Source organism: Arachis stenosperma, chromosome 10 (genome assembly GCF_014773155.1).
Source record: "Arachis stenosperma cultivar V10309 chromosome 10, arast.V10309.gnm1.PFL2, whole genome shotgun sequence".
Lineage (NCBI taxonomy): Eukaryota > Viridiplantae > Streptophyta > Magnoliopsida > Fabales > Fabaceae > Arachis > Arachis stenosperma.
Genome location: NC_080386.1, coordinates 29396314 through 29468402, shown reverse-complemented (window position 1 = coordinate 29468402; position 72089 = coordinate 29396314). Strand labels below are relative to the sequence as shown.

Below are 72089 nucleotides of genomic sequence, written 5' to 3'. Positions count from 1 at the left end.
AACACACCCCGTAGGAAGTTGTAAATCATGCAGCTTCTAATTAGAATTAATTGACCAAGAAATTGACAGTTAATGAATTTTAGAGGAGACTAAAAAGGTCTAAGGAATTAGGGTCTAGTCACATATAGTTTGCCATGAATTAAATCTTACATGATTAAAATAAATTAATAAGAAAAATCAATCCAGAAAATAGATATCTCTGAAACCTTAACTATTTCTCCATATATATTTCACAACTTCTTCACTGCTTGCATTCTGAAATTCTTAATTATTGTTTAATGTTCTTTGAATACCAAAACACTCTTTTCTGCTTGCCTAACTAAGTGGTTTAACCAACCATTGTTGCTTGATCCATCAATCCTCGTGGGATCGATCCTCACTCACCTGAGGTATTACTTGGTACGACCCAGTGCACTTGCCGGTTAGTTTGTGGTTGCAAAAACCGCACCACCACCTCCGTAGGATTTTGGTCCCTAAGGTAAGGACGATTTCAAAACCAAGTTAAATTTTAGAGACGATTTTGTTTGGAAAAAAATGTTGGTGACGAAAAAAAATTTCGGCCTATATCTTAGGGACCAAAATTATAATTAACCCTAAAAATTAAATCAACTTGTACCATACTAGAACTTTTATGAAATTAGAAGCTACAAAAATTACAAGTGATTAAACTAGAAACTACAAGAATCACAAGTCAAATGTTTTCTCTTAGACAGAATTGGAAGCTACAAGATTAAGTTGATTTTAATGAAACAAGTAAAAGAAGAACCATGAAGCATCTATATGACAATTGCATTCATCACCTCTATACTAGAAGAATTATGAATTGAAAGCTTTAAGTTAATAACTAAACTTCAAAAATTTGAAGTAAAGTTGAATAAGAAATTTGGCTAGTCAAGTTTCTACTAGTTTCATGAAATATTACAACTAGTGCTTAGTTGTTATAAGAATTATTATTTTATTATAAAAGTTTGCCTATATAAAGGCTTTATATGTATGTTGTTAATAATCCATTCATGAATCAAAATGCTTAGTGTTTGTTTCAAAAATTCTCCCTTATATTCTTATGATTGTTAGTAAGTTTGAGTGATAAAAAATAGGGTTAAGTAGGAATTTAGTTCCTAACATAGAGGCCAAAAATTTTTTTGTCTACAGTCGTTTTTTGCCTACAAAATAGTTTTGAAGGTTTAACTTAGTTTTAAAATCGTCCTTTTTACCAAAATTTTAATATTTATTACCAAATTATCCCTAATTAAAAGAATATAAAAGAAAAAAAAAGAAAAACGAGATAAAGGGCTGGGGAACAAGGGAAGAGAATCACACGAGGGGGTCAGGGAAGAAGAGGGGGAAGGAACGATGGGGAAGGAAAGGGGAAGGGAATCTGTTGCTGCTGCTCCTCGTTGCCGTCGCTGCTCGTCGTTGTTTGGTCGTTGGATCTCGCTGTTGCTCCTCTAGGCACAGCGGAGGTGCTCGATGGCAGTAGGATCTGGTTCGAGACAAAAATAGGGGAAGGCTTCAATAGTTTTATGATGGTGGTTGGAGGAGAGGCCGACAGTGATGGTGGAGCTCAAAGAAGATGGCGCGAATTGGAGGTGAGCCGAGGGAGGAGAAGAGAGCTTCGCGCTGTGACGGTGGCACTAGAGTAGCGCAAAGAGAGAATAAGAAAAGGGTGGCGGCACTGTGATGGCTCGCGCGGCTTCTGCTTCTGCTTCTATTATGTTGTTGATTTCTGATTATTGTTGCTTCTGGTTGCTTCTGCTTCCGGTTGATTACATTGTTTTATTGTTGTTGTTGTTGTTTTGCTCTGCTCCTACTTCTATTATGTTGTTAATTTCTGATTATTGTTACATAGCGTTATTTATGTGAGTGAGTGATCTTGGAACCAATATAATATAGGTATTATAGTTACATTTTACTTTAGTTACAACATTGATCAACCAAAAATTTAGTTTTTTTTTTATACTTTATGATTTTACTGTCTTAAAAATGTAATGATTCAAGACAATATATTATAATTCTTTTCTTGATTGATATATTTTTATCATAATTATTTTATCCTCAAATTTATTTATTTCTCTCATTATTTTTTATTTACAAATGTCCCTCTAAAATTAATTATAATTCACTTTCAAGTTATACAAGATTTTGAATGTTATATACAATGAAAAAATAAAATACTTTAGCTAACAACAAAAAAATGTGGTAAATTAACATATAGTCAAATTTTTTAAAATTAATTTTAAGTGTTTTATATGCTTATTATTGTATCTTATTTTCTAATTTTAAGTTGCTAACTAATTCTATTATAGGCCATACAATACAAAAAATTTGTGTTTAATTAATGAAATTCTTTTATTATTTTTTTCATATTTTATTATTTTATTTATGTAATTATGAAGCTTTTTTCTATTATATCATATTGTTGATAATTAATTTTTATCGTGACGTAAGCTGTATTTTAATATATTTTTTTGGTAAAAAGTAAAAACTATATTTTAATATTATTCTTAAAAAAATGGTGGTTTTCATTTCTAAGTGGCGGGCTTAGTTTATTTCATTTGGTGTATCAATGTGAGATGTGCAATTATAGTTGTAAAAATCGGACCGGATCGGTCGGTTCGATCGAAAAATCGATAAATCGGATTCTATATCGGTCCGGTCTAAGATTAGGACTATTCAAGGCAGAGAACCGGAATAAATCGGTTAAACTCGTATCGAACCAGTTAAAACCGGTTAAATCTGGTGAAAATTGAACTGGATCGAATCGTTCAGTCCCAACTGAAGGCGAAGCTACGATGCATCTGGGTTCTGCAAGTCCACCATACTCTCCATAGGTTCCAGCGTGCCAAGTGTCAAAACTGTGTGGTTTTGATGGCTGTTCTAAGGTTCCAACTGCTGACTCCAGGGTTGCAAGAAAGGTAATCTAACCACCAAGCTACATTGCTTCTTACTAATATATATCCAAATTATAATACATATAGCAATTTTCTATTTACTTATATTCAATTAATTTTAATTTTAAAGTCACTAATTTTTAAATCAATTATATTTTATTTAACTATAAATTTTATTAAAAATATATATATTAAAAAGATAAAAAAAATTATTAATCATAATTTATTTTTTTTCATGATTATATGATATCTATTAATATTATTTTTTCAATAAATACTTATAGTATACAATAATAGGTAAAGACTCACATGCAGTTGTCTTCATATGAAGTTGATAGTTGAAAATCGTTAGATGATATTTAGTTAAACTTGTCAAATTATCTAACTGTTTTTAAATATCAATTTCACATGAAAATTAACTGTATATAAGTTTTTACTTATAATAATATAATAATACAATAAATATAAATTAATTAATAAAGTATTAAGATTTGAAAATGATAATTATTTTTATAGAAATAAAATAAAAGTACTTATAATAAAGAAAAATAATTAAATTTTACATAATTATTTAATTATACCGGGTTAACCGGTTCGATTACAAGTTCGGTTCTGACAACTATACTGCAATTATGTTTTGCATGTGCCTAATAAAAAAAATTAAGAATAATGGTGTATATATTAAGGTAATTTTAGTGTGACCTAATTATATTAACTTGTAGAAGTGACTTGGTTTAGCATTTTTTGTGCATCACACGGATCATGCCGTGAACTTCTATAATTAAGAATAGAACTAACAAAATTCAACCTACTTTTATTAGAGAGTACAGACCATACAACTAGCCCAACAATAAATTCTTCAGTAGATCGAAACCGAGAAGTTAAGAATAGAGAAAAATGCTCTACAGTATCCTTCCTAAATAATATAAATCCAAATAATTATAAAATTGGATAAAGTATATTTTTTATATTTAAAATTTGCTAAAAGTTTTAAAACACCCATAAATTTTATTGTTTCAATTTTGTATAGAGACTGTGAAGTCCAGTTTAAAAAAGAGAAGAGAGTAGTTATGCAACAGGGCAACAGAGTTGTGGTCCAAAGTTAGCTAGAGTTGATTATGAGGGTTTGTTACTTTGTTGATTTGGTTAGGAGTTAGCTAGAGTCGATTATCAGGGTTTATTGAGTTGGTTAGGAGCTGGTTAGGAGCTGTAATATAAATAAGTAACCTGGGGTTAGTTGTACAGTGAGCCTTAGTAGTCTATAGTTCAATTCTACAAGTGTGGATTTAATATACTCTCATTCTCGTCGTCTTCTCTTAAATTCTCTCTCTTAAAGTTTTTGATTCATCTTTTCATAATTTTATTATTTTGTCTCAAAAATTTTCGATTTGTATCAAATATACTTTTGACAACTAATTTTTTAAAAAATTTTAAGATCAATTTAACAATTTCACAAGAACAACCTTCAACACAATCAATTTAAACATAATTGTCAATTGTTGGATTAATTCTAAACTTTTTGAAAACTTAGAAACAAAAAATTAAGAATATTTTTAAAATTTTAAACTATAAAGACAAAATATTTTACCCTATAAAATTTAATTAAATTGCCCGCCTGTCATTTTTTAAGAATGCTTCAGCAGAGGCAAGTTGAAGAGATAAACTCCAATACCAGTTTCCCATGTCCATTGTCCAGGACTTGAAATTCGAAACCACTGGTTAAGTGAAAAACACAGCACTTCAACCAACCGTTGGTTCATAATGATGATTTGATCAGCGATACCCATTTGCAGCACATATTTTAAACAAATGCTTTTGCCATTGGTGACCAGCCAAAATGAATTTGACAAGCTTTTAATGGATGCTCCATTTCAAAAAGGAATAAATACTAAAAAGTACCCTAACATTACTTCTCTAATGCTTTCCATATTGAAGGGGAATCAGGTAAATCATACAAATATTTTGCAACTACTTTCCTTTTGACATTGGCAAATGAAGTTACTTCATAAGTTACACGTAGCCACAGTACAGGAGCTTAACTAAGAACCACACTGTCCAATGATAGAAGGTAAAATACAGGACGCTTTTAAAGCAAAGGCAGGCTTGGTTCTCTGCTGCTTTTTTCTTTGTTTTTCAGAGTAGACTCAACAAGCTTAACTTTCTTTGAATTTTCAGTATTTACGAGAGTGAGTTTTTCAAGGGATGATTTGAGCATAGACATCTGGTCCTCCCCAGCACCAACTTTCTTCCCTGCTATTCTTTGTTGTTGGCGACTAGCATTAGTGGATGCTTGCATGTGTCTTCTTAGCCTTTCATTTAGCGCATCAACGGAAGAATGCAAGGCATCCAACTCAACTTCTCTGAAGTGGTCTGGCAAGAATAAAGGTATGAGTATGATTCAGTATCTCAAAATACTCAGCAGATATATAGACATATAAACAGTAGATAATGCAGGGAGGGAGATGTATAGGTTAGGGAAAAAAAGAGATTCATCACATAAGATCAAGCACAAGGTCGTGGGCAAAACATATGATCATTATATTAGAACATTTACCAAGCTCAGCCTTAAATTGTCGCTCCGCTCTAGACAGTGGTTTTTTGTGGGCACAAGGTAAGTTCCTTAATCGCTGCAAACGCTCTTCCAAGGAATTGTGCATCTGTGTTACACGTTCTATCCTTTTCTGTAACATAGACTCTTTCTCCTCAACTTTTATTAGTTTCTGCTGTGCATCGCCCAAACGAGACTGTTGATCATTAATGATTTTCTTCAACTGAGGTGCATGATGTTTGAGCTCCAGATACACCTACTAGGACAGAAAACGAAAGCATAGCTGTATTTAAGATTGAACTCCATATAGTTAATTATGTAAACTACAATCAACATTCTGTAAATATACTACAAACTCAAGGCCTATGACAGCAACTTAATGGGCCCAGTCTAATCAAATAAGGTAAATACAAGGTATTCATGAAACAAAGGTAAACATGCAAAGATCATATTGGGAAAAATTGGTAGTTCTACCTTATGTGCATACTCCACATAAGTTTCATGAAACAGCTTGAAATACTGATGTAATGTAGATCTGCCTTCAATTGAATCAGCTGCAACAGAACGCAAAGATGGAGCTGCCTGAGGAACAAGTACCTCCTTGGGCCCACCAAGTAGTTCTTTGCTAATTATAGTTGGTTTGTCTCTCTCTTTTGATTCTCCTTCCGCTTGAATTGACGGCTTCTCTGCATCAATGCTTATTGGAAGCAAGAGGTTCCAAGTTTTCATCTCTAGGACAACACATTCTTGAGAAAGAGTGACAGCCACTATCCACGAATATCCAAATGAATCGGACAATGATAGGAAACCAGAGAGTGAAGGCTCTGACGTACAACCACTCTGGCATGTATTAAGAACAGGATGCACAGAAGGCGTTCTCATTGTATCATCCTTCCCATTTGATTGACTCGTGAATGGAAGAAAATGCAATACTATTGAATCAATCCCTCCATCATGAAGGGAATATATTCTTTCTGGCATAAGAGTATCACTGAACAAAGAAATACTGTAACCACTTTCTGCTCTACGTGGCAGTGCCAAATCTACAATAGCCAGTCTCAGCAAAGGGGGTGGATTGCCCAACCAGGCATTGTGATCAAGTCTATCAAGACAGTCAACGGCAGTTGCTTCACAAATCATAGCAAGGCCAAGAATTTGGTCACGGGAATCAACACGGAGACGAGGTGGACTACCAACAGTCCAGAGAGGTTGGACCTCATCAGCTAGAGCATCTATCTGTAATTGTCCACCACTCCAGGAGGTAACTAAAATAGAGTCTTTGCTGACTAAATTGTATAGAAAACTGACTGCACGACCTTCACATTCAACACTACGACCAAATGAATCTTCATTTCGACCCTGACCTACTCTTCTCAGAGGTCCCTAGAAAATCAAAATACAGAAAAGGCTAGTCATATCGTTTAAAGACCAAAACTGATGGACCATAGTGTCAAAGGCAATTTACTATTTATTGATAATACAACCTTTAATGTTGTATCGTAGAATATATGTTTACCTGCAAGACAAGTGATGCATCAAATATAGCATAAGCATTAGCTCTCAGCAAAGAATGGTTGTCTCCTTCTGTCTCTTGGTTCAGCAATTCAGGAAAGGTTGCTTCTAACCAGGAGATTGCCAATTTTGAATTACTAGCCGCTAAAGAGTTGGCTGATTTCAGGCCAAATGTATGTGCATCATTGTATATTTCTAATAAGGACTCACATTTGAAGTGGCTGTTGATAAACAGAGAAAACAATCATTTATGTAGCAGTAACATCAATGAGTAGCATATAAACAATTTCAAGAAAATAAATACACCTAATGTAGACTCGATGAGAATTACAAATGGATAATACATTGAGGCAGAATACTTTGTTAAATGATCCAGGACATATAGTTAATATTTGCAGAGCAAATAAAGAAATCACAGACAAATAATCATGAGCAGTAAAATACCTTCCAAATGGAACAACAGGGCAAAGGACAAAGATAGCTCCATCACTGAATAAAATAAAAACCTGTTCAACAGCACAAAACAAAACAAAACAAAACAAAACAAAAAATTACTATAAATTGAAGAAAGAAAAAATCATTAACAGAATATAGTATAATATAATAAAAGATATTGAGTAAATACAACTAGTGAGAAACGAAGTCATTAAATAATAAAATGTATTACAAGCATACCTATAAGTAAGTATCCACGTATGTGTTAAGTAATCATCAAAGTTAAAAATCTACATATAATTGTGTACTTGCAAGCACGTATAACAAAACTTAAGGCCGAGCAACCATAATGTAACTATGTAAGTGCAGTATAAAACAATTACCAACACTAAACAATTTTATATCAGAAAATTAACTTTCTTAATATGGCACCCAAATGATCACTAACACAAGGCAATAATCTCTAGGAAAATTAAATAACCATGAATAACAAATCATAAAACTAAAATAAATCACACACCTTGCTGCATGGATATTGAAGTTTAAAATATGATACAAGATTATTTTGAAAAATTAAATATCAGCAGAACTTACACTGAACCTGTCCCATAAATGGTCACCCCCAAAAGAAAAATCTACTGGGCACACTGATGAGGCATTCCTTGATCTACCAGGCTCCACAGGTTGCAGATAATATTCTTGCTCTGGCAGCAAAGGATCCACAGCCAGATTGAAAAGCCTAAAGACAAAAGTTTACAAGTAGAGAGAACTGTGAGAACAAAAGGTCTCAGTTAAAATTATTCTTCAATAAAGAATTTGAAAGCCCTAAAAAGAATAATTTACAATTAAAGGGAAACGTGACAAGAAAATGACTGCATTAAGAATATTTTTTTAATAAATAATAAGATATATTCATATATACCAATTGAAAAGCATCTATATGAAGATTTGTTGTTATGTCATACTTCATGGATGGATGTGGGGGGAAAAGCAAAAAGAAAAAAAAATAGAAGAGAGGAAAGTTAGAAATGATATGATACATTTGAATACCGAGTAACGTAAAGGCAACAGAATCATTAGCAGCCAAAAAATACAAAATAAAAAAAAATTATTGCTTGGATGCAAATCTCTTCATGGAGGGGAGAAATTAAGAGATTATATCAGCTGGGCTTGTTTTTCCTTTATAGGATTTGAATTAACCTATACTAAAGGTTTGGAAGACCTCCACTTTATCCATCAGACAATAAATATTATCATATATTTAGAAACTTAAAATAATAATGTAGGGAAAAAGATTGAGTCATATATTACAATATCAAATATCAGCATATTATTTCTGAAGTTTGGTCATTATAAATACAACAATATGATACCATAACAGTTAATTATATGCAACAAAAAAAAAAGTACCCTTAAATCATAAGGGTAAATTTTATTACACAGCCACTAGACCAACTAGCACATAGCAAACAATGTCCTACACCAATATATGTATCAATAACCTAGAACCATGTGTGTGTGTAAAGAGAAGAAGACGAACAAAACTTACCGGAAAACTGAGTCAGAAGAAAGGATTCCCAAATGAGTATCACTGTAAGGGTGCCATATCGCTTGTAATACACGAATATTGTTGCTGCCGCTGGAATAAGTTTCTGGACCAACTGCAATGGTCCTGCAGTAACATATCCCATAACAGTAAAAAACAAAAAAAAAAAACAAACAAACAAAAAAGTAAAATGTAAACTCCGAATTTCAACATCAGAATACTTGGAAAAGTTCGTACTAATATCTACCCTCGCATAATCTTAAGCTCATTGGTCTAACAGTACATACACCTCATTTTATCAATGTATAGAAAAACTCACATATAATACTCTGCCTATGTGGAGCATGATGCAAAATTTTTGTCAAAGCCAGTTCCAAGCCCAGCCCACCACGAACTTAAAATTTTGTCAAATTCTATGTCATGAATCAAAGATGGAATCAATGTATAGAAAAACTCTTAAGACTGGCCAAATCCAAAATAATTCATTTCCGTGATAATCGATAACTACCCTTCCTTCTACTTGTGCAATATACATCAAAACTAGACTAGAAGATTAGTTGGAGATCATGTTTTCCTCTTATTTCTAGTGTGTGATTAAATCAGTAAACCGCAAATACTAAAGAAACAAACACCAAAAACACAATTCACCAGAAAACCTTAAAACGCTGCTAAGGGAGCAAGCACATATGTGATTCACATTGTTACCTGCATATCAAATTGACGTCTTTGTTGGAAGCACGTCCATAGAGATACATAACAGAGAGTCTATAAGAACCGAAAAGTAGCATCGCAGTTCCATTTCTGTTGATAGAGATCCTCTCAACATCAAAGCCGAGCTCCACGTCAGTTTGCAATACCTATTCAAAAACTCACCGCCATTTTCGAATTAACTCAAATAATTTATAATTAACAACTTGCAACGAAAAACCCTAGAGTAAAGCAAAAGCGAGGGAGCACCTTCGAGGGGGAAGAGGCGAGAACGGAGGTAGGGTCGGGGTCGCCGAGGCGGAGAGAGAGGCGGTGGAGAGTGTTGGCATGGTAGTCCCAGAAATAGAGGCGGGAGGCTCCGTCCCATGCGAGAAGGTTCCTGGAGGAAGCGGGGGATGTTGTGGCGGCGCATGAGGTGGAGAAGAGAGGGTGTTTGGGGAGTGGGACCCATTCGAGTTCATCTGTGGGAGTAAGAGTAAGAGGAGAGTGTTTTGGTTGAGGACTTGGATCCGATGATGGATCGAGAGTGATCCTCATGGCGCCTTTACGTTTGAACTCTCCACACTCACTCGTACACGATCACTGCCACTTTCTTCTCTTTCTGGCAAGGTTCTGAAAACGGACCAGTCATCAAACCGTTCAAGTCACTAGTTCACTAGTTTACTGGTCCAACCGGTTCAACCGTGGTCTAACCAAAAAAACTGTTTTATAATAAAATAATAAATAAATTATAAATAAATACTCTAAAACATAGTTATAGTGTAACATAAATTTTAATGTCTTCCAAATATAAAGTACTACATCAACCAAAATCTAATTTAACATTTGATTTCATAATTATTAACAATATCATTCAATATATCACTATTGAACTCGTTAAGATAGTCACAAAAAACCAAAAACAAAATTCATTGAATTAAACAAATCAATAACAAATATTCAATCATCTACTCATAGCCAAGCTCAGCATCATAGCATGATAAATCAGCAACAGCCAATAATGTAACCAGAAATTTCCAATCTCAAGGGCAAGATACCAAATTATCATTGAATCAGAGGGCAAAGCACTCTTGTTGTTAATGTTGTTGTTATTGATTTCATCCAATCTTGATCTCATCCATGAAAAGGGCCAATGAAGGGTGACAAGCCTCAGCAAGCTCCGAAGGCTTGCCATTCTTGGGGCTGCCAACATTCCTCTTTGAGGTAACATGTCATTTTCACTCCCTATAAACAACTGGACATAAGAAACATTCTCCACCTTCAAGTTTCAGTTTGGCATATCCCATCTATCTATCTATCTAATAACAAAATTTTCAGCCAAATTTTAACAAAGTTTCAGCACATTCTTAATAAAGAGTAACAAACTCTTCCAAATCTTTTTGATGTTAAGCATATTAGAAAAATAAATCCAACTTTCAGGAGCCAGTAACAAAATCATGAAATTTGAACAACATCAAATACAGACCAAAACCATAATCAGAAAAATCAATGTCTAATCTTATTATTTATAAACATATTCAAAAAGAGCGGACACTCACAAATTTAGCATGATTTTGAAGTAGAACAAGAATGAAGGCAGATGAAATCAGTGGTAACAAGATGGCAAGGCACGACAGAAACAGCAACAGAGGTAGCAGCACTGGCAGTTCAACAAGAGACTAAACAGAGACTAAACAGCACCAGACCACACTAACAGTAGCTCTCAAAGGATAAACCCAATCAAAAACATCATTACCAACAGCACAAGAGACTAAACAGAGCCAAGAATCAAGAACAATCACCATCCAGCAACAAACATTACAAAACAGAGCATAAACTAACCACACTAAACCAGCATAAAATCAGCAGTAGTTCAATAAAAATTTCAGAAATTAAAAAAAACAGCAGCAGCACAAAATTTCAATAATGATTTGGATTCCAACTTTTCATTAATCCATTCACAGTTTCACATTCAGAAAACACTCAACAGAGCATAAAAGGAAGAACCGAAGAAGTGAAAGCAGTGCCACTAACCTTCGACGGAGAGACGGACGGCGAGCGGCGAGTTGCGAGCCGCGACACGACGGCGAGCTGCTCCAAGCCTCGAACAGAGAAGCCGGAGGATGGGGCCGACGTGCCGAGCTATAGCCTACAAGAGAGGGCTTGGGTTCGGGACAGGGGGAAAGAGGAAGTACGGACGGCGGCGGCACTGCGGTAGAACCGTTGAGGAGGAAGCTAGGGTTTTGGTTTGGTAACGTTGATTTTTGGGCTTCAGATGAGGGGTGAGACTCACGAATGGGAAAGGGGGAGGGGGGGGGGGGGGGGGGGGGTGACCGGGAGTGACATTTTTTATTTTTTTAAATTCCAAAACGGCGCCGTTTATACATAACCGGACGGTTTCTGGCCCAGTCCAACCGACCGGTTTCCATCCGGTTTAGCGGTTTTCAAACGGTTTTTAAATGGGCGGTTATAGACACCAGACCAGACCTTTTCCTGGCCAGTTCCCGGTGGTTCGGTTTTTAGAACCATACTTACTGGCTCGTGATCGGTTACCAAATATCGTCATATACTCAGTTTAGCTGGAATCTCAATTTAACTCTTACATTTTTTTGATATTACAGATTATAATCGATCTTACAAAATTTATATTAAGTCTGATAATTTTACAATTTAAATCTTATTATAATATTATATTTTATATACTTAATTTATTTTTTCAATTTCACATAAAATTTTAATTTTTTCTCAAGTAGAAAGAATTGCTTTATTACTTTTTTACTAATTACTTTTTTAATTTAATTTTTATACACAGTTAATACCACTGCTAAACAAGTTTTATATAAATAATAAATTTATATTGTAAATAATAATTAATTTTTAAATTTATTATTTAATTATCTAAATACATAAATTTAATTAGATATGTCAATATATAAAAATTAAATTTTTTAATAAGATGGATTAGACAATTTTCCATCTTAGACACCACAAACTTACATACACAGTTCACACATTTAGAATGTATGGTTCAAGTATTACTTTGTTACTCAGATTCCATTTCCATGTGAATCAAATATACCTAAGGAGAATGTGAAAATTAAAATAATGGTATTTTAATTCCCTAGAATCAAACATGTTTAGAAATAGCTTTTCAAACTTTGAACCAAACATGGGAATATGATATTCCCATCTCAAAATTTCTAGAAATTATTTATAATTTTCCTAACCACACACACCCTTAAGGATTTTATCTACTATTTAGTCATTACTAAAACTCGAACCCAAGTACATTATATTAAAAAACACTATGTATTACCACCAAGATTCTGAAAATCGGTTCGAACTGACCGGTCAAACCGTGAACAACTGACAAATACGGTTCGGACAGAAGCTATAACCGAAAGATTGGGAAACCAGGGTTGGACTGTCAAATCGGCCGGGGACCGGTCAGTCGAACCGAACTGTGACACGTCTGATTTTTGAATTTTTCCAAAGAAATGACGTTTTCTTCGTGCAACCCTAACTCCCTAGGTAGCATTTGGTAGAGAGACAGAAACAAAAAGACTGAGATTGAGAGACAGAGACTAAGAGACATAGATTGAAATAAATCTCAGTATTCTGTTTGGTGCCAAGTGGGAGACAAATTGAAACAAGAATGAAATTCTAATTTAATTTGTACAAAGAGTGAAATTGGAATTAATTAATTAAAATAAAAGTATTTTAGGTATAAAATGTTATTAAAGTTTCAGTCTCCATCTCTAAAAATTTTAGTCCCCTGTGTCTCCACTTTTTGGAGGTACTGAAATACTGAAATTTTAGGGACAGAGACAGAAATTTTAGTACCAGTCTCTGAACCAACAAACATGATACTGAATCTCAGTCTCTCAGTCTCTGTCTCAGTAACTCAAAACAAATACTACCTAAGTTCCTTAACCATTACCCCTCTTCAGTCTTCCCTCTACTCTCACAACACGAAGCAGCACTCCCTTGAGCTTCTTCAATCCTCCGTCGTCTCAACGTCATCGAAGCCTCCGGCGCAACTTCCGTCCCAGCCACCGTCGCCGTTGCAACTTCGAGCTTCGAAACCACCGTCGTGACTTCCTTCCCCTTTCATCTTCGATCTTTAAACATAGAAAAGAGGTAGCCCTAAGCCTCTATATCCTCGTCCTTCTTCAAACTGTCCAGCCACCAACGCTGTCACGCCTGCTCTGACGCCGCTCACATTGCTCCAGCGTCACATCAACACGTCTATTCCGCCTCTTTTCGTCATGCTTTCACTGCTCTTCTGCCTTTGTTCCATCGCACTTCCATCGATGTTCATCCTCTGTTCCGTCGTGCTCCAACCCTAGTGTTCCACTTCGAGTTCCTCATATGTGCTCCCTCTCCCTCGCATGTTTGAGTTCTAGCCCTCATTTATGTTCCATCTCCCTCAATGGTGAAAAGTGATTTCTATTCATTGTTCTTGCTGGTATTGGTTTTCTCTTTATTACTTTGCTTTTCTTATTGCCATTTAAAGTTTAATTTAACATTTGTTGTTTTTGTTTTGTGTCTTACATTTAAAATTCTGTTAGTTTTTCTACTGCTATTTTTGAAATTGTCATTGTTGTTACTGATGCTGTGGAAACTATTCTCATGCTTGTTTAGTGTATATGTTCATGATGTTATATATGATAGTGATTTAATTATTTGCACACACTGTAAAATCTAAGCAGTGTTCATGGCTGGTTGAGAATATACAATTGAATGTGACAACCATTAATACTAGTCAAACTTTGCTGCTATAATGTTTATGAGAAAGAGTGATGACTATTACAATGAAGAAAATTAAGTAAGAACTTGTTTATAGCATATATGTTGGCTTGTATATGTCAACAAGACCATGTTTTTTGCTGAATGAATGTTTTCTCATCAAGCTTCTAACTACGATGGGCCAAAATAAGTATATAGTTACTGATGTTGTCTTATTAGGGATGAATGTTTATCAATTTATTTGTATTTGTGTCAAGGTTCTGAAAATTGGACTGGTCAATGAACCATTTTAGTTATTGGTTTATTAGTTTATTGGTCTAACCGATTCAACCGTAGTCTATCCGAAAAACCTATTTTATAATAAAATAATAAATAAATTATAAATAAATATTCTAAAATATAGTTATAGTCTAATATAAATTTTAATGTCTTCCAAATATAAAGTACTATATCAACCAAAATCTAATATAACCTTTGATTTCATAATTATTAACGGAAAAGTCTAGGGGACCAACAACTTTATTAAATTTTGGCCAACATGTAACCAGCAAAGAAAAGTGAACCATTGGATGAAATTTTATATCAATCTCACACCATTAAAATCATCATTGATGACTATTTGATGGCTATAAATCACAAAAGTTGCTGGCCCTCTAGCATTCCTCATTATTAACAATTTATCATTCATTAGTATTATATCATTATTGAACTCATTAAGATAGTCACAAAAAACAAAAAAGATCATTGAATGAACCAAATCGATAACAAATATTTGATCATCTACTCATAGCTATGCTCAGAATTGTAGCATGACAAATCAGCAACAGCTAACAATGTAACCAGAAATTTCCAATCTCAAGTGCAAAATACCAAGTCATCATTGAATCAAAGGCTAAAGAACTCTTGTTGTTGATGTTGTTGTTATTGATTTCACCTAATCTTTATCTCATCCATGAAAAGGGCCAATGAAGGGTGACAAGCCTTATCAAGCTCCTTTACTTGCCATTCTTGGGGCTTCCAACATTCCTTTTTGAGGTAACATGCTATTTCCACTCCCTATAAGCAACTGGACATAAGAGACATTCTCTACCTTTGAGAATGTTAGAATCTTTTTCATAAGAGAAATTCTCTTAACAACTTGACACAAACAAAGAATCCAAAACCTATCGAACAACTTGGGAATTGATTTCAAAGATAAGTCTTCACAAAACAAGAGGGAGATCAACCTCACCTCAGATGTCCATGATTGAGGAAGTGGATTTAAGAGTCTAAGGGACTTCAAAAACACCAAGAATGAGAAACAATATATGAAGTAGCATTAGAACACAGGTATCATTCTCAGTTCAAGTTTCAGTTTGGCATATCCCATGTATCTATTTATCTATTTATCTATCTATCTATCTATCTATCTAACTTATAACAAAATTTTCAGGCAAATTTTAACAAAGTTGCAACACATTCTTAATAAAGAGTAACAAACTTTTCCAAATCTTTCTGATGTTAAGCATATTAGAAAAAGAAACCCAACTTTTAGGAGCCATAAGATCAAATTCAAACCAAAACTATAATCAGAAAAATCAATGTCTAATCTTATATTTATAAAGCTATTCAAAAAGGACAAACACTCACAAATTTAGCATGATTTTGAAGTAGAATAAGAATGAGGGCATTTGAAATTAGTGGTAACATGATGGCAAGGCACGACAGCATCTTCCCCTTACCACTCAACCATTATGCTTTTCATTATTATGTATGACAAATAGTAATTATATAGTATATATTCAATTACATAATTTTATAGAGATCTCATTTAATTTAATTTTGTATTCTCTATTTTTTGAATTAATTATATTTTAATTATGTATCATTATTAATATAAATATAAATTTCACAAAAAATTTATTAATTTGCTTGATCTATTTCAATGCTAGTATTGTGATTAAGGTTATTTGTTTTAATACTAATATTAAAATCTACTAATATTATAGTTAGATGATAGGCTTTGTAAATTAATTGTTATTCTTATTGTGTTAAATTAAGATATTATTGTAGTAGTACTAATAAATTTTATATTTTTTATATTAGTTATTTTTAGAATTTAAGACTTGATTCTTCATAAAATATTAGTGAAGATATGTATTTCAAATTTTAGTTTTAAGTTTTTGGCTATTTTATATTTTTTATTTATGTGAGACTGGTTTTATCGGTTCAACCAATGATTTATTGATTGAACCAATAAACTAGTGAACCAGTAGCTTGACCAGTTCGATCACCGATTCGGTTCTAACAACTATGTGCGTGAGACAGAAAGGGTGAGGCTAGTTCCCTTTTCTCCGAATACCAAAACGGTGACATTTATGGCACTATGGTAGAAAAGTAAAAACCGGTCGAGTCCCAGTTTGGTCTGACCGGTCGATTCTCGGCCAGTTCAACGGATCTAGAACGGTTTTTAAATTGCCGGTTTTATCTATCAAACTGATGAGCGAATATTTTATATGCTTTTTGGCATCATTTTCATATCATTTTAGTTATGTTTTGTTTAAGTTTTATTATATTTTCATAGGTTTTAGTGTAAAATTCACATTTTTGTATTCTACTTTGAGTTGTTGTGCTTTATGATGTTTTTAGGTAAAATTTGTCTGAAATTGAGGAGTTTTGTAAAATTAACATTTTTGTATTCTACTTTGAGTTGTACGTGTAGTTAATTTGGACAACATATAGTGAAAAAAAGTATAGAATGGGCTAAGAAATTAAAATTTTGAAAAAGTATGTAATGAGGTCTAAAATAAAAAGAGAAATATTAAAACAAAAAAAATTAGAAAAGGTTCTTTGTCGGAAAAAAAAAAGAAACAAAAGGATAACTAGAAATACCAAAGAAAGTAAAGAATATTTTTTTATTTGATATTATAATATTATCATTATAAATCTTGTGCAAGGTTTATTATTCTAATGTTTTATAATATGTATTATTGTTAGTATTAGAAATGATAAATTAAATAAAAAATTAAGCATAAATAATAATAAAAACATAACTAATAAGAAGTTAGAATTTACTAATAAAATGATTAAGAGTACTTAAAAAGAATACTAAAATATGTCATTTTAAATGTTAATTTTAATGCAGTAAATGAAGATTATTTTATTATAATCTAAGTATTTAAAAAATGATCAATTTTTATATATTATTGTAAATTAATCAACAAATATGAACTTTTATTGTAATAATAAAAAATTATTACATACTAAAATAGATAGTAATAAAAAAATACTATATAAAAAATATATTAAAAAAATAGAAAAAAAGATTAAATATAATTAAAAAGATAACATAATAATTTAATATAAAATTTTTTTAATAATTATCTATCTAGCGTAATTTTAAGTAATATTATCCAAACAATATTCATTTTAACAATTATAAATTTTAGCATAAAATAGCCAAACATAAATTTATGTGTATGTGTTTATTGTATATTTTTATGTATAATATTTAGTAATTATTGTGTTGGAAATAATAATTAAGTGTTGTAAATTAGTCGTAGAGAAAATAACATTTTACTCCTATGTACATGATATGTTAATGACAATCCATATTTTTTATTTTTTTAATGTACACTCTTCTACAGAACAATAATTATATAAAATTATGATATGTGTACATTGAAATTAGATACGTAAATAAGATATATGTTGTAATATAAATATATATTAAGACTAATTTAAACGACATATGTACTTATATATAAATATATTGGTGGCTAATTTGGTACGCGAATAGTATTTTTGAATTAAATAAGATGAATTTAAGTTTATTTGAATAAAATAGTCTTAAAAAGTTACATTATTATTATTATTATTATTATTGTTATTATTATTATTATTATTATTATTTATAAGTAGTTACGAAATATGTAATGTAAATTTTTTAATAAATTTCAAAGTCAATGATTAGATATTGGGAATAATTAAAATTTAGTACGCTAAAGTAAGTATATTGTTACTATTACTATCACATAATGTAAAATATTTTATGTTTTTTGAAAATATTTAATATAAAGTTTTTATATATTTTGTGATTAATGAAAAAAGAATAAAAACAAATAATTTATATTATTATAATAATAAATATATTTTATACAACTATCTAGACTACTATAATAATATTAATAATAATATAAAGTTTGTATTACTATTGATGTAATAAATGTTAGGAAAAACTACCATTTGTACCCATGAATTTTGCGAACGCTGACAAAAGTACCCATCAAACATGAAAACTAACGTTATATCCATGAAAGATGGGTTCCGTGTGACAATAGTACCCAAACCGTGATTTTTCGTTGACTTTTTAATAAAATTCCCAAATTACCCCTTCTATCTTCTTCCCCAAATTCCAAATTTCACAACCCTCACCCCTCGTCTTTCTCCTCTGCTACTGCCAGCCACCAGGCATGAAGAATATAAAATAAATTTCCTTTCATTTAATTCTTCAGCTATCACACAATTAACAGTCATCCTCCTTCCAAAGATCCCATTTTCTGAAGCATTAAAATTCATGAGATTTCAAAGACAACACAAACTTGAAAACCCAGAGGACAAAACACAAAACAGATTGAACTTCATCAAAACTTGAATAAACAAGAATAGATATTAAAGCTGTCAAACACACCAGAAGATAAGAGAACAACACAATAAAGAACCACCTTTAACAAACCACCACCCCCAGAAAATCTTCTCAATCCAAAGCAACAACATCACCTTTCCGCTGACTCCAAATCTAAAAAGATAAAATTGATAGCTAAGACACAAAGAGAAAAAGGGAGAAACAACACATACGATCGACTCTGGACAAGGCTGCATGTGTATTGATTGAGAACGATGATAGAACCTCTCTGCAACTTGCCAGAATGAATCAAATCGTTCTTCTGCGTAGCGAGCATGCTTTGCTGGTAATGGGAGCCATAAGAGAAAACCAAACGGAATTTCTCGGTATTGTTCTGTTGCGACTGCACAAGTTTGAAGTCCATTACTTGCAAATTGGCTTCAGGTCCTCAGCCGAACTGGAATTCTCGCACATCTTCGTAATTGCCGATTCGGTGAGTTTCACCTCCATTTTTGGGAACCCTAGCAAGAAATTGAAACCGCGTTTAGTGATGTAAAACAAAACGCCAAAGTTTGGTTAGAGTGCGTTGAAGAGTTTTAGAGAGAGAGAGAGAGAGAGAGGGAGGGAGGGAGGGAGGGAGAGAGAGAGAGAGAGAGAGAGAGGTGGTGAGTTGAGAAAATAAGAGTGAGAAATCTGGAATTCGAGGAAGAAGATAGAAAGGGTAATTTGAGAATTTTATTAAAAAGTCAACGAAAAATCACGATTTGGGTACTATTGTCACACGGAACCCATCTTTCATGGGTATAACGTTAGTTTTCATGTTTGATGGGTACTTTTGTCAGCGTTCGCAAATTCATGGGTACAAATGGTAGTTTTTCCTAAATGTTAATTACCGTAAATGTTTGTCATTAATCATGAAATGTAATAAAAAAATTTTAATTAAATATTTTTATAACAAGTGAAAAAATAAAAAATATTTAAAATATGACCATAACAATAAGTATCTCTTGTGTATGATTTTTCTTTTTTTAACCAATAAAATAATGATCACTAATTTATATATATAAAGGTGATGATTAAAGAGTATTTTAATAATATAAGAGATATAACGTTAAATAAAATTGTTTGGTGGAGTATGTAAAAATTCATTTTTTGCTAATTTGAAATGAGGTTAATATTATTTCTCTTGGTTAGTCATTGACACGTGATCAGTGGGATTAGCTGCTATAGGACAGATTCTAAAGTTGTTTGATATATACGTCTGGTCATTTCAGAAAATTTTAAGAGGTCTAGTGAGTTCTACCTGATATTTTGAGGAGTTGTGCGTGAGAAATTTAAATTAAATATAATATCGTAGTATAAGAAGGAAAATATTAAATGGCAATGCAGGTTATTGGTGAGGAATTTAATATTAAGTATTATTTTATTACCATTACAATTTTATCTCATGTTATATGATTTGGATGATGTCCCTTGCTACAAATGAAAAGCATGCATTATTCCGTCCTTATATAAAACGCGTGCATGGAACTCATTTTAGAAGAGCTAGAGTGAAAAAGAGTTGCACTCATAGAGAATGGGAGGAAACGCTTCTATGTTGTGGGAGGGTGATGAGCGGATAATTTATACGCTTTTTGGCATTGTTTTTAGGTAGTTTTTAGTAAGTTCAAGCTACTTTTAGGGATGTTTTCACTAGTTTTTATGTTAAATTCACATTTCTGGACTTTACTATGAGTTTGTGTGTTTTTCTGTGATTTCAGGTAAATTCTGACTGAAATTGAGGAATTTGAGCAAAACTCTGAAAGAGGCTGACAAAAGGTCTGCTGATGCTGTTGGAATCTGACCTCCCTGCACTCAAAATGGATTTTCTGGAGCTACAGAACTCCAATTGGTGCGCTCTCAACGGCGTTGGAAAGTAGACATCCAGGGCTTTCCAGCAATATATAATAATCCATACTTTATTCGGAAATTGACGACGTAACTTGGCGTTGAACGCCAAGTTCATGCTGCTGTCTGGAGTTAAACGCCAGAAAAACGTCATGATCCGGAGTTGAACGCCCAAAACACGTCATAACTCGGAGTTCAACTCCAAGAGAAGCCTCAGCTCGTGGATTGAACAAGCTCAGCCCAAACATACACCAAGTGGGCCCCGGAAGTGGATTTATGCATCAATTACTTACTCATGTAAACCCTAGGAGCTAGTTTATTATAAATAGAACTTTTTACTATCATAGTCGAATCCTGGATTGTATTTTTGAATCCTGTGATCACGTTTAGGGGGCTGGCCATTCGGCCATGCCTGAACCTCTTACTTATGTATTTTCAACGGTGGAGTTTCTGCACACCATAGATTAAGGGTGTGGAGCTCTGCTGTACCTCAAGTATTAATGCAATTCTATTTTCTTTTATTCAATTTCATCTTCATTCTTATTCCAAGATATTCATTCGCACCCAAGAACATGATGAATGTGATGATTAGATAACCCTCATTATCATTCTCACTTATGAACGCGCGTGATTGACAACCACTTCCGTTCTACATGCAACCGAGCTTGAATGTGTATCTCTTAGATTCCCCAACAGAATCTTTGTGGTATAAGCTAGATAGATGGCGGCATTTATGAGGATCCGGAAAGTCTCACCTTGTCTGTGGTATTCCGAGTAGGATCCTGGGAATCCGGAAAGTCTAACCTTGTCTGTGGTATTCCGAGTAGGATTCCGGTAATGAATGACTGTGACGTGCTTCAGACTTGCAAGTGCTGGGCGTTAGTGACAGACGCAAAAGAATCAAGGGATTCTATTCCAGTAGGCGCAGGAACCAACCAGTGATTAGCCGTGCTGTGACAGAGTGCGTGAGCGTAGTTTTCACTGCGAGGATGGGATGTAGCCATCAACCATGGGTGATGCCTCCAGACGATTAGCCATGCGAGTGACAGCCGCAGAGGACCATTTTCCCGAGAAGATTGAAAGTAGCCACCACTGATGGTGAACCCCTATACACAGCTTGCCATGGAAAGGATTAAGAAGGATTGAGTTGAAGCAGTAGGAGAGCAGGCGTCCTTGGGCCATACAGCATCTTCATATACTTAACTGAAATTCCTACCAATGAATCTACATAAGTATTCTATCCCTTTTTATTATATCATCTATTTCTATTTTATTATTTCTATTTTCGAACCCATAAACAATTTTAATCTGCCTAACTGAGATTTGTAAGGTGACCATAGCTTGCTTCATACCAACAATCTCTGTGAGATCGACCCTTACTCACGTAAGGTTTATTACTTGGACGACCCAGTACACTTGCTGGTTAGTTGAACGGAGTTGTGAATTTAACCAGAGCCACAATAGTTTTTGTGTACATACCAAAGAGCCAATATTATTGATCACAATTTCGTCCACCAAGTTTTTGGCGCCGTTGCCGGGGATTGTTCGAGTATGGACAACTGACGGTTTATCTTGTTGCTCAGATTAGGTAATTTTCTTTTCAAAAAGTTTTCTAAAATCTTTCAAAAATATTTTTTTTATTATTTTCGTTTTTTTAATATAATTTTCGAAAAAAATGATAAAAATACAAAAAAATTCATAAAATCATAAAAAACCAAAAGTATTTTGTGTTTCTTGTTTGAGTCTTGAGTCAATTTTTAAGTTTGGTGTCAATTGCATGCTTTAAAAATTTTTTCTTGCATTTTTTCGAAAATTCCATGCATTCAAAGTGTTCTTCATAATCTTCAAGTTGTTCTTGATAAGTCTTCTTGTTTGATCTTGATGTTTTCTTGTTTTGTGTCTTTTCTTGTTTTTCATGTGCATCTTTGCATTCATATTTTCCAAGCATTAAAAATTTCTAAATTTGGTGTCTTGCATATTTTCTTTGCATAAAAATTTTTTCAAAAATATGTTCTTGATGTTCATCATGATCTTCAAAGTGTTCTTGGTGTTCATCTTGACATTCATAGCATTCTTGCATGCATTCATGGTTTTGATCTAAAAATTTCATGCATTGAGTATTTTTGTTGTTTTTCTCTCTCATAATTAAAAATTCAAAAATAAAAAAAATATCTTTTTCTTATTTCCCTCCAAATTTTCGAAATTTTGGGTTGACTTGGTCAAAATTTTTAAAATTAGTTGTTTCTTACAAGTCAAGTCAACATTTCAATTTTAAAAATCTTATTTTTTTTAAAATCTTTTTCAAAAATCATATCTCTTTCAATTTTCTTTATAATTTTCGAAAATTCCAAAAATCTTTTTCAAATTATTTTCAAAATCTTTTCCTTATCTTTACATCATATTTTCGAAAATTCACTAATAATTAATGTGATTGGTTCAAAAATTTGAAGTTTGTTACTTTCTTGTTAAGAAAGGTTCAATCTTTAAGTTCTAGAATCTTATCTTGTAGTTTCTTGTTAGTGAAGTAAATAATTTTAAAATTTTTTAAATTAAATCTTTTTATCTTCTATTTTATCTTTTCCAAAAAATTTTATCTTTTTCAAAATTTGATTTCAAAATATCTTATCTAACTTACTATCTTCTTATCTTTTTCAAATTTGATTTCAAATCTTTTTCAATCAACTAACTAACTTTTTGTTTGTTTCTTATCTTTTTCAAAACCACCTAACTACTTTTCTCTCTCTAATTTTCGAAAATATCTCATCCCTTTTTCAAAAATTCTTTTTAATTAACTAATTGTTTCATGTTTTAATTTTAATTAAATTTTATCTACAATTTTCGAAAATCACTAACCCCTTTTCAAAAATTATTTTCGAAATTTCCCTCTTCTTTTCTTCTTCTATTTAATTATTTAATTACTAACACTTCTCTTCACCTCTCTTCATCCAAAATCCGAATCCCCCTCTTCATTCTTCTACCCCTTCTTTTTCTACTAACATAAAGGAATCTCTATACTGTGACATAGAGGATTCCTCTTCTTTTCTTGTTTTCTTCTCTTTCATATGAGCAGGAACAAGGATAAAGGCACTCTTGTTGAAATTGATCCAGAACCTGAAAGGACTCTTAAGAGAAAATTAAGAGAAGCTAAGTTAAATTATTCTAAAGGTAACCTTTCAGAAACATTAGAACAAGAGAAGGAGATGGCAGCCGAAAATAATAATAATGCAAGGAGAATGCTTGGTGACTTCACAAAGCCAACGTCCAAGTTTGATGGAAGAAGCATCTCCATTCCTGCCATTGGAGCCAATAACTTTGAGCTGAAACCTCAGCTAGTTGCATTAATGCAACAAAACTGCAAGTTTTATGGACTTCCATCTGAAGATCCTTATCAATTTTTAACTGAGTTCTTGCAGATCTGTGAGACTGTAAAGACGAATGGAGTTGATCCTGAAGTTTACAGACTCATGCTTTTCCCTTTTGCTGTAAGAGACAGAGCTAGAGTATGGTTGGATTCACAACCCAAGGATAGCCTGGACTCATGGGATAAGCTGGTCACTGCCTTCTTGGATAAATTCTTTCCTCCTCAAAAGCTGAGCAAGCTGAGAGTGGATGTTCAAACCTTCAAACAAAAAGATGGTGAATCCCTCTATGAAGCTTGGGAAAGATATAAGCAGCTGACCAAAAGATGTCCATCTGACATGTTTTCAGAATGGACCATTTTAGATATATTCTATTGTGGTCTCTCTGAATTTTCGAAAATGTCATTGGACCATTCTGCAGGTGGATCTATTCACCTAAAGAAAACGCCTGAAGAGGCTCAGGAACTCATTGACATGGTTGCAAATAACCAGTTCATGTACACCTCTGAGAGGAATTCTGTGAATAATGGGATACCTCAGAAGAAAGGAGTTCTTGAAATTGATACTCTGAATGCCATACTGGCACAGAACAAAGTGTTGACTCAACAGGTCAACATGATCTCTCAAAATCTGAATGGATTGCAACATGCATCCAACAGTACTAGAGAGGCAGCTTCTGAAGAAGCTTATGATCCTGAGAACCCTGCCATGGCAGAGGTTAATTACATGGGTGAACCTTATGGAAACACCTATAACTCATCATGGAGAAATCATCCAAATTTCTCATGGAAGGATCAACAAAAACCTCAACAAGGTTTTAATAATGGTGGACGCAACAGGCTGGGCAATAGCAAGCCATATCCATCATCTTCTCAGCAACAGACAGAGAATTCTGAACAAAACACCTCTAATTTAGCCAATGTAGTCTCTGATCTGTCAAAGGCCACTTTTAGTTTCATGAGTGAAACAAGATCCTCCATTAGAAATCTGGAGGCACAAGTGGGCCAGCTGAGTAAGAAAGTCATTGAGACTCCTCCCAGTATTCTCCCAAGAAATACAGAAGAGAATCCAAAAGGAGAGTGCAATGCCATTGACATAGTCAATATGGCCGAATGCACAAGGGAGGAGGAGGACGAAAATCCTAGTGAGGAAGACCTCCTGGGACGTCCCTCAAGCAAGAAGGAGTTTCCTATTAAGGATCCAAAGGAATCTGAGGCTCATACAGAGACCATAGAGATTCCATTGAATCTCCTTCTGCCATTCATGAGCTCTGAAGACTATTCATCCTCTGAAGAGGATGAAGATGTAACTGGAGAGCAAGTTGCTCAATACTTAGGAGCTATCATGAAGCTGAATGCCAAGTTATTTGGTAATGAGACTTTGGAAAATGAACCTCCCTTGCTCATTAATGAACTGGATACTTGGATTCAGAAAATTCTACCTCAAAAGAAACAAGATCCTGGCAAGTTCTTAATACCTTGTACCATAGGCACCATGATCTTTGAAAGAGCTCTGTGTGATCTAGGATCAGGGATAAATCTTATGCCACTCTCTGTAATGGAGAAGCTGGGGATCATTGAGGTACAACCTGCCTTGTTCTCATTACAACTGGCAGACAAGTCATTGAGACAAGCTTATGGATTAGTAGAGGACGTGCTAGTAAAGGTTGAAGGCCTTTACATCCCTGCTGATTTCATAATCTTAGACACTAGGAAGGAAGAGGATGATTGCATCATCCTTGGAAGACCTTTCCTAGCCACAGCAGGAGTTGTGATAGATGTCAACAGAGGAGAATTAGTCCTTCAATTGAATGGGGAATACCTTGTGTTTAAGGCACATGGTCATCCCTCTGTGACAAAAGAGAGTAAGCATGAAGAGCTTCTCTCAGTTCAGGGTCAAGAAGAGCCTTCACAGTCAAACTCTAAGTTTGGTGTTGTGAGGCCACAACCAAACTCTAAGTTTGGTGTTACGATCCCATATCCAAACTCTAAGTTTGGTGTGGACAACTATACAACATTGACCTGATCACCTTGTGGCTCCATGAGAGCCACTGTCAAGCTATTGACATAAAAGAAGCGCTTGTTGGGAGGCAACCCAATTTTATTTATCTAATTTTATTTTATTTTGTTTCTTTGTTATTTTTGTGTTTAATTAGGTACATGATCATGAGGAGTCACGAAAAAAATCAAAAAAATTAAAAACAGAGTCAAAAACAGAAGAAAAAAATTTTTCACCCTGGAGGTAGCGCAGACTGGCGTTCAACGCCAGTAAGGTGCATCTGGCTGGCGTTCAACGCCAGAACAGAGCACCATTCTGGCGCTGAACGCCAGAAACAAGTAACAACCTGGCGTTAAACGCCAGGAACGTGCACAGAGAGGACAAACTGGCGCTGAACGCCAGAAACAAGCATGAAACTGGCGTTCAACGCCAGAAACATGCATTACATGGGCGTTGAACGCCCAGAACATGCACCAATGGGCGTTTGAACGCCAGAATGATGCATGAAGGCATTTTACATGCCTATATGGTGAAGGAATGGTATTTGTTTTCACCTTAGGATCTGTGGACCCCACAGGATCCTCACCTCAGGATTTGTGGACCCCACAGGATCCCCACCTACCATATCCCCACCTTACCTTTTAATCCTAATCACACTCTCCTAATCCAAATCTCATTTCACCCTTCCCCATATCACACTTCCCAAAAACCTTCACCAATCACCTCAAGTCCTCTTCCCAATTACTCCATTCACCATTCATATCAACCTCCTCTTCCCCATAAACCCCACCCACCCTCATAAAATTCAAATTCAATTTCCCACCCATTCCCACCCAAATGGCCGAACACCCACCCTCCCCTCTCCCTATAAATAACCTTACATTCTTCTTCATTTTCACACAACACAAACCCCTTCTTCTCCCATATAGCCGAACCTACTCTCTCCCTCTCTACCATATTCTCTTCTTCTTCTTCTACTATTCTTTTCTTTCTTGCTCGAGGACGAGCAAATTTTAAGTTTGGTGTGGTAAAAGCATAAGCTTTTTTTTTGTTTTTCCATTACCAATGGCACCTAAGGCCGGAGTTTCCTCAAGAAAAGGGAAAGGGAAAGCAAAAGCTTCCACCTCCGAGTCATGGGAGATGGAAAGATTCATCTCCAAGAGCCATCAAGACCACTTCTATGATGTTGTGGCAAAGAAGAAGGTGATCCCTGAGGTCCCTTTCAAGCTCAAGAAGAATGAGTATCCGGAGATCCGACATGAAGTTCAAAGAAGAGGTTGGGAAGTCTTAATCAACCCCATGCAACAAGTCGGAATATTGATGGTTCAAGAATTCTATGCCAATGCATGGATCACTAGGAACCATGATCAAGGTATGAACCCAAGCCCAAATAATTATCTCACAATGGTTAGGGGAAAATACTTGGATTTTAGTCCGGAAAATGTGAGGTTGGCGTTTCACTTACCCATGATGCAAGGTGATGAACGCCCCTACGCAATAAGGGTCAACTTTAATCAAAGGTTGGACCAAGTCCTAATGGACATATGTGTGGAAGGCGCCCAATGGAGAATAGACTCCAAAGGCAAACCGGTCCAACTAAGAAGACTGGACCTCAAGCCTGTAGCTAGAGGATGGTTGGAGTTCATCCAAAGATCCATCATCCCTACAAGCAACCGATCTGAAGTTACTGTGGATCGGGCCATCATGATCCATAGCATCATGATTGGAGAGGAAGTAGAAGTTCATGAGGTCATCTCCAATGAACTCTACAAAATAGCCGACAAGCCTTCACCCATGGCACGGCTAGCCTTCCCTCACCTTATTTGCCATCTATGTTACTCAGCTGGAGTCATCATAGAGGGAGATGTCTCTATTGAAGAAGACAAGCCCATCACCAAGAAAAGGATGGAGCAAGCAAGAGAAGCTCCTCACGGCCCTCAAGAGGTGCATGAGGAAGCTCATCATCAACAATTCCCTGAGATGCCTCAAGGAATGCACTTTCCTCCCAACAACTATTGGGAGCAACTCAATACCTCCTTAGAAGATTTGAGCCACAATGTGGGACAATTAAGGGTGGAACATCATGAGCACTCCATCATTCTCCAAGAAATAAGAGAAGATCAAAGAGCAATGAGGGAGGAGCAACAAAGGCAAGGAAGGGACATAGAAGAATTGAAAAACATCATTGGTCCTTCAAGAAGAAGACGCCACTAGAGGTGGATTCATTCCTTGTTCTTTATTTCTTTCTGTTTTCGGTTTTTATATTGTGTTTATCTATGTTTTGTGTCTTTATTTCATGATCATTAGTATGTAACCATGCCTTAAAGCTATGAATAAAATCCATTACTCCTTCACCTCTCTTAAAAGAAAAATGTTTTAATTCAAAAGAACAAGAAGTACATAAATTTCGAAAATAGCTCTTGAATTTAGTTTAATTATATTGATGTGGTGACAATACTTTTTGTTTTCTGAATGAATGCTTGAACAGTGCATATGTCTTTTGATCTTGTTGTTTATGAATGTTAAAATTGTTGGCTCTTGAAAGAATGATGAACAAAGAGAAATGTTATTGAGGATCTGAAAAATCATGAAATTGATTCTTGAAGCAAGAAAAAGCAGTGAAAAAAAAAGGCGAAAATTTTAGAAAGAAAAAGAAAAAGCAAGCAGAAAAAGCCATGAGCCCTAGGCAAGGGTAAAAAGGATCCAAGGCTTTGAGCATCAATGGATAGGAGGGCCCAAGGAATTAAAATCCAGGCCTAAGCGGCTAAATCAAGCTGTCCCTAACCATGTGCTTGTGTCATGAAGGTCCAAGTGAAAAGCTTGAGACTGAGTGGTTAAAGTCGTGATCCAAAGCAAAAGAGTGTGCTTAAGAGCTCTGGACACCACTAACTGGGGACTTTAGCAAAGCTAAGTCACAATCTGAAAAGGTTCACCCAGTTATGTGTCTGTGGCATTTATGTATCCGGTGGTAATACTGGAAAACAAAGTGCTTAGGGCCACGGCCAAGACTCATAAGTAGCTGTGTTCAAGAATCAACATGCTTAACTAGGAAAGTCAATAACACTATCCGAAATTCTAAGTTCCTAGAGAAGCCAATCATTCTAAACTTCAAAGGAAAAAAGTGAGATGCCAAAACTGTTCAGAAGCAAAAAGCTACAAGTCCCGCTCATTTAATTATAATTAATATTCATTGATATTTCTGAATTTATAGTATATTCTCTTCTTTTTATCCTATTTGATTTTCAGTTGCTTGGGGACAAGCAACAATTTAAGTTTGGTGTTGTGATGAGCGGATAATTTATACGCTTTTTGGCATTGTTTTTAGGTAGTTTTTAGTAAGTTCAAGCTACTTTTAGGGATGTTTTCACTAGTTTTTATGTTAAATTCACATTTCTGGACTTTACTATGAGTTTGTGTGTTTTTCTGTGATTTCAGGTAAATTCTGACTGAAATTGAGGGATTTGAGCAAAACTCTGAAAGAGGCTGACAAAAGGACTGCTGATGCTGTTGGAATCTGACCTCCCTGCACTCAAAATGGATTTTCTGGAGCTACAGAACTCCAATTGGCGCGCTCTCAACGGCGTTGGAAAGTAGACATTCAGGGCTTTCCAGCAATATATAATAGTCTATACTTTATTCGGAAATTGACGACGTAACTTGGCGTTGAACGCCAAGTTCATGCTGCTGTCTGGAGTTAAACGCCAGAAAAACGTCATGATCCGGAGTTGAACGCCCAAAACACGTCATAACTCGGAGTTCAACTCCAAGAGAAGCCTCAACTCGTGGATTGAACAAGCTCAGCCCAAACATACACCAAGTGGGCCCCGGAAGTGGATTTATGCATCAATTACTTACTCATGTAAACCCTAGGAGCTAGTTTATTATAAATAGAACTTTTTACTATCATAGTCGAATCCTGGATTGTATTTTTGAATCCTGTGATCACGTTTAGGGGGCTGGCCATTCGGCCATGCCTGAACCTCTTACTTATGTATTTTCAACGGTGGAGTTTCTGCACACCATAGATTAAGGGTGTGGAGCTCTGCTGTACCTCAAGTATTAATGCAATTCTATTTTCTTTTATTCAATTTCATCTTCATTCTTATTCCAAGATATTCATTCGCACCCAAGAACATGATGAATGTGATGATTAGATAACCCTCATTATCATTCTCACTTATGAACGCGCGTGATTGACAACCACTTCCGTTCTACATGCAACCGAGCTTGAATGTGTATCTCTTAGATTCCCCAACAGAATCTTCGTGGTATAAGCTAGATAGATGGCGGCATTTATGAGGATCCGGAAAGTCTCACCTTGTCTGTGGTATTCCGAGTAGGATCCTGGGAATCCGGAAAGTCTAACCTTGTCTGTGGTATTCCGAGTAGGATTCCGGTAATGAATGACTGTGACGTGCTTCAGACTTGCAAGTGCTGGGCGTTAGTGACAGACGCAAAAGAATCAAGGGATTCTATTCCAGTAGGCGCAGGAACCAACCAGTGATTAGCCGTGCTGTGACAGAGTGCGTGAGCGTAGTTTTCACTGCGAGGATGGGATGTAGCCATCAACCATGGGTGATGCCTCCAGACGATTAGCCATGCGAGTGACAGCCGCAGAGGACCATTTTCCCGAGAAGATTGAAAGTAGCCACCGCTGATGGTGAACCCCTATACACAGCTTGCCATGGAAAGGATTAAGAAGGATTGAGTTGAAGCAGTAGGAGAGCAGGCGTCCTTGGGCCATACAGCATCTTCATATACTTAACTGAAATTCCTACCAATGAATCTACATAAGTATTCTATCCCTTTTTATTATATCATCTATTTCTATTTTATTATTTCTATTTTCGAACCCATAAACAATTTTAATCTGCCTAACTGAGATTTGCAAGGTGACCATAGCTTGCTTCATACCAACAATCTCTGTGGGATCGACCCTTACTCACGTAAGGTTTATTACTTGGACGACCCAGTACACTTGCTGGTTAGTTGAACGGAGTTGTGAATTTAACCAGAGCCACAATAGTTTTTGTGTACATACCAAAGAGCCAATATTATTGATCACAATTTTGTCCACCAGAGGGGCCGTTGACCAGGTATCTACTCCAAGTGGGAAGACACACAGCTTCAAGTGGATGAGTTCAGCGACAACGAACACAAAAGTTTTTATTACAGGAGTGATGCGGAGGCTTGGCTTAGTTAGATCCAGGAAGATCCGAATGATGAAGAGCACAGGCCACATCGTCTAGAGTTGGGGCCAGATGGTTTGGTTGTTCCACTTCAAAGTCTGAAAATGGTCGAGGCATTGTCGATAGGTGGTGCTGAGAGTTGCGACTCTCGGGCATCCAATTCGGAAACTCGTAAGTTGTGTGTTTGTGTTCTTTCATGTTTACATGACCTGATCTTGATGGCATTGTTAAGCATTATTCAAATTTTGGAGTGCAGAGATTGATGTCGTGCCAGAATTAGACCGAACAGAGTTTGTTTACATCAAGGACATAGAACAGATGCTCATTCAAACATGTGGCCAACTTCAAGTTGGGCCTCCTATCTTTCTGAAGTGTGATAATGTCATGAGGCAAGGAAGGTGCCTTGTTTCTTTTAGTGTTGTAGTTCATCAGCCATACAAGGGTGCAAGCATTGTTGCCAACGGACGATTGTCGACTGCAGAAAGTCGAGCTAGAGAAGACGCTGCTTTTGTGGCCCTTGAGCAGTTGTTGTCAGAAACGCAGTTAAATATCTTTGAATTTAACTATCAAGTTGTTCTTAGGTCCCAACAACGGGTGCATCAGTTGCGGCGCGAAGCTGACATGTCCTTATCGAAACTGTTGATGGTCCTCGAAAAGGAGAATGCAGAGTTGAGGCAAAGGGTAGCCATGTATGGTGGTGATATGTATCGGCATTAGGATATATTGTTTAGTGTTGAAGTATGGGGGTAGGTATATTTGTGTGTGGTTTAGGGTTCGCATTTAGCTTTTTTCCATAATAAATGATGTTCTCATGTTCGGTTAATACAGTGTTTGGGTCTGTTGAAGGATCTGATGTGAACTAAGTTGTGTTTTTAAAATGGTGATTCAATGCTGCATCATGAGGTAATGACAATTCTTAATTACTGGGTTCGACTGCTTTGGATTAAAGTCTAGTGTCACAGTGTAAGCATATCACGTCGATTCTTGGGCAAAGTTTATCACTGTAAATTAAGAGGAGAATACAATACTATGAATATATTTTTATGGTCAAAGTTAGAAGAGGAATGCTACCTAATCTAGTCATTCAATGGTCAATATGGATTTAGAGTTCATGAACACAAAGAAGATGTTGCTGAGAATGTGATGATGATTGGAATAATTTATGTTTTGGGCTTCTAGTTTGTTCACATTAAGATCTTTATTTACTATAACTAATCTTCTAAATTATTCTAACTTGTTGCAACTTGTTGCAGATGCAATAATGGGAAATTTACATTACCAAGTCAAATTTTTCTATACGATTTACATCTATATAGAGCCAATAATAAATTAAATTCGATTACTTTGAGTGTTGCAAGTCTATAAAAAAATTATATTTTTATAAAGTTTAAATATTTTATTATGTAATGTTCGTAACGAGTACACCATAAATTTTTATAGGGATAAGTATGATTTTAGTCCCCAACGTAGAGGCTAAAAATTTATTTCGTCCCCAACCTTTTTTTTGCTCCAAAATGGTTCCTAAGGTTTCAGTTTGTTTTAAAATCGTTCTTTGGACGAAAATACCCTTCTCCTTTCACCCCAAAATCAACCACCACCACCACCAGAATAGAAACTTACGCCCAACCAGAACCACCACCACCATCAGTATCATCATGGTCATCATCATCATCCTCATAACTTTTTTCAAAACCAACCAAAATCAACCAGAAATTTCCCAAAAAATTCAGAAATTTCACAAAAAAATCCAGAAAAATCACCACCATTATCATCATGGTCGTCGTCATCATCATCATCAGAAAAATCAAGTAACATAAACTTAAACAATAATCAACAAATTCAGCAACAATAATATTTCAAATTCAAATTTTAGCAACAACAATAATATTCCACAACAAATTTCCCAAAGAATCCAGAAATTTCACAAAAAAAAGACATGGTGGTAGTGCGGTGGTGCAGGGCGGCAGGGCGGCGGGGCGGCGAGGAAGAAGAAGAAGAAGAAGAAGAAGATGCGGGCAGTAGCGGGATCGACAGTGCGGTGGTGCGGCAGGACGGCGGTGCGATGGTGCTCTCTCCCTTCCCCCTCCCCCCTTCTTGCCTCCCACCCTCCTTTTCTTTCCTCCCCTGATCCTGTCTATCCCTTTCTTTCCTTTTTTTATTTATTTTTATTTATTTTATTTTATCATTTTTTTAATGAAGGGTAATTTAGTAATAAGAAAAATAAAATTAGTAAAAAGAACGATTTTAAAACAAACAGAAACTTTTGGGACCATTTTGGAGCGAAAAAAAGGTCGGGAACGAAATAAATTTTCGGCCTCTACGTTCGAGACCAAAATCATACTTATCCTAATGTTTATAGTACTCATAATACCGTTGAAGCAAGTATTAAATCTTATAAAATTATTATTTTTAAAGTACTCATAACTATTATGACAATATACAAAAAAAATTAAAAATTTGATCTCTACTTTTTTTTGTTGCTTTGAAAATATTATTAGTTGTTGACATAAATAATATTGTCAAAAAATAAATTTAGCAAAAAATTATTAAATTTTAAAAGTAGTGAAATATCAATCTGTCAGTCGTACCTGTTTAAAAACTATTAGAAAAATTAGTGTGTATAATATTTTTTGATAATACATCTTTAAAAATTGTCGTTACCCTACAAGCCACTCCTATTAAGCTTGTGGCTCATTTGCCCAGTACGTGTCTTATCATTGGTTGTTTCTTAGGATAATATAAAATGAGCTGTAACCCAACACATTGTGAAAAGTGTAGGCTTTGTATGTGTTGATGATTTTTGTTTATTGCTACTGAAACTAATAAAATTATGGATTATGCTAGGTAACCAATAACTTTCTTAAACAACATGATCAACTACCAATCAAATCAAAACACACTATACTTCTAAATTACCCACCTAAATCTTAATATTAGAATAACCATCTGCACACCTAGTGAAATAAACATCCAATATATCCATTGTTCACATTATTTAATATTTTCATTGTCTACCTATACTTTTCTTAAAATTATTTATTTCTTACAAAGAGAAGTATACATGAATGCAATATGGGTTTAATAGTGGGCTAACTACTGATACGTCCTTTATAAAAGGAGAAGCCCACCTCGTACTATTTTATTGAAGTGTTAGTGTCATTACCTCTTGTATTCCCGCACCAGAGAAAAATTGAAACATCGTTCTCAACTCCAATGGAGCACCCCCTACAATGTGTGGAAAAGGTGATGGAGAAGTTGAAGGCAAAAACAACCGAAGCTGTTGATGTCAATGTCTCTACAACCAGGTATAATAACAGTTTATTTTCACATTCTTCTTATTCTGTTGTGTTAATATAGTCTAAATAAAAGTACTAGTTTCATGGTTTTTGTTTCATTCGGTTGCAGCGAGGTTCTGAAAGGGACTGACGGGCTCGACAGAAGCATTGTGGAAGACCATTTCCTCCGCGTGCTAGACAAGATCAAGGAGGTAAATATGGGAGTATTTTTGAAGACATTTAGACTTTGTAGAGAGTGTACTCACTTTTTTTAGAATAAAAAAAATAATGTTAAACTCTTAGAATATTTCGCCGTGGCACATTCTCAGTGATAACGAGACCACGAAGGCCATCTTGAAGAGTCAATGTGAGTAGATAAGAATGCTGGCTGAGACAACAGCTTTGGCGGCAAAACCAACACCCACTATTGTGGCCCTCGCCAAGGGTCAGACCTTGAAGCCAATGAAAGAAAACAACGATGCTAAGGAGTCGGCCGATGTGACGTCATCCAATGGAAAGGCAAAACCATCTTCGTCGCGTCAACGACGGAATAAGAAAAAGGCTTCTGCAGAGGGTTCAAAGTCCCCAGCCTTAAAGATACTTCAACAGCCTTTAGTGTGTATATTTTGTTCTGGATTATGAATGTGTCAACCTATTTTCCTGAGATGTAAGCCTGTATCTTGTCTTTTGTAGCTAGCGGAAGTTAACATATGATGAGCATGAGCCCTCCTCCAATGTTGGCAATTAGACAGACTACACCTGGGTCGCCGTTCACATACCACACCTGCGGTCCTACTCATGTAGCTGAAGAGATACCTCAGGTGACGTTTGAAACCTATTCAACACTTCTCATGTAACCATCGACTTTCTACGTAGAATTTTGTACGTGTTGACCATGTCATACTTTTTTTTTTCGGTTGACTAGTGCTTGGACCTGGTCTTCCGGCCACCCAACGGGATGAACTTTAGAGGGTCGGAGTTCGCCGTATATGTTGTCACCATGTCATATTACCCGCAACCTTTGCGGTAACCATCTTTAGTGTATAGGAAATGATAGTTTAACCATGATGGACCATGGCTACGGTCAACTCACCTACCTTTTTCTTTTGATTATAACAACAAATTGCTCTCAGTCTTGTGAACCACAGCATCGATACATTCGAGTTCATTCGAACTCAATTTATGGGATTTGCCGATGAGTTAATACGGGTATGCCTATCAACAATTATCATACATAACTATAAGCCTATCGCTAATATACGTAAAGAGACCATCACTATCAATTGGCTTCATTTACTCTTCTCTATTCATTGGCAGATATATATTCCTTTGCATCGGGAGGGTCATTGGTACTTAATAATAGTGGACCTAGTCTACTGCAGGTTGGTGTATCTTGATTCTGCAAAAAGCACCTTAGATCATGATACAAGAATTGCACAAATGAAATACGTGGTAATTTTAACTGTCATGGTGGACGCTTCATCCATTAAATCAAAACCGTGGACATTGTGTCATTTAGTTAATTTGCTCATTCATTTGCAGGCCTTCTTCATAGAGACTATGTTGGAGGACAATCACTTTTGGCGAAAACCTGAGCATCTAAAACCGCATCCATCGACGTACGATGTAGAAGAGCCCACTATGGGGCAGCAGAACCGCGGAAGTAATGATTGCGGTTTGTGGGTCGCTTAATGGATGATGCAATCATGGTTGTATTGTGACTTCATACTAGAGATAACTATGCTAAACTTCAATACTTCTTCCGTGTCTGTTAAAGTAAAAAGTTATTTGCTACACCAGTAAAACATGATTTTTATGAAACAGGATGTCAATGACCAAACTAGGATGCGGTTGGCTCTAGACTTGGTGATAGGGTGTCATAATCCAATAGCTCGTGCAATATCTTGCAAGGCAATGGCACATTGGGATTATATCATGAACCGCTCTAGTAGGAAGCAGAAAGACAATGAGAAAGAATCTGCCAAGACACCCTCACCTAGTCAAAGCTTCACTATCTAGTCCTAAAGATCACACTGTACCCAGCGAGCGAAAATTCTTTTGTATTAATTTATGTCTATTGCTATATGGGTTGTATTTTGGATATATTCTAGTCCTTGGGTGCAGTGTTCAGTGTCAAATGTAGCGTATAACATTCACAGGCATTAATAGGTGCAACTATGTATTTTGGTTATGCCTTATTTAGTTTCAGTGTATTTAATTATATGTACAACAAACACTGCCTGTCTTATATAAATAGATATAATTTAAATTAATGATTTATAAAATTTTATGTATTTATATTATTGTTCTCATATGATTAATTATATTTACTCAATTTAAAAAAATAACGGTTGTTAATTTTTAACCAACGAATAAATACACTTATATTATTTTTAAATTAAAATATTTTAAATAAATGTACTCTTATTATTTTAATTTTTAATTTAAATAAACATATTCGTATTATTTTAAACAAAACTAAAATTAATATGAGTAGGTTTATTTAAAATTTTAAATTTTAATAGTTTAAATAAACATACTCTTATTATTTTAAATTTTTTGAAATTTAAATAACATACTCATTATTTTAAATAAGTATATTCTTTTAATTTAAAAATAATATGAATGTATTTAAATAAATATACGCATATTCTTTTATTATGAAACATGAGAAGGAACTCTTTTAGTCAGAAACGTAGATACACGTGAGGAATTAGAGTAGATACAAGTTTTTGAATGAGCCATTAGTTTTAGCTATATCTCAATCTCTTACCTTCTTATGAGTAGTTAATTTTAAATGATACAATTTTATTCCATGCTATTTTACATAATTCAATGAACATCTTGAGTGATTAATTTCATGCTGCTTTTTATATTAGTGAACAATCTTTTAAAATTTTTTGGGTTCAAACCCTTAGTCCCTATAACGCTACCACAATTCAAGAAGCCAGCCGCTTCATGTGAAAGCAAGAAGAATTCTCCCCTTCATCCTATTAGCATACCTAGTTTCTAATAAATGTCTTTGATTCACATTTTTGAAGTTTTGGCAAATGAAAAGATAACGACAGGATATATAAATGAATAGAATTCACAATGATGACTTCAGAGGCATGATTAATGTGATCAATTTTATTGTATCATAATTAGGGGTGGCAAGCGGGGAAGTCCACCTCGTCCCACCAGAAGTCCGCCCCGCCCCGCCTAGTGAGGTGGTCCCAGAATCCTAGCCCGCCCCGCCTAACGGCGGGCTGGCGGGCCGGCAGGCTAAGCCCGCCAAATATCCTCTTTTTTTTTTTTACTTTTAACTATTAAATAATATATATAAAGGCATAAAAAAATCTCTCCTATTTTTTATTTTTAACTATTATAATTTCTAAAAGTATAAACAAATTATAATTTTCATATTCACAAACATTAAAGTCTTTGTAATTATAAATATTGTTCCCAAAACAAAATAAACATAATTCAAAACATAATTATAAATATTGTCTCTAAAACAAAATAAATATAATCCAAAACTCTCAATTTTCATCTTCATTCTCTTGTAAGTTGGGTTGGGGGAAGTTGAATTTTGGCAAAAAAATTATAAAAATACCCCTTACTAAAAAAATACTAAGCCCGGTGGGGAAGCCCGCCCCGCCCCGCCAAAGTCCGCCGTTTAAGCGGTGCGGGTTAGGCAGGCTTTTACTATTTGGTGGTCCTAATTTTCCAGCCCAACCCGCATTTTTTGGCGGGTTACGCGGGCTAGCCCGGCGGGTTTAGGCCTGTTTGCCACCCCTAATCACAATTAACCCAGCATATTAAAAATGTTATGCAAGTGCATTAAAAAATAGATGACATAATTTGTGCAACATAGAGTTAAGGTAAGATTAATGTCCAATGTTGTGCAAGTGATTCGACAAAGACACAATGTAATAATGACAAAATATATAAAAGGTAAAATTAGTGACCACGTGCTAAAAACTTACCCCAGTCCATATAAGGTCCTAAACGCATATACCATGATGCTCAGCAAGGTAAGTGCTCTAACCACCATCCTATATACCCTTATTTATTATGTCTACATTGGAACCTGCCTGAACTTGGTGGAATAACTCCATCACCTATAGCAACAGCAACAACAATCAAATTCAACTTAGGTGCATAAATATAGGAACATAAGTCAAACTCAATAAATCAAGCACAATATGCAGCAACCAAAACAACTTAATTCAAGCTCAATATAATCCAAACCCATCTGTTAACCTTACCTCTTGCTCCCAATCCATTTTGGGTGGTGCCTCGGATTTCTTTTCACTTGAATGGAGGTCATAGTTGCTTGAGGTAATGGTTTGAAGGTGTACAATGTCTACAGTCTTTCGCCTTTTATATGCAAGTGTGACGCTTACATCACCTCGGGCCTAAACTCGAAAACTAACATTAGCGGCACCAAATAAAAACCACAATACCAGAAGTGTCAACCATAATTGAATTGAAATGTAATGAAATAAGTAAGTTACTGAACAATATCTAATTATATTTCGCACGGGTAAGTACAACAACATTTAACTCAAGATGTGTTATAACTACATGTACCTCCGTTTGCGAATGATCGACATAATTGTTCTCTGCTCGAGGGCTCTTTCTGGTTCTTCTTTCGGGACATTTCCTCTTTGTGTACCCAGTGCGCTTGCAACAGGTGCAACGCCTACCCTTCCTGTGCATAGTCTTTGCTATCTGTGTTGCTCCTTTTGATTTCGCAACCTCTGGGTCCTTAACAACACCCTATGCATCCTTTATCCCATCTCTTGAAGTGCGAAACTTACAATCTGCCTCTAGGATTTTACACAGGCTAACTATTCCATCAATTGCCTTGTGAAACATCACTAAGTTATGTGCCCCAAGGAAAAACAGCCACTGTGATGCAGAATATAGTGCACCATGGCATAGTAAGTAACCCCTCTCGCTTGACTCCTCCCAATTCTCAACATATTTGTCCGGAAATTTTGCATCCAATCTCCATCGCTTTAGAACTAAGGGTTTTGGAATCTTTGCAAGGCGCTCAGCTTTCATCACGAAGAACATATGCCTAAAAAGATACCCATTTTTTCACCAAATATTACACTGGGATTCTAGTTTCCCCGATGCCCTACCAAAACATGCCATTATGTGCATGTTTGGTTTCCTATACTCCTCTAAAGTGTACACCATGGTGTTAAGGTACCTCCTTTTCCTCACTAGGTTAACAGCTCCAGCCTTTTCTATTTCCTTCTTCACATCCGAAAATACCTCCCTCGTATACACCCTTGCAGCAGCAGACTCAATTGATTTGAGATAAGTGATCATCACAGGCACAGTGTGTATGGAGTTGAATTGGAGGAGAATTTCCTTGTTTCTATATTCGCGTACTACTATTTTCAAGTTCTGGATCATCTTAAGTATACTTTGGGTTGACTTGGAGAACTTGTTGACGAATGCATTAATCCCCTCACAGTGTGATGTCGTTTGAAATCCCGCATAAAACTTGTCGCATAGGTACGCATTTCCCCACATTTTTCTCTTCTCATGCATTTGGTTGGCCCACAAACTATCCTTTAGCCCAAACTACTCAAGCGCATCCTCCCAATCCGCCTTAAATGCGGCAATCTCCATCTCCGAGTATAGCCACCGCTTAAACAAGACCTTTAAATTCTCGTCTTTCACGTTAAAGGTAACATTCGTCTCCACATGCCATGCACACAACCAGTGTGTCGCTTCAGATAAAACTTCCTTGACAACCTTAATCATCGCTTTATCTCTGTCTGTTACAACTACCAACGGCTTCTTTCGACACATCACCTCTAAAAGATTCTCTAACATCCAACGATACAAGGAAACGCTTTCATCCATCAACAACCCAAACCCAAAAATTTTCGTTTGCTTGTGGTTATTTACACTAGAGAAAATAACAACGGGCCTCTTGTACTTGTTTTTCTTGTAAGTAGAGTCGAAGGCCAACACATTGTCGAAGTATTGGTAGTCCGATCGGCTTGCATCATCAGCCCATATCGAATTCACAAGCCTTTCATATGCAGTCAAGCTGTACCTTGCAACTGACATCGGGTCCAAACCAGCCTTTTCTTCAAGATATACTAGGGCTGCATTTGCATCACCATCCACTAATTTCGCTCGCCTCGCCTTGTCAGCATAGTTATATGCATCTTTCTTCAAGAACCCAAGCAAGGAGTACCCTCCGGCCACCCCAGCCATATATCCCAGTATCTTCGACGTTGTGATTCCATGCACATGCATCCCATCTATCTGTGCCTTAGCTACCTCATTTAATTCACGGTGACTCGCTATCAAGTGTACCATCCGAACAGGTGCCAATTCATGATTGTACTCTGTCACTACTTTCCTTACCTTCCAGTTATTCTCATTCTTGTCCAAGTACACCAACAACTTTGCTTGGCAGCTAGTTCGGGTCTCTGGTTTGTGCATCCTCTATCTGTCTATTCTATTGTAGTGTTTAGTCTCTCTTAGTCCTTTTCTATTGCAAAAAATTGATATCTCACCAACTTTCCATCGCAATCTTTGCCAGAATCACCCTTCCGCACCCCAAATCCATGACATCTTCCATATTTACGGTAAAATTCATAGGCATCATCAACTCTGTCCCAAGCCTATTTTAGTAAATCAGCCACGCTCAAGCCGGCAACATCTCCATGCTAAACCATGTCATCCTCATCATCATCCTCAAAGCTCTTATTATCGTTAGTAAATTACCATTTCGGATCGACATATGTCCCACAAGCATCACCCTCACCTTCGCCAACTCCTTCACTAGGACCATCATCCATCTGGACATCCGTAAACACACATAAGATAATAACAGAATACAATATGCCCTACCATGCTCTGCACCAAGCTGCAGTTCGATTTTTACAACTATTAATTTAAATTACTACAACTCATATAACAAAAACTTTTAGTACTTTCTGTTGTTACGTATCCTTATTATAAAAATAACACAACTCTAATGCTCTCCACGCACCAATCAAACCTGTTCAACTCACCCTATTTCACTTTCACACAACAATTATAATCCCCAAAACCTAACTTTTTCCTCTAGTAGAGCAGAACCCAACCACCCCACGATTAGTGTCACTAGTTCACCTCTTACCTATTCTCTCCCAACTTTTTCCTGACGGCTTCGGCTATTGAGATGCTCTAACTTATTCAACAACACTATAATAGAAAGGATCAATAGCTTACACAACAATGTAGACTGAATGCTTACCTCATACTGGGTGTCCTCTACGGTCCCCAAATGTAGAGAGTAAAGTCTAGGAAAAGCATTTTCGTCCGCCGACATCACGTCACTTTGGTTGATGACCACTAAACCCTCTATCGATGAACCCCCAATGTCTGTTCCTCACACCTATCACAAGCTTGTGGGAACTGAACGTATCATGTAACCTTTCAAGTGACTTTTCAATGGTTCAGTGATCTATTCGAGATCGAACTGTGTTTGAACCAATTTAATTAAATATAATATGAAATCCTTAAAAATGCAATATATAAGTTCAACTATTTAAATTTCATGCTTTTTAGACTAATAAAATTTAAAATTTCACAATTTCTTTTAACAACTTGGCCAAAATTTGCAATTAAAATTTCACAAACAAGTTCATACAACAAGACAGGAATATTAAAGAATTCAAAAAACAGTAAATACGCTAAATGAGCTTATGAATCATGCTGCATATAATCCTTTTATGTTTGTAAAAATTTGAAAAATGATCCCAATCGTCATTGTGTTTGAAAATTCTATTCCTATAACTGCATAAAGTTAAATCAAATGTTAATTTTACAAAAAAATAAATCTGAATACATATATAATATATACTAAGACTTCCTGCTGCGTCAGTTCCATGAATCATGATGAGTATAATTCTAAGCCATCCTTAAGAACAATTTCAAGGAAGGATTTAATCACTAAGAAATCACACTAAACTCAGAAAAATTAACAAAAAACAACAACAATTAAGTCATGAGTAATAATAACTCAGAACCAACTCAACAATCAACATTCAACCAAAAAACTAGCATCAAATCAAGAGTTAGAGCAAAATTAAAATTAACTAAGAACTGGTGGAGGCTTACCAGTGGTGAAAAAGCTGAGCTTCAAGACAGGGAGAACTTTAAGAGAGACACAGCCACGTCGAGGAGAGAACGAAGACAACACCAACGACAATACGGATGACCACAAGCAGAGATCTCTACCGTGCGACTATGTCAGCTTAGAGAGAAAGAGTGCGCTTGAAGGGAGAGATTTTTCCAGGAGAGAACAAACCCCCACTTCACTGAGAAGAAGATCACGATGGAGAAACGACAGGTGCCGGCGAGAAACTCGACGACGGCAGCAATGGCACAAAACAAACAAACTCGGTCTCTTCTATGGACGTCACCGAGACCAAACGAGAATCGGCAGTCTCAGTTCAAGCGACACCAACGGCAATGAAGAAGGTGGAGGCATGGGGTTCAGTGGCTGCTAGGGTTTATTGATGTCTCTCTTCTCTGATGTGGTGTTGGAGAAGGATGAGAGGCTCATGAAGTGGGATAGAGACTCAAAGTAAAGCATCTCCTTGTTTTTTTTGTCAGGAACAAAGGCACGCCATTCACATCATATGAGCTGTATGAAATGTTTTTTTTAATCTATCAATGCAACATATTTAGCACACTTCATACATACCAAACCCACTTATATATTTACTTCAACATAAGCCCAAGCCCACACAATAAAAAATACCCATGAATACTCTAAATATATTTAATATTATTTGTGATTATAAAATTTTAACATCAAGATTATAATTTTTCTACGGTTAATTACTAGACAAAGCCTGCTATTGTGAGTCCAACTTCTGCAGCCATTGCTTGTCACTTATCAAAGTTCAAAGTCACTTTCATACTGAAAAATACACGCGTACACCTTCCTAATTTAACACGCATGCTTCAGCTTCTGAGGAAGGAATCCTCCTTCAGCATAGTAGAATTTTCCTAGTTTCTGAGTTCATTTTTTATGCTAATTCAGCTGACGGAATATTGATGTAAATATTCCCTACCACGTTGGAAGTTTTCAACGATTAAGTGACATGACAAAATTGCAATTGGACCTAATTTAGTCTTTATCCCATTATAAAATCATAATTCATCCCCAATTATCTAGATTGCATTTCTCTTCTTCTTACTTTACTTTTTCTTCCTCTTAATTGAAGCTTTCTGAAACTATGATGGGAGGTGAGTGATAAACCACTATTTTATGGTTTATCTTGTGCTTAATTGAGTGGATTTTATCAACTCTTTACCCACTTATTCATACTATTTGCATGTTTTACAATTCCTTCCTAGAATTTATTCTATGATTGAAAACATGCTTCTTTGGCTTTTATTTTCTTTTATTTAATTCTCTCTTATTACCATTAGATGCCTTGATATGTGTGTTAAGTGATTTCAGGGATTACAGGGCAAGAATGGCTTAGAGGATGGAAAGGAAGCATGCAAAAGTGGAAGGAATACAAGAAGTTGAAGAAACTGCAAAGCTATCAGCCTGACCCTCTCGCACTAAAATGACCATAACTTGAGCTACAGAAGTCCAAATGACGCGGTTCCACTTGCGTTGGAAAGCTAACGTCCGGGGCTTCGATTTGATATATAATTTGCCATAGTGGCCTGGTGCACGAAATTGTGATCATCAATGGCGCCATCAACATGGTACGCTCAATTGCAATCTCAACTCTTTATCACAACTTCGCACAACTAACCAGCAAGTGCACTGGGTCGTCCAAGTAATAAACCTTACGCGAGTAAGGGTCGATCCCACGGAGATTGTTGGTATGAAGCAAGCTATGGTCATCTTGTAAATCTTAGTCAGGCAGATTCAAATGGTTATGGATGATATATGAATAAAGCATAATGATAGAGATACTTATGTAATTCATTGGTGAGAATTTCAGATAAGCATATGGAGATGCTTTGTCCCTTCCGTCTCTCTGCTTTCCTACTGTCTTCATCCAATCCTTCTTACTCCTTTCCATGGCAAGCTGTATGTTGGGCATCACCGTTGTCAGTGGCTACAGTCCCGTCCTCTCAGTGAAAATGTTCAACGCACCCTGTCACGGCACGGCTAATCATCTGTCAGTTCTCAATCAGGTTGGAATAGAATCCATTGATTCTTTTGCGTCTGTCACTAACGCCCAGCTTTCAGGAGTTTGAAGCTCGTCACAGTCATTCAATCATTGAATCCTACTCAGAATACCACAGACAAGGTTTAGACCTTCTGGATTCTCTTGAATGCCGCCATCAATTCTAGCTTATACCACGAAGATTCCGATTAGGGGATCCAAGAGATAAACATTCAAGCCTTGTTTGCTTGTAGAACGAAGGTGGTTGTCAGGCACTCGTTCATAAGTGAGAATGATGATGAGCGTCACATAATCATCACATTCATCATGTTCTTGGGTGCAAATGAATATCTTAGAACAAGAATAGGATGAATTGAATAGAAGAACAATAGTAATTGCATTAATACTCGAGGTACAGCAGAGCTCCACACCTTAATCTATGGTGTGTAGAAATTCCACCGATGAAAATACATAAGAACAAGGTCTAGGCATGGCCGAATGGCCAGCCTCCCAATGATCTAAGAACTAGACGTCCAAAGATGATCCTAAGATATAAAATGGTCCAAAGATATCAAATACAATAGCAAAAGGTCCTATTTGTAGAGAACTAGTAGCCTAGGGTTTACAAAGATGAGTAAATGACATAAAAATCCACTTCCGGGCCCACTTGGTGTGTGCTTGGGCTGAGCATTGAAGCTTTCATGTGTAGAGACTTTTCTTGGAGTTAAACGCCCGCTTTTGTGCCAGTTTGGGCGTTTAACTCCCATTCTTGTGCCAGTTCCGGCGTTTAATGCCGGACAGTTTTGAGCTGATTTGGAACGCCGGTTTGGGCCATCAAATCTCGAGCAAAGTATGGACTATTATACATTGCTGGAAAGCCCAGGATGTCTACTTTCCAATGCCGTTGGGAACGCGCCAATTGGGCTTCTGTAGCTCCAGGAAATTCTCTTCGAGTGCAGGGAGGTCAGAATCCAACAGCATCTACAGTCCTTTTCAGCCTCTGAATTAGATTTTTGTTCAGGTCCCTCAATTTCAGCCAGAAAATACCTGAAATCACATAAAAACACATAAACTCATAGTAAAGTCCAGAAAAGTGAATTTTAACTAAAAACTAATAAAAATATGATAAAAACTAACTAAAACATACTAAAAACATACTAAAAATAATGCCAAAAAGCGTATAAATTATCCGCTCATTGATGAGCGGATAATTTATACGCTTTTTGGCATTGTTTTTAGGTAGTTTTTAGTAAGTTCAAGCTACTTTTAGGGATGTTTTCATTAGTTTTTATGTTAAATTCACATTTCTGGACTTTACTATGAGTTTGTGTGTTTTTCTGTGATTTCAGGTAAATTCTGACTGAAATTGAGGGATTTGAGCAAAACTCTGAAAAAGGCTGACAAAAGGACTGCTGATGCTGTTGGATTCTGACCTCCCTGCACTCGAAATGTATTTTCTGGAGCTACAGAAATCCAATTGGCGCGCTCTCAACGGCGTTGGAAAGTAGACATCCAGGGCTTTCCAGCAATATATAATAGTCCATACTTTATTCGAAGAATGACGACGTAACTTGGCATTGAACGCCAAGTACATGCTCCTTTCTGGAGTTAAACGCCAGAAAAACGTCATGATCCAGAGTTGAACGCCCAAAACACGTCATAACTCAAAGTTCAACTCCAAGAGAAGCCTCAGCTCGTGGATTGATCAAGCTCAGCCCAAGCATACACCAAGTGGGCCCCGGAAGTGGATTTATGCATCATTTACTTACTCATGTAAACCCTAGTAGCTAGTCTAGTATATATAGGACATTTATCTATTGTATTATACATCTTTTGACCACTTTAAGTCTTTGAATCATTCGGTCACTTGATCATGGAGAGGGCTGGCCATTCGGCCATGCCTGAGCCTCTTTCACTTATGTATTTTCAACGGTGGAGTTTCTGCACACCATAGATTAAGGGTGTGGAGCTCTGCTGTACCTCAAGTATTAATGAAGTTCTATTTTCTTTTATTCAAATCTCTCTTATTCTTATTCCAAGATATTCATTCGCACCCAAGAACATGATGAATGTGATGATTAGATAACCCTCATTATCATTCTCACTTATGAACGCGCGTGATTGACAACCACTTCCGTTCTACATGCAACAGAGCTTGAATGTGTATCTCTTAGATTCCCCAACAGAATCTTCGTGGTATAAGCTAGATAGATGGCGGCATTTATGAGGATCCGGAAAGTCCAACCTTGTCTGTGGTGTTCCGAGTAGGATCCTGGGAATCCGGAAAGTCTAACCTTGTCTGTGGTATTCAGAGTAGGATTCCAGTAATGAATGACTGTGACGTGCTTCAAACTTGCAAGTGCTGGGCGTTAGTGACAGACGCAAAAGAATCAAGGGATTCTATTCCAGTAGGAGCGGGAACCAACCAGTGATTAGCCGTACTGTGACAGAGTGCGTGAGCATTAGTTTTCACTGCGAGGATGGGATGTAGCCATCAACCATGGGTGATGCCTCCAGACGATTAGCCGTGCGATTGACAACCGCATAGGATCATTTTCCCGAGAGGATTGAAAGTAGCCACCGCTGATGGTGAACCCATATACACAGCTTGCCATGGAAAGGAGTAAGAAGGATTGAGTTGAAGCAGTGGGAAGGCAGGCGTCCTTGGGCCATACAGCATCTCCATCCACTTATCTGAAATTCCTACCAATGAATCTACATAAGTATTCTATCCATTTTATTATTCCTTTTTATTTATTATTTATTCCAGTAATCACAATTACCCTTTAATCTGTCTGACTGAGATCTACAAGGTGACCATAGCTTGCTTCATACCAACAATCTCTGTGGATTCGACCCTTACTCACGTAAGGTTTATTACTTGGACGACCCAGTACACTTGCTGGTTAGTTGAACGAAGTTGTGAATTCAGCTGCTGCCCCTTAGAAGCCTTCATCTCAAAATAATTAGAACATGGATCACAATTTCGTCCACCACTCATCACAACACCAAACTTAAATTGTTGCTTGTCCCCAAGCAACTGAAAACTAAATAAGATAAAAAGAAGAGAATATGCAATGAATTCCAAAAAATCTATGAAGATCAGTATTAATTAGATGAGCGGGGCTTTTAGCTTTTTGCCTCTGAATAGTTTTGGCATCTCACTCTATCCTTTGAAATTCAGAATGATTGGTTTCTATAGGAACTCAGAATCCAGATAGTGTTATTGATTCTCTTAGTTAAGTATGATGATTCTTGAACACAGCTACTTTATGAGTCTTGGCCGTGGCCCAAAGCACTCTGTCTTCCAGTATTACCACCGGATACATACATGCCACAGACACATAACTGGGTGAACCTTTTCAGATTGTGACTCAGCTTTGCTAGAGTCCCCAATTAGAGGTGTCCAGGGTTCTTAAGCACACTCTTTTTGCCTTGGATCACGACTTTATTATTTTTTTCTTTTTCTTTTTTCTCTTCTTTTTTTTCGTTTTTCTCTTTTTTCTCTTTTTTTTGTATTCACTGCTTTTTCTTGCTTCAAGAATCATTTTTATGATTTTTCAGATCCTCAGTAACATGTCTCCTTTTTCATCATTCTTTCAAGAGCCAAGATTCATGAACAACAAATTCAAAAGACATATGCACTGTTTAAGCATACATTCAGAAAACAAAAGTATTGCCACCACATCAAAATAATTAATCTGTTATAAAATTCAAAATTCATGCAATTCTTCTCTTTTTCAATTAAGAACATTTTTCATTTAAGAAAGGTGATGGATTCATAGGACATTCATAACTTTAAGGCATAGATACTAAGACACTAATGATCATAAGACACAAACATAAATAAAACTTAAAGCATAATTTTCGAAAAACAGGAAAATAAAGAACAAGGAAATTAAAGAACGGGTCCACCTCAGTGATGGCGGTTTGTTCTTCCTCTTGAAGATCTTATGGAGTGCTTGAGCTCCTTAATGTCTCTTCCTTGTCTTTGTTGCTCCTCTCTCATGATTCTTTGATCTTCTCTAATTTCATGGAGGAGGATGGAATGTTCTTGGTGCTCCACCCTTAGTTGTCCCATGTTGGAACTCAATTCTCCTAGGGAGGTGTAGATTTGCTCCCAATAGTTTTGTGGAGGAAAGTGCATCCCTTGAGGCATCTCAGGGATTTCATGATGAGTGGGATCTCTTGTTTGCTCCATCCTTTTCTTAGTGATGGGCTTGTCCTCATCAATGAGGATGTCTCCCTCTATGTCAATTCCAACTGAATAACAGAGGTGACAAGTAAGATGAAGAAAGGCTAACCTTGCCAAGGTAGAGGACTTGTCCGCCACCTTATAAAGTTCTTGGGCTATAACCTCATGAACTTCTACTTCCTCTCCAATCCTGATGATATGAATCATGATAGCCCGGTCTATAGTAACTTCGGACCGGTTGCTAGTGGGAATGATTGAGCGTTGGATAAACTCCAACCATCCCCTAGCCACGGGCTTGAGGTCATGCCTTCTCAGTTGAACCGGCTTCCCTCTTGAATCTCTCTTCCATTGAGCGCCCTCTTCACAAATGTCTATGAGGACTTGGTCTAACCTTTGATCAAAGTTGACCCTTCTAGTGTAAGGGTGTTCATCTCCTTGCATCATGGGCAAGTTGAATGCCAACCTTACATTTTTCGGACTAAAATCTAAGTATTTCCCCCGAACCATTGTAAGCCAATTCTTTGGGTTCGGGTTCACACTTTGATCATGGCTCTTGGTGATCCATGCATTGGCATAGAATTCTTGAACCATTAAGATTCTGACTTGTTGAATGAGGTTGGTAAGAACTTCCCAACCTCTTCTTCGGATCTCATGTCGGATCTCCGGATATTCACTCTTTTTGAGTTTGAAAGGGACCTCGGGGATCACCTTCTTCAAGGCCACAACTTCATAGAAGTGGTCTTGATGCACCCTTGAGATGAATCTCTCCATCTCTCATGACTCGGAGGTGGAAGCTTTTGCCTTCCCTTTCCTCTTTCTAGAGGTTTCTCTGGCCTTAGGTGCCATAAACGGTTATGGAAAAACAAAAAGCAATGCTTTTACCACACCAAACTTAGAAGGTTTGCTCGTCCTCGAGCAAAAGAAGAAAGAAGAGATTAGAAGAAGAAGAAATGGAGGAGATGGAGGTGGCTTTGTGGTTCGGCCAAAGGGAGAGAAGTAGTGTTTAGGTTGTGTGAAAATGAGGTGAAGATGGGTTTATATAGGAGTAGAGAGGGGTGTATGGTTCGGCCATTATGGGTGGGTTTGGGAGGGAAAGTGGTTTGAATTTGAATGGTGAGGTAGGTGGGGTTTTATGAAGGATGGATGTGAGTGGTGAAGAGAATAGTGGGATTTGATAGGTGAGGGGTTTTTGGGGAAGAGGTGTTGAAGTGATTGGTGAATGGGTGAAGAAGAAAGAGAATGGTGGGGTAGGTGGGGATCCTGTGGGGTCCATAGATCCTGAGGTGTCAAGGAAAATTCATCCCTGCACCAAGTGGCGAGCAGAAATGCTCTTCATGCCAATTCTGGCGTTAAACACCGGGCTGGTGCCCATTTCTGGCGTTTAACGCCAACTTCATGCCCTTTCCTGGCGTTTAACGCCAGTCTGGTGCCCCTTTCTGGCGTTAAACGCCCAGAATGGTGCCAGACTGGGCGTTAAACGCCCATTTGCTACTCTTACTGGCGTTTAAATGCCAGCAAGATCTTCCCCCAGGGTGTGCTATTTTTCTTTCTATTTTTCATTCTGTTTTTGCTTTTTCAATTGATTTTGTGACTTTCCATGATCATCAACCTATAGAAAACATGAAATAACAAAGGAAAATAGATTAAATATAACATTGGGTTGCCTCCCAACAAGCGCTACTTTAATGTCAGTAGCTTGATAGTGGGCTCTCATGGAGCCTCACAGATACTCAGAGCAATGTTGAAACCTCCCAACACCAAACTTAGAGTTTGAATGTGGGGGTTCAACACCAAACTTAGAAGTTGGTTGTGGCCTCCCAACACCAAACTTAGAGTTTGACTGTGGGGGCTCTGTTTGACTCTGTTTTGAGAGAAGTTCTTCATGCTTCCTCTCCATGGTAACAGAGGGATATCCTTGAGCCTTAAACACAAGGGATTTTTCATTCACTTGAATGATCAATTCTCCTCTGTCCACATCAATCACAGCCTTTGCTGTGGCTAGGAAGCGTCTGCCAAGGATGATGGATTCATCCATGCACTTTCCAGTCTCTAGGACTATGAAATCAGCAGGGATGTAATGGACTTCAACTTTCACCAAAACATCCTCTACAAGTCCATAAGCTTGTTTTCTTGAATTGTCTGCCATCTCTAGTGAGATTCTTGCAGCTTGCACCTCAAAGATCCCTAGCTTCTCCATTACAGAGAGAGGCATGAGGTTTATGCTTGACCCTAGGTCACACAGAGCCTTCTTAAAGGTCATGGTGCCTATGGTACAAGGTATTGAAAACTTCCCAGGATCTTGTCTCTTTTGAGGTAATTTCTGCCTAGACAAGTCATCCAGTTCTTTGGTGAGCAAAGGAGGTTCGTTCTCCCAAGTCTCATTACCAAATAACTTGTCATTTAGCTTCATGATTGCTCCAAGGTACTTAGCAACTTGCTCTTCAGTGACATATTCATCCTCTTCAGAAGAAGAACACTCATCAGAGCTCATGAATGGCAGAAGTAAATCCAGTGGAATCTCTATGGTCTCAGTGTGAGCCTCAGATTCCCATGATTCCTCATTAGGGAACTCATTGGAGGCCAGTGGACGTCCATTGAGGTCTTCCTCAGTGGTGATCACTGCCTCTTCCTCCTCTCCATGTTCGGCCATGTGGGTCATGTTAATGGCCTTGCATTCTCCTTTTGGATTCTCTTCTGTATTGCTTGGAAGAGTACTAGGAGGGAGTTCAGTAATTTTCTTGCTCAGTTGTCCCACTTGTGCCTCCAAGTTTCTAATGGAGGACCTTGTTTCAGTCATGAAACTTTGAGTGGTTTTGATTAGATCAGAGACCATGGTTGCTAAGTCAGAGTGGTTCTGCTTAGAATTCTCTGTCTGTTGCTGAGAAGATGATGGAAAAGGCTTGCCATTGCTAAACCTGTTTCTTCCACCATTATTGTTGTTGAAACCTTGTTGAGGTCTCTGTTGATCCTTCCATGAGAGATTTGGATGATTTCTCCATGAAGAATTATAGGTATTTCTATAGGGTTCTCCCATGTAATTCACCTCTTCCATTGAAGGGTTCTCAGGATCATAAGCTTCTTCTTCAGATGAAGCGTCCTTAGTACTGCCTGGTGCAGCTTGCATTCCAGACAGACTTTGAGAAATCAAATTGACTTGCTGACTCAATATTTTGTTCTAAGCCAATATGGCATTCAGAGTATCAATCTCAAGAACTCCTTTCTTCTGATTCGTCCCATTATTCACAGGATTCCTTTCAGAAGTGTACATGAATTGGTTATTTGCAACCATTTCAATGAGCTCTTGAGCTTCTGTAGGCGTCTTCTTCAGATGAAGAGATCCTCCAGCAGAGCTGTCCAATGACATCTTGGACATTTCAGATAGACCATCATAGAAGATACCTATGATGCACCATTCAGAAAGCATGTCAAAAGGACACTTTCTGATCAATTGTTTGTATCTTTCCCAAGCTTCATAGAGGAATTCACCTTCCTTCTGTCTGAAGGTTTGGACTTCCACTCTAAGCTTACTCAATTTTTGAGGTGGAAAGAACTTTGCCAAGAAGGCATTGACTAGCTTTTCCCAAGAGTTCAGGCTTTCTTTAGGTTGTGAGTCCAACCATATCCTAGCTCTGTATCTTACAGCAAAAGGGAATAGCATAAGTCTGTAGACCTCAGGGTCAACCCCATTAGTCTTGACAGTGTCACAGATTTGCAAGAATTCAGCTAAAAACTGATGAGGATCTTCCAATGGAAGTCCATGGAACTTGCAATTCTGTTGCATCAGAGAAACTAATTGAGGCTTAAGCTCAAAGTTGTTTGCTCCAATTGCAGGGATAGAGATGCTTCTCCCATAGAAGTCGAGAGTAGGTGCAGTAAAGTCACCCAACACCTTCCTTGCATTGTTGGCATTGTTGTTATTTTCAGCTGCCATGGGTTCTTCTTCTTTGAAGATTTCTGTTAGGTCTTCTACAGAGAGTTGTGCCTTAGCTTCTCTTAGCTTTCGCTTCAAGGTCCTTTCAGGTTCAGGATCAGCCTCAACAAGAATGCTTTTGTCTTTGCTCCTGCTCATATGAAAGAGAAGAGAACAAGAAAATATGGAATCCTCTATGTCACAGTATAGAGATTCCTTGAGGTGTCAGAGGAAAAGAAAAATAGAAGGAGGAGGTAGAAGAATTCGAACTTATCACCAAAGACAGAGTTCGAATTGTGCATTGAGGAGGAGTGTTAGTCCATAAATAGAAGGTTGTGAGAAGGGGGGAAGAAATTTTTGAAAATAAATTAAAAACATTTTAAAAAATTTTGAAAAATACTAATTGATTTTCGAAAACTAAGAGTGGAAAAGAAATCAAGTGATTTTTGAAAAAGATTTTGAAATTAGAAATTAAAAAGATATGATTGAAAACTATTTTGAAAAAGATGTGATTTAAAGAGATATGATTGAAAAGATATGATTTTAAAAAAAATATGATTGAGAAGATATGATTTGAAAATAATTTAAAAAGGTTTGATTTTAAAAATTAATGACCTGCCTAACAAGAAAGATATGATTCAGACATTAAACCTTTCTCAACAGAAAAGGCAACATACTTGAAATGTTGAATCAAATCATTAATTGATAGCAAGTATTTTTGAAAATGGAAAGAAATTGATTTTGAAAACATATGATTGAAAAGATATGATTTAAAAAAGATTTGATTTTGAAAAGATTTTGAAAACTTGAAAAAAATTTGAATTGAAAACAAAATTTTCCCTCTTGTGCCATCCTGGCGTTAAACGCCCAGAATGGTGCACATTCTGGCATTTAACGCCAAAAACACTACCCTTTTGGGCGTTAAATGCCCAGCCAGGTACCCTGGCTGGCGTTTAAACGCCAGTTTTCCTTCCTCACTGGGCGTTTTGAACGCCCAGCTTTTTCTGTGTAATTCTTCTGCTGTATGTTCTGAATCTTCAATTCTCTGTATTATTGACTTGAAAAGACACAGATTAAATTTTTTTTTTTTGGATTTTTAATAATGAGGAATAATCAAAATGCAACTAAAATCAAATAAACAATGCATGCAAGACACCAAACTTAGAAGTTTGTATACTACTGACACTAACAAAATGAGAATGCATATGAGAAACAACAAAACACTCAAGTCAAGAGAATTTAAAGATCAGAGCAAGGAAATCATCAAGAACAACTTGAAGATCAATGAAGACATATGCATGAATTCGAAAAAAATGCAGGAAGAAAAGAAACATGCAATTGACACCAAACTTAAAATGAGACACTAGACTCAACAAGAAACAAAAATTATTTTTGGTTTTTATGATTTTGTAATTTTTTTTGGTTTTTTCGAAAATTAAGTGGAAAAGAAAATAAAGGTACCAAAATTCTTAATGAGAATTCCAGGAATCATGCAATGTTAGTCTAAAGCTTCAGTCTAAAGAAATTAGACATGGCTAGCCAAGCTTCAGCAGGACATTGCATTCAAGAGCTAAATTGATGAGAATCAATCAGCTTTGGTGATGATAAGAACATCACCTTGAAACACTAGAATTCATTCTTAAGAACTCTGAAGAAAAATACCTAATCTAAGCAACAAGATGAACCGTCAGTTGTCCAAACTCAAACAATCCCTGGCAACGGCGCCAAAAACTTGGTGCACGAAATTGTGATCATCAATGGCGCCATCAACATGGTACGCTCAATTGCAATCTCAACTCTTTATCACAACTTCGCACAACTAACCAGCAAGTGCACTGGGTCGTCCAAGTAATAAACCTTACGCGAGTAAGGGTCTATCCCACGGAGATTGTTGGTATGAAGCAAGCTATGGTCATCTTGTAAATCTTAGTCAGGCAGATTCAAATGGTTATGGATGATATATGAATAAAGCATAAAGATAGAGATACTTATGTAATTCATTGGTGAGAATTTCAGATAAGCGTATGGAGATGCTTTGTCCCTTTCGTCTCTCTGCTTTTCTACTGTCTTCATCCAATCCTTCTTACTCCTTTCCAGGCAAGCTGTATGTTGGGCATCACCGTTGTCAGTGGCTACAGTCCCGTTCTCTCAGTGAAAATGTTCAACGCACCCTGTCACGGCACGGCTAATCATCTGTCGGTTCTCAATCAGGTTGGAATAGAATCCATTGATTCTTTTGCGTCTGTCACTAACGCCCAGCTTTCAGGAGTTTGAAGCTCGTCACAGTCATTCAATCATTGAATCCTACTCAGAATACCACAGACAAGGTTTAGACCTTCCGGATTCTCTTGAATGCCGCCATCAATTCTAGCTTATACCACGAAGATTCCGATTAGGGGATCCAAGAGATAAACATTCAAGCCTTGTTTGCTTGTAGAACGGAGGTGGTTGTCAGGCACTCGTTCATAAGTGAGAATGATGATGAGCGTCACATAATCATCACATTCATCATGTTCTTGGGTGCAAATGAATATCTTAGAACAAGAATAGGATGAATTGAATAGAAGAACAATAGTAATTGCATTAATACTCGAGGTACAGCAGAGCTCCACACCTTAATCTATGGTGTGTAGAAACTCCACCGTTGAAAATACATAAGAACAAGGTCTAGGCATGGCCGAATGGCCAGCCTCCCAATGATCTAAGAACTAGATGTCCAAAGATGATCCTAAGATCTAAAATGATCCAAAGATATCAAATACAATAGCAAAAGGTCCTATTTGTAGAGAACTAGTAGCCTAGGGTTTACAAAGATGAGTAAATGACATAAAAATCCACTTCCGGACCCACTTGGTGTGTGCTTGGGCTGAGCATTGAAGCTTTCATGTGTAGAACTTGGAGTTAAACGCCAGCTTTTGTGCCAGTTTGGGCGTTTAACTCCCATTCTTGTGCCAGTTCCGGCGTTTAACGCCGGGCAGTTTTGAGCTGATTTAGAACGCCAGTTTGGGCCATCAAATCTCGAGCAAAGTATGGACTATTATACATTGCTGAAAAGCCCAGGATGTCTACTTTCCAACGCCGTTGACAACGCGCCAATTGAGCTTCTATAGCTCGAGAAAATCCACTTCGAGTGCAGGGAGGTCAGAATCCAAAAGCATCTACAATCCTTTTCAGCCTCTGAATTAGATTTTTGCTCAGGTCCCTCAATTTCAGCCAGAAAATACCTGAAATCACAGAAAAACACACAAACTCATAGTAAAGTCCAAAAAAGTGAATTTTAACTAAAAACTAATAAAAATATGTTAAAAACTAACTAAAACATACTAAAAACAATGCCAAAAAGCGTATAAATTATCCGCTCATCATGGCCATACAGATAGGCAACGCGAACGCGTCATCCACGCAGACGCGTCACATCTGCGAAAATCAGCGTGGCAGATTTCGCAAACAGCAAATCCTGGGTTATTTCCGGCCCAGTTTCAAGCCCAGAAAACACAGATTAAAGGCTGCAAAGTGGAGGAATGAAGGGGACTTCAGATCATGCTCTCATAATTCATAATTTTAGTTTTAGATGTAGTTTTTAGAGAGAGAGGTTCTCTCCTCTCTCTTAGGATTTAGGTAGGATTTTTAGAAATTAGGATTTAATTCGACTCTTCATCAGGTTCAATATTTTCTTTACCTTATATTTATCTCTTATCTTAGATACTTTAATGCTTTTATTGGTATTTGATTTATGTTGCCCAATTGGCTTATGAACTTTTCATGTTAGGATTATACATTATTGAGATGTTTTTAGATTTATGATTTCAATTCAGCTTTCTACCTTTTTGGTCTTGGTTAAGAAATCAGTAACTCAGGAGTTATCTTATCTCAACATAATTGATAACTGTTATCTTTGCTAATTGAATTGAACTTCAATAATCCCAACCTTTTCTTAGGAAATAAATAGGATTCGAAGGTCAAACTAATTAGTCCCTTGACTTTCCTCTACTTTAGCAAAGGTTAACTAAGTGGAATTGAGATTCAACTTTCATTATTATTGACAAGAATAACTAAGTCTGGACTTCCAATTTCTCATACCTTGCCAAAGGGTTTGCTTCACAGTATTCATTTATTTTAATTGCTATTTAAATTATTTGCCATATTCATTCCTCATTTTCAACCCCCAAAAACACTGTTTTTCATAACCAATAATAATTCATACTTCCCTGCAATTTCTTGAGAAGACGACCCGAGGTTTAAATACTTCGATTATCAATTTATTTAGGGGTTTGTTACTTGTGACAACCAAAACATTTGCACGAAGAGATTTCTGTTGGTTTAGAATCTATATCTACAACGCGACTATTTTTATAAAATTCTTTACTAGCAAAAATCCTAATGTCAAAATGGCACCGTTGCCGGGGAATTGCAAACGTGTGCCTTCTTATTGGTTATTGTAAATATTTTTCAAAAAAATATTATTTTTCTTTTACTTGTTTATTTGTTTTCTCTTTTTCCCCTTATTTCTGATAACTACTATGAATTCTCACCCCTCTCACTTTGAGTTTGGTTCTAACTTTGTTGAAGGAAATAGAAACCACAGCAGGAATATGCATCAAGGTCAGACCAATCAAGGATGGATGGAGCCAAGAGGATCTGATCAACCCTTTAGGCAACAACACCCTCCTAGATATCACAGACAAAGACCATCCTACAATGCATACCAAGCTGATAGATATGGTGGACCGCCTAGTAGCTACCAACAAGCCCCACCGTATGCTCAGAGACCATCCTCACAATATAACTTTGAACCACCACACTCACAAGCCCCTTTCCACCATTCACCTCTATGTGACTCTAACCCGTATCCACCATACCAACCACCTTATGAGCCAAATGAACCATACACAGAACCACCACCTCAATATACACCATCTCCATATCCTTATCAAGAGAAACCACTTCCGTGTTATGAACCTTCACTCCCAACAAATGAACCCTCCTATCCACCCCAAACCTCCATGGAAAGCAAACTTGCCTCTATCATTAGTCTCGCCTCTACTCTTCAAGCACTTATATCCCGCTTGGGCCAACCCTCTACACCCAATATTCAACCCTCAAGCTCCACTGCACTTCCATCTCAACCATATAATGATCCACCCATCCCATCACCACCATCCATGGAAGAGCACCAACATCCATCAATCCAAGAGCAACATGATCCCACTGATACTATTGACATGGAACGAGAGAGGAGGGATCATCTTCGCGAATCCATACTTCATAAGGAGCTAGAGGAGGCACTAAAGGTAAAGGTAGTAGACACCCTTGAAGTTGACAGCGCGGTTGAAAAACTAGTGAAAGAAGACAACAAGGAGGATTTTGTGCTTAAAGGTGAAGAAATAGTTGAAAAGAAAATCATCGAGGACGAATACGATTGCATACTTAAATACCTGGATCAAGAAAGAAATCGACTACCTTTCCGACGTTTGGACATTCAAAGAACCCCCATGGTTTCATGTGGAAAATCTACTGAAGAATGTAGCAGGAAGGAGAAATTGGGCACTCCAGTGAACGAGAAGAAAAGGTAGAAGCGGCGACGACGCTAACGAGCGTCAATAAATAGTGACAAAAAATGATGTTAAGAGGGTGGTAAAATTCATCGACATCGGAGCTGAAAGAGAAAGATTGGTGAACTGGTGTGATAGGAGAGATTGGGAAAGAGGTGTGATAGAGCTTCGGACAATGGCGGTGCAACGGCGAGAGGTGCCGCCGATGAAGGATTTGGAGGGGATGGGTAAGGAGCCCGCGAAGGATAGGGTGTTCTGAGAAATGAAGAGAGGAACTCGAATTAAACTATTATTTTAATATTTTCGACGGAATATTTTAAATTAGAAACATATTTCTTGTCTTTAATAATTTAATAAAATGGAGTATTTTTGTTCTTTTAAATGCAGGAGAATTTTCCGTCGGTAACTATTTTTGACGAGAAAAGTTAATTTTTTCGACAGAATTATCGATAGATTCTCTTTTTCGTCTGTAATTTATGTTATTTCATTTTTTTGTTTCTGACAAAAAATTCCTCGCAAAATCTGCCTGTATTTCTGTGGAATAAAATCTGTCAAAAATATCTATCTGTAATAAATAGTTGTCTAATAGTGACAGAGTAATTGGGAAGAAAGAGCTAGAAGAAGAGCTAAGTGAAATTAGGGATCTGTTATTATAAAGAAATTGTGAAAAAGTGAAGTCTATAGTTTCTTATAGTAGATTATATACATGCTTAGTGAGGGTTAGACTCGTAGTTACAAGTTAATTGGGATTACAGAGTTGGTTAGGAGCTAAAATGGGATATAATAGAATTGTGCTAAGATGTCATAACTAACTTGGCAACAGATGCTAAGTGTTAAGTGTGTGGAAGGTTGTGGAAGGTTCTGCATCATGTACACTAACATGCCCCCTCAAACCAAGGGCCTTCTAGGAATCTGCTTCAGATACTCTAAGCAAGTTCTTAAACTTGAGAAATGATGTTGCTGAAATGGGTTTGGTGAGTGTGTCTACAAGTTGGTATTGTGATGGGATGTGTTAAATGAAGAGTTTCTTTCTTGAGACAAAATCTCTTACAAAGGACTGATTGAGAGCGAAATATTTTGATTTATTATGTAGAACTGGGTTGGCAGATAGAAGAACGACACTTTGATTATCACAGTTGATGAGCGGATAATTTATACGCTTTTTGGCATTGTTTTTAGTATGTTTTTAGTATGTTTTAGTTAGTTTTTAGTATATTTTTATTAGTTTTTAGTTAAAATTCACTTTTCTGGACTTTACTATGAGTTTGTGTGTTTTTCTATGATTTCAGGTATTTTCTGGCTGAAATTGAGGGACTTGAGCAAAAATCTGATTCAGAGACTGAAAAGGACTGCAGATGTTGTTGGATTCTGACCTCCCTGCACTCGAAGTAGATTTTCTGGAGCTACAGAAGCCCAATTGGCACGCTCTCAACGGCGTTGGAAAGTAGACATCCTGGGCTTTCCAGCAATGTATAATAGTCCATACTTTGCCCGATATTTGATGACCCAAACCGGCGTTCCAAATCAGCTCAAAACTGCCCGGCGTTAAAGTCCGGAACTGGCACAAGAATGGGAGTTAAACGCTCAAACTGGCACAAAAGCTGGCGTTTAACTCCAAGAAAAGTCTCTACACGAAAATGCTTCAATGCTCAGCCCAAGCACACACCAAGTGGGCCCGGAAGTGGATTTTTATGTCATTTACTCATCTCTGTAAACCCTAGGCTACTAGTTCTCTACAAATAGGACCTTTTACTATTGTATTTGATATCTTTTGATCATTTTCGATCTTAGGATCATCTTTGGACGTCTAGTTCTTAGATCATTGGGAGGCTGGCCATTCGGCCATGCCTAAACCTTGTTCTTATATATTTTCAACGGTGGAGTTTCTACACACCATAGATTAAGGTGTGGAGCTCTGCTGTACCTCGAGTATTAATGCAATTACTATTGTTCTTCTATTCAATTCAGCTTGTTCTTATTCCAAGATATTCATTCTCACTCAAGAACTTGATGAATGTGATGATTATATGACACTCATCATCATTCTCACTTATGAACGCGTGCCTGACAACCACTCCCATGCTACAAGCAAACAAGGCTTGAATGTTTATCTCTTGGATTCTTTAATCGGAATCTTCGTGGTATAAGCTAGAATTGATGGCGGCATTCAAGAGAATCCTGAAGGTCTAAACCTTGTCTGTGGTATTCTGAGTAGGATTCAATGATTGAATGACTGTGACGAGCTTCAAACTCCTGAAGGCTGGGCGTTAGTGACAGACGCAAAAGAATCAATGGATTCTATTCCAACCTGATTGAGAACCGACAGATGATTAGCCGTGCCTTGACAGGGTGCGTTGAACATTTTCACTGAGAGGACGGGACTGTAGCCACTGACAACGGTGATTCCCAACATACAGCTTGCCATGGAAAGGAGTAAGAAGGATTGGATGAAGACAGTAGGAAAGCAGAGAGACGGAAGGGACAAAGCATCTTCATACGCTTATCTGAAATTCTCACCAATGAATTACATAAGTATCTCTATCTTTATGCTTTATTCATATATCATTCATAACCATTTGAATCTGCCTGACTAAGATTTACAAGATGACCATAGGTTGCTTCATACCAACAATCTCCGTGGGATCGACCCTTACTCGCGTAAGGTTTATTACTTGGACGACCCAGTGCACTTGCTGGTTAGTTGTGCAAAGTTGTGAAATTATGTTTATACCATGGTATTGAGCACCAAGTTTTTGGATTCATTACCGGGGATTATTTGAGTTATGAAAAGTAGAGATCACAATTTCGTGCACCAACAGTATACACTACCTTGGCGGAGCATGGTATTCTAACCTCAGTAAGTAAATTTGTAACCACACTATCTCAGTTACAGCATCTGCAATGCCTCTAAATTCTGTTTCTGTGCTGCTTCTTGAGACTGCAAATTATTTTTTACTTGCCCAAGATATCAGGTTGGGACCTAGGTAAATTTCATACTCATTGGTAGACTTTCTGTCATCAATATCACTGGCCTAATCTGAGTAAAAAAAGCCATAGACTCTGAAATTTGTGAATTTTCTGAACTTTAGACCATACTAAGTTGTGTCTGAGAGATATCGAAGGATTCTTTTTACTGCCTTCCAGTGTGAGTCAAGAGGGATGTGAAGGAATTGAGCAACTTTGTTGACCGAGAATGAGATTTCCGGTCTTGTGATTGTTGCATACTACAAGCCTCCAACTATCGATCTATAAAGTGTAGGATTGCTGAAGTTACCATTGCCAAAGGCTGAGAGCTTGAGAGAGGATGTCATTGGAGTGGGAATAGGTTTGGTAGTGCTCATTTAAGCTTTTTTTAGGAGATCTTGAACGTACTTCGTCTGCTTTAAGGTTATTGTCCCGTTGCTGTTGTGTTTGACTTCAATTCCAAGAAAATAGTTCATTTCACCTAGGACTTTAAGAGAGAAGGTGTTGTGGAGCTGAGTTATGATGGAGTTGATTATTGGTGTACTTTCCAGCCCTTCACAAGTGCAATATTGAGCATGACTCGAACAGTTGCAGGCCTGACCATATAGATTGTTGTGAGTTCAACAATGATGGAAAGGGAAACTCAAGTTCATTGAAGATGACATTTCTTGCCATATAGACTCGGCCTGATGGGGACAGACATTTGTACCCTTTGTGGTCAGAGCTGTAACCTATGAATATGCACTTGGTGGACCTATGATCTAGTTTGTGTTTATTGTATGGTTTTAGCCAAGGGTAGCAAGCACAGCCAAAAGCTTTGTGGGATTGGTAGTCTGGTGTGATGTTGAACAGTGTCTCCAAAGTGAATTTGAGGTTTAAGGTTGGGGTTGGTAGCATATTGATGAGGTAGGTTGAGGTGAGGATAGCTTCATCCCAAAAGGAGAGAGGGAGGGATGCCTGTGATAGGAGGGTGAGAGTTGTTTCTATCAAGTGTCTATATTTTTTTCCACACAGCCATTTTGTTGATGTGTGTGAGGGCAGGTAAGTCTATGTTGTATGCATTGATCTCTGAAGAATTGGTTGAAGGTGTTTGACATGTATTCTCCTCTATTGTCAATTTGGAGTGCCTTGATTTTGTGGCCAGTTTTGTTTTCAATGAGGTTTTTGTATTGACAAAAGGCTGTGAATGTTTGAGCTTTGGTTTGTAAAAAAATGTTCAAGTATATCTGCTATAGGCATCAATAAAGTAAGCATAGTATTTGAACTCTGACTTGCTTGGTTGGGTTGAAGGTCCCCAAAGCTCCGAGAATACCAGCTCAAGAGATTTTGTGTATTTGGAGTGAGATTGTGGGAAGAGGAGTTGATGGATTTTGTTGATGGTGCAAGGCTCACAAAAGGCAGGAGAGATGCTGGAAAGAGAGAATGGAATATTGTGGTTGGTTAGTATGGTTTTGGTTATTCTTTTAGAGGGATGGTCAAGTCTCTTGTGCCACAAGTCAAAGGAGTTGAGGGTGTTGATGTCATGGGGATTAGCTATGGGAGAGGGGTGAGGCAGGGTAGGAGAAAGGTCACTTGTGGCCTTATTGGCAGTAGGGTTTGTGAGGAGTGCAGTGGGTTTGTTTTTGGAGGTGTAGTTGGGAGGAGGAGGTTTGTTAGTAGCAGGATTGGTGGCATAATTTATGGTTTCAGCAACAACAGTAGATTTGTTTGGAGTAGCACAGGTAGATTGAACATGGTTGTCACAATTGGAAAAAGCTAGGCTATGACATTCAACAACAGTAGCAAATTTATTAGAAGAAGAATGAACAAAGCTATTATAGTTAGGATGAGCAAGTCTGTGACAGTCAATAACAGCAGCAAATTTATTTGAATCAAAAGTTACTACATCAAGTGGACCAGGTACATCAAGTAGGCTAGGAATATTAGAGTTTACTACTTTATTACATAGGCTATTAGCATTAGCATATGTATCAGTACTGATAATTGTGTTACACAAGTTACTTGTATTAGTAACTTGGTGTGTGCTGTTATAATTGTTTTTTACTACACTACTACTACAACAACTTTTCTTTCCTCTTGAGTTTTGATTCTCAGGAGTAGTATTTAACTCATCATTCTCATTTTTTATTTGTCTTTCTTTTTCACTTTTTTCTTGTTTTAATGTTGTTTCTTACTGTTCTATCAATTTCACTTTGTGCTTTCCTATCCATAGTGCTAGTGTTTGCATATATTTTCTTTTTCTTTTCAGCATAAAAAACTTGTGAAGCTTGTGTTTTATTTAACTTCATGGTTTGTCTTGGTATTTAAATGTCAGTGAATCTATATAGTCCATTTTTAAATTTGTCTTGGAGAAGAATCCTCCAGGACTCCTGGCATTTAACAGCACACACATAAGGCCAAAACTCAAAGAACACACTATTATCTAGGGCAAATTTTGAGACACTGACTAGATTTTTTGAGATGGTAGGTACATGAAGCAAATTCTGGAGTTTAAAAAATTTATTTGACATAGATGCATGCATAATGGACCTCCCAATATTAGCAATACTCATACCTTTTTCATTACCTCCAAACACTTGTTCAGGTCCTTGGTATTCTGAGCTGCTGAGCAGGTTCAGCTGATCGAATGTGAGATGGTGAGAAGCTCCAGAGTCAGGATACCAGCCACTGTCAAGGCTGTTTGTGGCGAGCAGTGCATGAGGATGGTTTTGATTGCTTGTGGATGTAGGGATGGCAATACCCGAACCCGCGGGTACCCACCCCGCCCCTACCCGCTCCAGAGAGAGGTGGGTAATTACCCGCCCCGCACTGGGGCAAATTTTTTACGGGGTGGGTTCTTGGGAGGGGTGGGACGGGGTCGGGTTTAGGTAATACCCGCCTCTACCCGCCCCGCTATATATATAATATATATAATTTTAATATATAATATGTATAATATATGTAAAATAATTAGTAAATAATTAATAATATTGTATCATATTTAAATTTTTACTTTAATTTATGTTATGTATGTGATGATAGTTATATAAATTTTGAAATTTTTAATTTTATTTATTGGATTTTAATAATTATAGGGGCAGGTAGGGGCGGGGCGGGTTAGGGTTCAATATTTTACTACCCACGGGTAGAAGAGGGGCGGGTTCTATGCGGGTTGTTGTACGACGGGGCGGGGTCGGGTAGAGCAAAAACCCACCCCTACCCGCCCCGTTGCCACCCCTATCCTTGTGGTTGCTTGCTGATTTTGTTGATAGTGTGGCTCTGGCTGAGTATGTGGAGTTTGTTGGTGGAGGGCCGCCATTGGAATTGTGGAGTTGGGGATTTTGGTAGTGTTGGTTGAAACGGTGAAAGCATTGCCAAACCGTGTGGCCAATTCTTCCACACAGTTAATATTGGGGTTTGTTGCCTAACCACCAAGATCTGCCTCCACTAAAGTTTCTTCCTCTGCCTCGCCTTCCAGATTGTCCTCTCGTATAGTAACCTTCATAGGTCTCTTCTGCTGAAAATTCACTGCTTGCCATGTTTGATCTTGATTCTTTTTTAGCCAAATTTGTATGAACCATAGTTAGGTCTGGTTTTTGGAACCTTTCATTTAACTCTTCTTGTGCAAGAAGCTGTGATTCAAGCTCACTAACAATCATCGAGTCTATTCTTGAATTTACCATAGTAATGAATGCACTGAATTCTTCATCTAATCCTCCTAGCACAAAATCAAAATGTTCTTCTTTTGAAGTGGAGCACCAAGCGCAGATAGAGAGCTGACTACCTTGTTAATTTTGGCTATGTACTTGATTACTGTTGCACCTTGTTTTTTTATCATCTTTGGTTGTGCCTTCAACATTCTTATCTTTGATTTTTGCCTTGTTGTGAAGTATTCTTCCAATGATGTCCAAATTTTGTGCACATATTCATATTCAACCACTCTATTTACGAAGACTTCATTCATAGCAGAGAGCATCCATGTGACTAAGCGCTCATCCCGTTGATCCCATGCTTCGAATTCTTGTGAGACTTTTCCGTGAATTCGATCCTGTTCTGAGTTAAATCTTCTTGGAATTGACAGTGCAGTGATGTGAATTTTCAATTTATTGGCTTTGACACATGCAAGAACTTGACGCTTCCAAGCTTTGAAGTTATCCCCATCGAGTTTGATTGTGGTTGGGAAGTTTGCGATTGACACCATTGACGATTGTTATGTCGCTTGAGCTGAAGTTGCGGAAGGGGTGTGGTGATCCATGGATCAGAACCGAAGCTCTGATACCATGTTAGGTATCAAAAGCTAATGCACTACTATTTTGTGATACATTTTGTACTTAGTTTAGGTGGATTTTATCCACTTCTCCCACATTTATTCAATGAAATGGCATGGTTTCATAATTTTCTCCTAATTTGTACTTAAGTGTGAAAACATACTTTTTAGGACTTTAATTGATTAATTTTGATTCACCTTTGATTCCACTAGATGCCTTGATGTGTTTGTTAAGTGAATTCAGGTTGAAAAGGCTAGGGATGGATCAAAGGGATGAAGAGAAAAGCATGCAAGTGAAGAAATCATGGAAAACCAAGGATTTGGGATGCTGAGATCGATGCGCAAGCGCAGCAAACGCGCACGCATGAATTTGAAGTTGCATGGCGACGCGTACGCACACATTACGCGTACGCGTGAATGGAGAATTTCCAAGCGACGTGTACGCGTGACCCATGCGTACACATCGATGCTCGCATGTGACTTCGTTAAAGTGAAAACGTTGGGGGCGAATTATAGGCCTCCCAGGCCCAAATTCAACTCAATTCTGATGCTATTAAACCCAAAGATTGAAGGAGTTAGTTACCAATTAGTTTTAGAAGTAGTATAAAGTTAGTTTCTAGAGAGAGAAGCTCTCTCTTTTCTCTAGAATTAGGATTAGGTTTAGATCTAGATCTACTTCTTCTCTCTTGCTTTAATTTTCCTTTTTCATCTTTAATTGTTCTCTTGTAGTTGTAGCATTCTACTTCTCTTGTATTGTTAGTTGTAGTTCATGGATTCTTATGTAGATCTCAATTTCCTTTTCAATGCAATTTATGATTTCCTTGTCTTTTTATGTTTGCTTTAGTTTTCTATTGTTGATCTCTTGCCTTGATTAGTTGTAGTTCCTTTAATCCTTGCAATTTGTGATGTTTACTTTTATTGCCTTCTATGTGTTTGTTGAAATGCTTCTTTTAGTTATGAGTTAGATCTTTCTCCTCTTGGCTTTGGTTGAGTAATTGGTGACTCTTGAGTTATCAAACTCTTTTGTTGATTGATAATTGGAAGTTGCTAATTGAATTGTATGTCACTAAAGTTAGTCTTTCATTGTGATTAGACTAGGACTTGTGGATCCAATTTGATTATCTTTACTTGACTTTCCTTCATAGTTAGTGGTTGACTAAGTGAAGCAATGGATAATTCTCATCACAATTGATGATGATAATAAGGATAGGACTTCCAATCCTCATACCTTGCCAAGAGCTTTCTTAGTTGTTTGTTTATTTCCTTTACCATTTACATTCCTTGTCTCTTAATTCAAAAACCCCAAAACATACTCCTAACCAATAACAAGAACACTTTATTGCAATTTCTAGGGAGAATGACCCAAGATTTGAATACTTCGGTTATTTTCATTGGGGTTTGTTTTAGTGACAACCAATTTTTTGGCATGAGAGGATTCTTTGTTGGTTTAGAAACTATACTTGCAACGAGATTTTATTGTGAAATTCTAAACCATCAATTTTCCATTCATCAAAATGGCGCCGTTGCCGGGGAATTACAAATGTGCGCTTGTTATTGGTTATTGTATATATGTGGATATTGTGAATATGTTTACCTTTTGTTTCTTTGTTAGCTCTTGCTAGTTTTAGGATTTGATTTTCTTGTTTCTTATTAATTCTTGTTCTTATTTTCTCTTTTCACTATGAATTCTCACTTTGGCTATGAGTTTGGTCACAATTATGTTGTAGGAAGTGAAAATTACAATAAAGAGATGCATCAAGGATGGGATAATCAAAGGTGGGAGGAGCCATATGTATATGATCAATCCTCTTGGCAACAACCTCCACCAATGCACTATGAACAAGAGCCATTCTATGATGCATACCAATTAAATAGCTATGGTGAATCTCCTTGTCACTATCAAGAACCACCACCATAAGCCTATGAGCTATATCCGCAACATAGCCATCAACCATACTCACAAGCCCCTTTTCACCAAACACCTCCATATGACCCTAACCCATATCCATCACCCAACCACCTTTCGAGCCATATGAGCCATATATGGAACCACCACAATATCAACACTTCCAAGAACCACCTCCTCCATACTATGACCAAGAGGAACCACCTCCAATGTATGCAAATTTCTACTCAAAAGATGAATTTTACTTTCAACCGCCACCCCCTATCAAGAAGAACCACCTTCCTATCATGAACCCTTTTTCTAAAATAATGAACCCTTCTATCCGCCCCAAACCTCAATGGATGAGTATCTCACTTTGTTATGTCAAGGGCAAGAGAGGATGCAAAGGGAGGTACTAGGATTCACGGCCGCCTTGAACGAGGTGGTAAACCGATTAGCCTCCCAATGCTTGAGCGCTCAAGGAACTCCCATGGCCACATGTGGAGAATCGGTTAAAGAACATAGCATGAAGGAGAGATTAGGAAGTCCGGTAGAAAATGAGGACTATTGCTTTGTGTTAGAACAATTGGAGAAAGCCATGATTGTTGAAGAAGAGGAAGAATTGGTTGAAGACTTAGGAGATGCGGAACCTCCATCAGAACTTAGAGTGGAAGAGAACTGATAAACCACTATTTTATGGTTTATCTTGTGCTAAATTGAATGGTATTTATCAATTCTCTGCATACTTATTCGTACAATTTGCATGGTTTTACAAATCCTTCCTAATTTAATTCTATGGTTGGAAACTTGCTTTCTAAGCCCTTAAATTGTGTACTTTTGATTCCCCTTTATACCATTCGATATCGTGATCCGTGTGTTAAGTATTTTCAGGCTTTATAGGGCAGGAATGACTTAGAGAATGGAAGGGAAGCTTGCAAAAAATGGAAAGAACACAAGAAACCAAGGAGCTGACTAGCAAGAATTGGCGTGCACGTGTCCCTGACGCGCACGCGCAATTTGGTGCATCCTATAGCGACGCGGATGCGTACCTGACGCGGACGCGTGAACGTGCAAAAGACCATCGGCGCGCATGCGTGCTTGACGCGTACGCATGACATGCGTCGCGTGCAGAATTCGCAGAAAATGCTGGGGGCAATTTTGGGTTGAGTTTGGACCCAGTTTTCGGCCCAGAAACACATACTAGAGCCAGGGGACAGCAGGGACTCAACACACATTCACACATTCTCAGTTTTTTTAGTTTTAGTTTAGTTTTTGAATCTTGGAGAGAAATTACTACTTTCTCTAGGGTTCTTCGCATTCATAGATTCCAGTTTTATGATTTTGAGTTGGATATTAAGAATAGTTACTACCTCCATGAAGTTTTTATCATTCTAGTTTGTTTCCTATTCCTTTACTCTTTTAATTTCCCATTTATCTTGTTTAGAGTTATATGGATACCTTCGATTTTGGAATTAATTAATGCAATGATACTTTTCTATTTAATTTCATTATTTCTTGATTATTTTCAATTGAGTCCAATTATCATGTCTTCTTTCTACTCCCTTTACATGAATGCGGAGATGGCATCCATGTCAATGGAGTAGTCTTCCAACTTGGCTTTGGAGTTGATTAATAGGAGACCCTTGAGTTGGAAAACTCAAGAGTTAAATAGTAATTGGAAGTTGTTGGCTAGCTCTCTAGTCACTAACGCTAATCCTTCCCAAGGGAGAGAGTTAGGACTTATGAATTGGAGTTAGCTCAACTATTTGACTTTTTTTTATTTGTTGAGGGTTAACTAAGTAGAAACAACAACCTATTACCATTAATCTTAGGGAATCCAACAAGGATAGAACTTCCGATTAATCTTCTCCTAGCCAAGGCTTTTATTTCGATTACATAAAATCTCTTCTTTAGTTTATAATTATTTATTTTTCCATTTCCCAAACTCCAAATTTTTGAGAAACTCCTGATCAATAATTTGCACTCTCTTAGCAACTCGTTGGGAGACGACCTGGGATTTCTACTCCCAGTATTTTGTTCTTAATTTTGTGACAACTCTTTTTAAATTGATACACGAAATTTTTATCGTTTAAGAACTGTACTTGCAACGTGAATTTTCATTATAAATTCTTAATTGGTAATTTTTCGTACGTCAAGAACCCTTCCAATACATATTCCATATGACGACTTGGATGGGATAGAGCAAGAATTGTGTTCCCATGGCGATGAAGATCAAGCATCAAGTCCTAGTGGCGAAGAATCCTTTGAATTTGAAGAACCTTCTCCCGAAAAATTTGAAAGAAATGTGGAGGTAGATTTCTCTCATCTTCCCATTTATGATTTAAGTAAGGGAAAAGAGTTAGATAAAATCAATGAGCAAAGGATTGAAATTGAGAGATCTTGTGAGGAGGTGGAGGTCCTTAGAAAAAGGAGGATGGAATACGCTTTGCCGAGATCCTTGGAAGCTTCTTTGCCTAGGTTGTCATCTACTTCTACATTTGAGTTGGTGAAATTCATTTCTATCAGCTTTATTATCCCACTCGAATAGTCAACTTAGGAAACTTTGTGAGATGAAGCGTAAGAGAATGATGTTTCGTGGTTGGCGTTGCAAATCAAGGCTCATTTTGGTTGATACTCTAAAGACGAGGTGCAAAGGTTTGGCTAGTGCTTAATTAGGTGGGTCTAGAAAGATGTTTGGTCACTTCATTGAGAATTCATCTTGCTTGCCACCCGAATGGAATAATGATGACCAACCTTAAGACGGGTGTGAAAATAAAGTGTGGGATCCCGGACTACAAGATGAGGATCAACTTTGGGAGCCTTTAGCTTGTGGAGAACTCCATCAAAGCTTGATGGCATTAATTTTGAAGAATAGAGCTTATTGGAAGTCCAAGCATTGGTGGATGTTCCAAGATGAATTTAAGCACAAGCCACCTTGATTAGGAGCTCCCCATAAGTCCAACTTAAGGATAATAAACAAAAGTGCTAGGTGAAAGACACCCCACCATGGTAAAATCTTTTCATTTTCTCTTTTGTACATATTGGTACTTAGTTCAATTTCATGTTTTGTCGAGTTTGTTGAGTTTATTTGGTAGTCTAGTGTGTTAAATAAGGTTTTATGGTGTTTTGGTAGCCGTTTGGAGGTTTGAAATGCTTGGTTTGGTGCAAGAACTTGAAAAATTTTCAAAAACAGAGCACCAACCCACGCGCACGCATCATCCACGCGTACGCGTGGATCCAAGCTTTTCGACCATCCACGCGCACGCATACTCCACGCGTACGCGTGGATCCAGAAGTTTCACCCATCTATACCTTTACCCGAGAGTTGTGCCTGAAGTGTGCCAGACTTGTGCCTGATGCACAAGTCAACCCATGGGTACGCGTCACACACGCGTACGCGTCGTCGCTCTCTGGTTTTCCATGCACGCGTACGCATGATATACGCATATGCATCGCTTCTATTTCACCAACCCACGCGCACGCGTCCCTGCACGCGTACGCGTGGATAGCCTTCCTTCATCACACTTCTTTTCTTCTCTTCTTTCCATTTCTTTCCTTCTTCTTACTTCTTCTCTTTTCTTTCTACCCTTCACCCCTCGTCCAACACCACCAAACACCATTTACAACCATTCTTTTTAGTTAGTTAGTTGTTTAGTTAGTTTAATTTTCATTTCATTTTCAATTTTTCATTATAAGTGTTGGATTACTAATTTTGTTTGTTGTACATTGCTGCATATTACTAATTGAATGCTATCTTAGCATAATTGTTTTTGGATATTCATTGTTGGTTCCTTTGTTGAGGTTGGACTTGTTACTTGGTTTTGAGTTCCTCATGCTTAACTTTTGTGAATACCAAGTACATGTGACATTGCCTTCAAGCTCCTAAATCTTTTTGAATTGCATGATTTGGTCACCATGTGATTTGAATTCTTTTCTTTAATTGGGCAATTTCTTGATGGATGTTGTGCATTTATCTTAATGCATTGTGTCTCTTGATCATATGCATCCATATATTTTTAGCTTGAATGCTTTCATGCTTCTTTATTGCTTGTTTGGTTGTTTTGACCCACAAGTTTAGAGCATCTCAAGCACACTAGAATGAGTGAAGTGCATACTTCTTTTGTGACACCGCTTTTCATGTTAGTGTATGTTCTAGACTGCATGCATCTTAGAACACACACACTTAACTCACTAATGTCACACTAACTCACTCACTTTGTTCTAGTGGTTTTTACCTCATTCTAACAATGTATGCTTCCTTGCTTTTGCATTTTCTTCCCTTACTATCTTGTATTCTATTTTCAGGATGAGTTATTATAAGCAAAAATGGAAGTGGAGAAAGAACATGCAGCAACCGGTTGACCTACCAGCTGAAGGTAGCAACTCAGAGAATCGCCGTACCCCCTTGTTCATCTTTGGATGCACCGAGGACGGTGCAAACTTTTAAGTGTGGGGAGGTCGTCCGATCAGTCGGCGTGTTTGGGTAACAAGTTTCTAATCCCAACACTTTTGC

General features: G+C 37.1%; 2 protein-coding genes and 1 non-coding gene across 7 annotated transcripts; 1 reads left to right on the top strand and 2 right to left on the bottom strand.

Annotated features, from left to right (window-relative positions):
- Nucleotides 1–4688: 4688 nt before the first annotated feature.
- LOC130955987 (nuclear pore complex protein NUP88) lies at nt 4689–11917 on the bottom strand. Of its 5 annotated transcripts, none has more exons than XM_057883004.1 (11): nt 11654–11917; nt 10678–10874; nt 9890–10341; nt 9638–9789; nt 8936–9058; nt 7981–8125; nt 7396–7457; nt 6956–7172; nt 5914–6822; nt 5446–5695; nt 4689–5261 (listed from the first exon to the last, which is right to left on the bottom strand). In XM_057883004.1, the coding sequence occupies exons 3-11, from the start codon at nt 10175–10177 to the stop codon at nt 4978–4980; spliced, it is 2430 nt and encodes an 809-aa protein (XP_057738987.1). In that variant the 5' UTR covers nt 10178–10341; nt 10678–10874; nt 11654–11917; the 3' UTR covers nt 4689–4977. The 5 variants fall into 5 exon arrangements, with proteins under 5 accessions (XP_057738987.1, XP_057738986.1, XP_057738985.1 ...); XM_057883003.1 differs by having other exon boundaries at nt 10678–10864; XM_057883002.1 differs by lacking the exon at nt 10678–10874.
- A 28345-nt stretch (nt 11918–40262) lies between these two features.
- Nucleotides 40263–41138, bottom strand: LOC130956941 (protein FAR-RED IMPAIRED RESPONSE 1-like). Its single transcript, XM_057883868.1, has one exon. The coding sequence runs from the start codon at nt 41136–41138 to the stop codon at nt 40263–40265; it is 876 nt and encodes a 291-aa protein (XP_057739851.1).
- An 11299-nt stretch (nt 41139–52437) lies between these two features.
- On the top strand, nt 52438–52545 carry LOC130958419 (small nucleolar RNA R71). The gene has a single exon (XR_009077542.1). It is a non-coding gene; the product is annotated as a small nucleolar RNA R71 (small nucleolar RNA).
- Nucleotides 52546–72089: the final 19544 nt, after the last annotated feature.

Bases quoted from the DNA above. Each gene is read 5' to 3' on its own strand.
- LOC130955987 (XM_057883004.1), bottom strand. From the start codon at position 10,177: ATGAGGATCACTCTCGATCCATCATCGGATCCAAGTCCTCAACCAAAA. The intron at 9,059-9,637 runs GTAACAATGTGA...ATGTTACTGCAG, and splicing joins GACGTCAATTTGATATGCAG to GACCATTGCAGTTGGTCCAG. The intron at 7,173-7,395 runs GTATTTTACTGC...GTTTATCAACAG, and splicing joins CCTGTTGTTCCATTTGGAAG to CCACTTCAAATGTGAGTCCT.
- LOC130956941 (XM_057883868.1), bottom strand. From the start codon at position 41,138: ATGCACAAACCAGAGACCCGAACTAGCTGCCAAGCAAAGTTGTTGGTG.